Source organism: Salvelinus namaycush, chromosome 12 (genome assembly GCF_016432855.1).
Source record: "Salvelinus namaycush isolate Seneca chromosome 12, SaNama_1.0, whole genome shotgun sequence".
NCBI lineage: Eukaryota > Metazoa > Chordata > Actinopteri > Salmoniformes > Salmonidae > Salvelinus > Salvelinus namaycush.
This window is the reverse complement of record NC_052318.1, coordinates 17,365,519-17,428,712: the sequence shown is the minus strand read 5'-3', so window position 1 is coordinate 17,428,712 and position 63,194 is coordinate 17,365,519. Positions and strand designations below refer to the sequence as shown.

Below are 63,194 nucleotides of genomic sequence, written 5' to 3'. Positions count from 1 at the left end.
AGATCGTACTTTTTGGAGAAATGTCCTCTGGTCTGATGAAACAAAAATAGAACTGTTTGGTCATAATGACCATCGTTATGTTACGAGGAAAAAGGGGGATGCTTGCAAGCCGAAGAATAACATCCCAACCGTGAAGCACGGGGGTGGCAGCATCATATTGTGGGGGTGCTTTGCTGCAGGAGGGACTAGTGCACTTCACAAAATTGATTGCATCATGAGGCAGGAAAATTATGTGGATATATTGAAGCAACATCTCAAGACATCAGTCAGGAAGTTAAAGCTTGGTCGCAAATGGGTGTTCCAAATGGACAATGACCCCAAGCATACTTCCAAAGTTGTGGCAAAATGGCTTAAGGACAACAAAGTCAAGGTATTGGAGTGGCCATTACAAAGCCCTGACCTCAATCCTATAGAAAATGTGTGGGCAGAACTGAAAAAGCGTGTGCGAGCAAGGAGGCCTACAAACCTGACTCAGTTACATCAGCTCTGTCAGGAGGAATGGATCAAAATTCACCCAACTTATTGTGGGAAGCTTGTGGAAGGCTACCCGAAACATTTGACCCAAGTTAAACAATTTAAAGGCAATGCTACAAAATACTAATTCTGACCCACTGGGAATGTGATGAAAGAAATAAAAGCTGAAATAAATAATTCTCTCTACTATTATTCTGACATTTCACATTCTTAAAATAAAGTGGTGATCCTAACTGACCTAAGACAGGGAATTCTTACTAAGATTAAATGTCAGGAATTGTGAAAAACTGGGTTTAAATGTATTTGGCTAAGGTGTATGTAAACTTCTGACTTCAACTGTAGACTTACTAGAGTTCTGATTGGTTATGCTGCACAGGTCTGTGTAGAGTACAGTGTCGTGCATGTCAATGCAATAGAATCCTACTACAATACGTTCTGCCTACAACTATGCCTCTTGCATAATTCATTTTGCATACTTATTCTTGCATAGTTGGTTTTGTTTCAGTATGTTACACTGATGGTTAATATTGTGTTTATTCGATCATAATTCCAACAGTAAAGGGAAACATTGATAGTGTTAACTAAGGGGGAAAACTAGAACATTGAGTGAAGTTCAATCTTGTGCTTCTCTGTGTGGGCTTATATTTCTTCTGCATGGCAGTCCCGCGCACGCACGCAGTTTAGAGGGAACATTGGTGTGGACTACCTGTGCTAATTAGCTATCTGATTCTCTGAACACCTGTGTGTAAACAGAAGACAGACACCACAAACATGTTGTCACTGAAAAATACTGTCAATTGCAACTGTGTTAAAAATGGATTAAAACAGTGTACAGTAAGTGTGTATTTTGCATTTGTGAAATTATTTTGATGTGATATGAAAGTAGAGGCATTTATGTTTCTAGGACTATACCGCAATTGAGAATCGATTCACATTTAGATGGAGTATTTGGCTGTTTTGGCTTCCAGAGCCAATTTGCCCTTTAACCAGAACATGTATGGTCCTAGGACTAAGGAGTAACGTTACGCTCCTATAGTCCAATATTGAGCTAGCTCCAGCCATAGACATTGGCTCCAGCAGATACTTCTGAGACACCTCTCAAATCTTAGACAAAAAGATTATTAAAATATTACAATAAAATATGAGATAGATCAAGCAGAGACTGAGAACTGTGATACATTTTAAATGTAATTGTTACAACTTGAAATAAATTACAATGTCATTTCTTGTGAATGTAAGTTCTTACATTAAAATATACATACATTTAATGACAAAAATCATAAATAAATTGATGATAAGACTACTCATTTTGAGTTGGATGAATTATCTCTGTCACATTGTCACTCTAAATGGCAGATACTCAGTTATTTCTCTATAATTTACAGTATTTAATGTCATAGCAGCTTCTCAGCATTTTTAAACAGCATTGAGCCCATAGTCTTTGGTTGTTGTTGCTATGAAGACTGGGGTGAGCCCAAATGAAAGGGGGTAGATAGGCGCATTATATTAGCATTTCACCTCTTGCCACAAGATGACATAATAGGGAAGAGATACAACTGTTTCCAAGAGAAATGTATAATACAAAAGCTGGGGAAGAGGTTGTTGTGGGTGTCGGAGGCAGCTGTATCCATTGAGCCATACAGGACAAAAAGGGAGAAAGGGAGATGCTTATCTGCCATGTGTAGTTTACATTGTTCTGTTCATCAAGTTTATCTGGATCAGCCACCGTAGTGCCCTCGTTCAACTAACGTAGGTAGGCCATAAGCAGCAAGATGAAGACCTAAACTCAAACCAAGACTCTTATTTGACCTTACAGTCAAATAAGGCATCTTCCCCAGTGGGCAACACTGATTGAAATTATATAATTTCAAACAGTTTTGCACAATGGGTCCACCTAAGTGTTAGCCATTGCATTCCTACCCGGCTCCCACATTAGGGAATTAACATTGGGGTGCTGATACTTTGCCGCCGGCAAGGCATGCAGAACAAGGTGTCCCCTCAGTGTTGTGTCAGCACTACTTGGCCACTAGCTCTGGTCCATCGCGTGATGACAACAACAAGTTGCCTCTGAAAGGGGTAACTCGTTGTTATCGTTGCACGATGGACCAGAGCTACGTGGCCAAATAACTCTGACAAGAGATGGTATTCAGTGACAGATCTTGACCACGTGAGTTGAGAGACTATCAAAGATCATGGCCTGGTCCAAAACTGTAAAACTATACCCAGACCTCAGGAGCTGAGGCCCAGACAGACTCAGACCAGAATCATGTTGATGTGGTCTCCAGTGGTGTCAAGATCCAGACTTCACACTCCATCCTAGTCTTTCCTCTTAACCTGAGCAGCCTATTTTAAAGAGTGTCTTTGCATGGTGTCCCCTCCACTTTCTATACCAGGCATATTAACATCCTGTGATTCTGATCATTACATAGTCCATCACCACCACATTCCTCTACTAATAACCAGCTTTTCCTTCTACATTTTCTTCTACACCCTAAAATTGTGTGTGTGTGTGTGTGTGTGTGTGTGTGTGTGTGTGTGTGTGTGAGAGAGAGTGTCTGACATTCTCTCTGTGAGCAGTGGGCAGTGAGTACAGAAAATAGACATTTGCATCATTACTCCTGGTAGTGGATCTTCTGCTAGATGTCGAAGATGTGTCGTTGCAGTGGCAATGATGATGATGTGTGTGTGTGTGTGTGTGGTTGCAGTGGCAATGATCATGATGTGCGTGTGTGTGTGTGTGTGTGTGTGTGTGTGTGTGTGTGTGTGTGTGTGTGTGTGCGTGTGCGTGTGCGTGTGTGCGTGCCAGCATGTATGCGCATGTGTGTGTGTCTGTGTGCATGTGTGAGTTTCTCAATCTACCCATCTACCTATCTAGCCCTGTGCTCCCTCAGAAGCCCTTTACATGGCAGTAGGCCTCCAGGCTGGAAAAGAGGATGTAGATGAACCAGAGGCCAAAGAAGAATAGGGTGGTGAGCACCTTGGTGACCTTGGGCCCCCCCAGCTCACCCCCTACAGACGGCCGGCGGCGGAGCATCAGCACCCCCATGTTGATGAAGGCGAAGATGGTGAAGAGCGTGACCGAGAAGGCCAGTGAGCCAGGGTCCACGCGGAAAGTTTGACCTTTGGTCTCCCAGTAGATGGCAGCGATGGACCACGCCACCCCGATGCCCAAGAAAACGTTGACCGCATTGCTACCCGTCACGTTACCCACTGACGCGTCGGCATACTGGTCCTGGGTGGCAGCGACTTTACTGGCAAAGGTGTCTATGGAAAGAGGTTGGGGTTAGAGTTTAGAACATGGTTAGAATAAGGTTAGGACTAGTATGCCTAAGGCTGGGAGAGGTTTAAATAGAGGTAGGGAGGTATGGTTTTGGGTTATAGTTGGTTCAAGAGTTAGATTTAGGGTAAATAGCTAGCTTGGATTGAAGATAAAGTAACTTAAAGCAGACACTCAATCACACACACACACACACACACACACACACACACACACACACACACACACACACACACACACACACACACTTGTCCAACACACACACTTGTCCAACACACACTCACCAGGGATGGAGGTGCCCAGAGCCACAAACACCACAGCAGTGACACTGTCTTTGAGGCCCACGGTGCAGCCGAAGTGGGAGGCCAGGTCCCCGATGACGGTGGTTAGTAAGCCAATGACAATGATGGACACCACAAAGCAGGCCCAGCCATTCCAGTACTCGGTAGGTGGCACACAGGCAAACAGAATCTTCCAGAAAACTGTCACAATGTGCATGAAGTAGTCGAAGCAGTTGGGAATTCGCCGCTCCACTCCCTCTTCCTCGTCACCTGGCAAAATGAGGCAGGTAGAGGACATTGACAAACAGTGTTATCGATGAGTATTTATCGATAGCATACATTTGCCGGAGAAAATACCAAACCATGATACAAACCATACAGACAAACGAACATGCATATGTACAGTGCATTCGGAAAGTATTCAGACCCCTTGTTTTTTCCACATTTTGTTGCTTACTGGCTTATTGTATATATTTTTTAAATCCCTCATCAATATACACACAATACCCCAGAATGACAAAGCAAAAACAGGTTTAGACATTTTTGTAAATTTATTACAAATAAAAAAATGAAATATCACATTTACATAAGTATTCAGACCCTTTACCCAGTACTTTGTTGAAGCACCTTTGGAAGCGATTACAGCCTTGAGTCTTCTTGGGTACATGACGCTACAAGCTTGGCACACCTTTATTTGGGGAGTTTTCCCCATTGTTTTCTGCAGATCCTCTCAAGCTTGGTCAGGTTGGATGGGGAGCGTCGCTGCACATGTTCAGGTCTCTCCAGAGATGTTCGATCGGGTTTAAGTCTGGGCTCTGGCTGGGCCACTCAAGAACATTCATAGACCGGTCCCGAAGCCACTCCTGCATTGTAGCAGGTTTTCATCAAGGATCTCTCTGTACGTTGCTCCATTCATATTTCTAGTCTCTAGACTAGTCTCCCAGTCCCTGCCGATGAAAAACATCCCCACAGCATGATGCTGCCACCACCATGCTTCACCGTAGGGATGGTGCCATGTTTTCTCCAGATGTGACGCTTGGCATTCAGGCCCAAGAGTTCAATCTTGTTTTCATCAGACCAGAGAATTTTGTTTCTCATGGTCTGAGAGTCCTTTAGGTGCCTTTTGGCAAACTTCAAGTGGACTGTCATGTTCCTTTACTGAGGAGTCGCTTCTGTCTGGCCACTCTACCATAACGGCCTGGTTGGTGGAGTGCTGCAGAGAAGGTTGTCCTTCTGGAAGGTTCTCCCATCGCCACAGAGGAACTCTGGAGCTCTGTCAGAGTGACCATCAGGTTCTTGGTCATTTCCCTGACCAAGGTCCTTCTCCCCTGATTGCTCAGTTTGGCCGGGCGGCCAGCTCTAGGAAGTTTTGGTGGTTCTACACGTCTTCCATTTAAGAATGATGGAGGCTGGACAATTCCTTCGACCTGATGGCTTGGTTTTTGCTCTGACATGCAATGTCAACTGTGGGACCTTACATAGACAGGTATGTGCTTTTCCAAATCATGTCACGTTGTTATGATCGATCCAAGATGGCGTAGCAGTGTAGGCGTGTTTTTGTTCGTCCTCCCTTGTACTTTTGTATTTTTCGTATTTTTTGTATATATTAAAAAATAAATAAAATAAAAATCTATCTCTTTTCGATTTTTAATTCGATTATACCTTCCGGTAACCTGCCTCACCCAATGTGATACGGAATCGCTATTATTTTTAACTTTGGAACACTTTCAAGAACCTCCAGTAGCTAACCAGCTAATCAGCTACAAGCTATTTAGTCATTTTTAGCCACTGCTAGCGGCTTTTACCTTCTGCACAGACACCAGCCCTGTTCTTAGCCTGGATATTACTCGCCAATCTACCAGCATCGGACTGTCTCTCCACAACAATGCCGGATTCCTGCCGTAATCCCTGAGCCACTACTTCTGATCCTCACAGCTAGCTTGCAGCTAGCTAGCTCACAGCTTGCAGCTAGCTAGCTCACAGCCCTCCGTGGCACCCAGTACCGAAGCTATCCCCTAACGCCACTGCCACGAAGCTAGCACCAGTTAGCAAACAAAATTCTACAATACCTCTTTCGCCATCTGGCTTGGATTCTCTGTCGACACGGCGCCCCGCCGCACCACCACGTCTGGTCTGCCGACGAATACTCCATCCGCTGTGCCCTCAACCGGCCTCTGTCTGAGCAGACCACCCCCGGGCTACTAACTTTAAACGCCGCGTGCTAGCGTGGTGACGGCTTCCCTGTTCCATCCACTGCTCCCCCCTGGACACTATGATCACTTGGCTACATAGCTGATGCCTGCTGGACTGTCCATTAATCACGGTACTCCATTCTGTTTATTTGTGTTTATCTGTCGGCCCCAGCCACGAACTCAGGCTCTGTGTGTAGTTAATCCGACCCTCTCTGCCTAGTCATCGCCATTTTACCTGCTGTTGTTGTGTTAGCTGACTAGCTGCTGTTGTCTCACCTGTTGTTTTAGCTAGCTCTCCCAATCAAGACCTGCGATTACTTTATGCCTTACTATATGTCTCTCTCAAATATCAATATGCCTTGTATACTGTTGTTCGGGTTAGTTATCATTGTTTCAGTTTACAATGGAGCCCGTAGTTCCACTCCTAATACCTCTGATACCTCCTTTGTCCCACCTCCCACACATGCGGTGACCTCACCCATTATAACCAGCATGTCCAGAGATACAACCTCTCTTATCATCACCCAGTGCCTGGGCTTACCTCCGCTGTACCCGCACCCCACCATACCTCTGTCTGCACATTATGCCCTGAATATATTCTACCACGCCCATAAATCTGCTCCTTTTATTCCTTGTCTCATTTGTTGACTTATGTGATCGAAAAAGCCTTGGTTTCATGCATGTCAACATCAGAAGCCTCCTCCCTAAGATTGTTTTACTCACTGCTTTAGCACACTCTGCCAACCCTGATGTCCTTGCCGTGTCTGAATCCCGGTTTAGGAAGGCCACCAAAAATTCTGAGATTTCCATACCCAACTATAACACTTTCCGTCAAGATAGAACTGCCAAAGGGGGAGGAGTTGCAATCTACTGCAGAGATAGCCTGCAAAGTTCTGTCATACTTTCCAGGTCTATGCCCAAACAGTTCGAACTTATAATTTTAAAAATTAATCTCTCCAGAAATAAGTCTCTCACTGTTGCCGCCTGCTACCGACCCCCCTCAGCTCCCAGCTGTGCCCTGGACACCATCTGTGAATTGATCGCCCCCCATCTAGCTTCAGAGTTTGTTCTGTTAGGTGACCTAAACTGGGATATGCTTAACACCCCGGCAGTCCTACAATCTAAGCTAGATGCCCTCAATCTCACACAAATAATCAAGGAACCCACCAGGTACAACCCTAAATCCGTAAACATGGGCACCCTAATAGACATTATCCTGACCAACTTGCCCTCCAAATACACCTCTGCTGTCTTCAATCAGGATCTCAGCGATCACTGCCTCATTGCCTGTATCCGCTACGGGTCCGCGGTCAAACGACCACCCCTCATCACTGTCAAACGCTCCCTAAAACACTTCTGCGAGCAGGCCTTTCTAATCGACCTGGCCCGGGTATCCTGGAAGGATATTGACCTCATCCCGTCAGTTGAGGATGCCTGGTCATTCTTTAAAAGTAACTTCCTCACCATCTTAGACAAGCATGCTCCGTTCAAAAAATGCAGAACTAAGAACAGATATAGCCCTTGGTTCACTCCAGACCTGACTGCCCTCGACCAGCACAAAAACATCCTGTGGCGAACTGCAATAGCATCGAATAGTCCCCGCGATATGCAACTGTTCAGGGAAGTCAGGAACCAATACACGCAGTCAGTCAGGAAAGCAAAGGCCAGCTTTTTCAAGCAGAAATTTGCATCCTGTAGCTCTAACTCCAAAAAGTTCTGGGACACTGTAAAGTCCATTTAGAAAAAGAGCACCTCCTCCCAGCTGCCCACTGCACTGAGGCTAGGTAACACGGTCACCACCGATAAATCCGTGATAATCGAAGACTTCAACAAGCATTTCTCAACGGCTGGCCATGCCTTCCTCCTGGCTACTCCAACCTTGGCCAACAGCTCCGCCCCGCCCGCTGCTACTCGCCCAAGCCTCCCCAGCTTCTCCTTTACCCAAATCCAGATAGCAGATGTTCTGAAAGAGCTGCAAAACCTGGACCCATACAAATCAGCTGGGCTTGACAATCTGGACCCTCTATTTCTGAAACTGTCCGCCGCCATTGTCGCACCCCCTATTACCAGCCTGTTCAACCTCTCCTTCGTATCATCTGAGATCCCCAAGGATTGGAAAGCTGCCGCGGTCATCCCCCTCTTCAAAGGGGGAGACACCCTGGACCCAAACTGTTACAGACCTATATCCATCCTGCCCTGCCTATCTAAAGTCTTCGAAAGCCAAGTCAACAAACAGATCACTGACCATCTCGAATCCCACCGTACCTTCTCCGCTGTGCAATCCGGTTTCCGAGCCGGTCACGGGTGCACCTCAGCCACGCTCAAGGTACTAAACGATATCATAACCGCCATCGATAAAAGACAGTACTGTGCAGCCGTCTTCATCGACCTGGCCAAGGCTTTCGACTCTGTCAATCACCATATTCTTATTGGCAGACTCAGTAGCCTCGGTTTTTCTAATGACTGCCTTGCCTGGTTCACCAACTACTTTGCAGACAGAGTTCAGTGTGTCAAATCGGAGGGCATGTTGTCCGGTCCTCTGGCAGTCTCTATGGGGGTACCACAGGGTTCAATTCTCGGGCCGACTCTTTTCTCTGTATATATCAATGATGTTGCTCTTGCTGCGGGCGATTCCCTGATCCACCTCTACCCAGACGACACCATTCTGTATACTTCTGGCCCTTCCTTGGACACTGTGCTATCTAACCTCCAAACGAGCTTCAATGCCATACAACACTCCTTCCGTGGCCTCCAACTGCTCTTAAACGCTAGTAAAACCAAATGCATGCTTTTCAACCGGTCGCTGCCTGCACCCGCACGCCCGACTAGCATCACCACCCTGGATGGTTCCGACCTAGAATATGTGGACATCTATAAGTACCTAGGTGTCTGGCTATACTGCAAACTCTCCTTCCAGACTCATATCAAACATCTCCAATCCAAAATCAAATCGAGAGTCGGCTTTCTATTTCGCAACAAAGCCTCCTTCACTCACGCCGCCAAACTTACCCTAGTAAAACTGACTATCCTACCGATCCTCGACTTCGGCGATGTCATCTACAAAATAGCTTCCAATACTCTACTCAGCAAACTGGATGCAGTTTATCACAGTGCCATCCGTTTTGTTACTAAAGCACCTTATACCACCCACCACTGCGACCTGTATGCTCTAGTCGGCTGGCCCTCGCTGCATGTTCGTCGTCAGACCCACTGGCTCCAGGTCATCTACAAGGCTATGCTAGGTAAAGCGCCGCCTTATCTCAGTTCACTGGTCACGATGGCAACACCCACCCGTAGCACGCGCTCCAGCAGGTGTATCTCACTGATCATCCCTAAAGCCAAAACCTCATTTGGCCGCCTTTCCTTCCAGTTCTCTGCTGCCTGCGACTGGAACGAATTGCAAAAATCTCTGAAGTTGGAGACTTTTATCTCCCTCAACAACTTTAAACATCTGCTATCTGAGCAGCTAACCGATCGCTGCAGCTGTACATAGTCCATCGGTATATAGCCCACCCAATTTACCTACCTCATCCCCATACTGTTTTTATTTATTTACTTTTCTGCTCTTTTGCACACCAGTATCTCTATTTGCACATGATCATCTGATGATTTATCACCCCAGTGTTAATCTGCTAAATTGTAATTATTCGCTCCTATGGCCTATTTATTGCCTACCTCCTCATGCCTTTTGCACACATTGTATATAGATTCTCTTTTTTTTCTCTTCTTTTTTTTCTACTATGTTATTGACTTGTTTATTGTTTACTCCATGTGTAACTCTGTGTTGTTGTCTGTTCACACTGCTATGCTTTATCTTGGCCAGGTCGCAGTTGCAAATGAGAACTTGTTCTCAACTAGCCTACCTGGTTAAATAAAGGTGAAATAAAAATAAAAATAAATAAAATGTCCAATCAATTTAATTTACCACAGGTGGACTCCAATCAAGTTGTAGAAGCATCTCAAGGATGATCAATGGAAACAAGATGTGCCTGAGCTCAATTTTGAGTCTCATAGCGAAGGGTCTGAATACTTACGTAAATAAGGTATTTGTTTTCTCTTTGTCATTATGGGGTATTGTGTGTAGATTGATAAATAAAAGTTGTTTTTTAATCTATTTTAGAATAAGGCTGTAACGTAACAAAATGTGGAAAAAGTCAAGCGGTCTGAGTATTTTCCGAATGCACTATATGTATCATTACATGTTTGTGAATTATTTACATGACATAACTCAGGTTATGTCTGACCTCCTGAACTGACTGTGACCGCCTCAATGAACTGTTCTCTCCAGGAATGAGTTCCAATCACCACAGCCAGATTGGTGTCCTTCAAGAGTTTGTCCACGGTGCTCTATCAAAACACAAAAAAGATTAGCAATGAGAGTGGGGAAGTATTCAACAACAAAAGCTGACACGGCATGCTCTGAAGCACAAACACATAAAATGTCACACACATTCTGTCTCATGACTTCTGTTCTTATCAAACTGAAGTCAGGATAGACATGAGGGCAGAAGAGAAGTATCATTACTGTTAAAACGGCCAGCTTCAGTCAGCTGATTCTAGCCATCACTTCGGCAGCTTAGTCTCCCATTCAGAGGACCCCCACTTTTGTTAGTGTCTTATTGGTCAAGGTCAGTCCAAATAATTATCACCACATCTCCTTCAGTCTATCACTGGCCTTGATTCCCAGGACTTCAGTTTCAGTTAGTCTATGACCCCAGCACTCTGTGTGGTCAGAAACGTGCTATCCCCATCCTGATGAGCACATCCACAGTTTTACCTCCTGCTGAACTTTTCCTGCTGTGGACTGAATCTCTGTATGTCTGATGTTTAATTGTGCGTGCATCTAAGTTAGTGTCTTGAGATCTGTGTCATATTATGTGGAGCTAAGTTTTGTGGTTTATTGTGTACAATTACTGTGTTTTGAGGTTGTTAGCTAGCTCAAGCTCCCGCTCACGTTAGCACTACCATTAGCATTTTGTATTGGAATGCATGAGCATTTCAGCATAACTGTTAGTGATTAGCATTTATTAGCATTACTCATTTCTTGTGCTAAGCTATTTTCTATTCTATATACAGTACCAGTCAAAAGTTTAGACACACCTACTCATTCAAAGGTTTTTCTTTATTTGTACTATTTTCTACATTGTAGAATAATAGTGAAGACATAAACTATTAAATAACACATATGGAATCATGTAGTAACCAAAAAAGTGTTAAACAAATCAAAATATACAGTGGGGCAAAAAAGTATTTAGTCAGCCACCAATTGTGCAAGTTCTCCCACTTAAAAAGATGAGAGAGGCCTGTAATTTTCATCATAGGTACACTTTAACTATGACAGACAAAATGAGAAAAAAAAATACAGAAAATCACATTGTAGGATTTTTAATGAATTTATTTGCAAAATATGGTGGAAAATAAGTATTTGGTCACCTACAAACAAGCAACATTTCTGGCTCTCACAGACCTGTAACTTCTTCTTTAAGAGGCTCCTCTGTCCTCCACTCGTTACCTGTATTAATGGCACCTGTTTGAACTTGTTATCAGTATAAAAGACACCTGTCCACAACCTCAAACAGTCACACTCCAAACTCCACTATGGCCAAGACCAAAGAGCTGTCAAAGGACACCAGAAACAAAATTGTAGACCTGCACCAGGCTGGGAAGACTGAATCTGCAATAGGTAAGCAGCTTGGTTTGAAGAAATCAACTGTGGGAGCAATTATTAGGAAATGGAAGACATACAAGACCACTGATAATCTCCCTCGATCTGGGGCTCCACGCAAGATCTCACCCCGTGGGGTCAAAATGATCACAAGAACGGTGAGCAAAAATCCCAGAACCACACGGGGGGACCTAGTGAATGACCTGCAGAGAGCTGGGACCAAAGTAACAAAGCCTACCATCAGTAACACACTACGCCGCCAGGGACTCAAATCCTGCAGTGCCAGACGTTGTCCCCCTGCTTAAGCCAGTACATGTCCAGGCCCGTCTGAAGTTTGCTAGAGAGCATTTGGATGATCCAGAAGAAGATTGAGAGAATGTCATATGGTCAGATGAAACCAAAATATAACTTTTTGGTAAAAACTCAACTCGTCGTGTTTGGAGGACAAAGAATGCTGAGTTGCATCCAAAGAACACCATACCTACTGTGAAGCATGGGGGTGGAAACATCATGCTTTGGGGCTGTTTTTCTGCAAAGGGACCAGGACGACTGATCCGTGTAAAGGAAAGAATGAATGGGGCCATGTATCGTGAGATTTTGAGTGAAAACCTCCTTCCATCAGCAAGGGCATTGAAGATGAAACGTGGCTGGGTCTTTCAGCATGACAATGATCCCAAACACACCGCCCGGGCAACGAAGGAGTGGCTTCGTAAGAAGCATTTCAAGGTCCTGGAGTGGCCTAGCCAGTCTCCAGATCTCAACCCCATAGAAAATCTTTGGAGGGAGTTGAAAGTCCGTGTTGCCCAGCAACAGCCCCAAAACATCACTGCTCTAGAGGAGATCTGCATGGAGGAATGGGCCAAAATACCAGCAACAGTGTGTGTGAACCTTGTGAAGACTTACAGAAAACGTTTGACCTCTGTCATTGCCAACAAAGGGTATATAACAAAGTATTGAGATAAACTTTTGTTATTGACCAAATACTTATTTTCCACCATAATTTGCTAATAAATTCATTAAAAATCCTACAATGTGATTTTCTGGATTTTTTTTCTCATTTTGTCTGTCATAGTTGAAGTGTAACTATGATGAAAATTACAGGCCTCTCTCATCTTTTTAAGTGGGAGAACTTGCACAATTGGTGGCTGACTAAATACTTTTTTGCCCCACTGTATTTTATATTTGAGATTCTTCAAAGTAGCCACCATTTGCCTTGATGACAGCTTTGTATACTCTTGGCATTCTCTCAAACAGCTTCATGAGTTAGTCACCTGGAATGCATTTCAATTAACAGGTTTACCTTGTTAAAAGTTCATTTGTGGAATTTATTTCCTTTCATAATGCGTTTGAGCCAATCAGTTTTGTTGTGACAAGGTAGGGGTGGTATACAGAAGATAGCCCTATTTGGTAAAAGACCAAGTTCATGTTATGGCAAGAACAGCTCAAATAAGCAAAGAGAAATGACAGTTCATCATTACTTTAAGACATGAAGGTCAGTCAATGCGGAACATTTCAAAAACTTTGAAAGTTTCTTCAAGTGCACTCACAAAAACCATCAAGCGCTATGATGAAACTGGCTCTCATGACCGCCACAGGAAAGGAAGACCCAGAGTTACCTCTGCAACAGAGGATAAGTTCATTAGAGTTAACTGCACCTCAGATTGTAGCCCAAATAAATGCTTCACAGAGTTCAAGTAACAGACACATCTCAACATCAACTGTTCAGAGGAGACTGTGAATCAGGCCTTCATGGTTGAATTGCTGCAAAGAAACCACTACTAAAGGACAGCAATAAAAATAGACTTGCTTGAGCCAAGAAACACGAGCAATGGACATTAGACCGGTGGGAATTTGTCCTTTGGTCTGATGAGTCCAAATTTGAGATTTTTGGATCCACCCCCTGTGTCTTTGTGAGACACAGAGTAGGTGAACGAATCATCTCTGGATGTGTGGTTCCCACCGTGAAGCATGGAGGAGGAGGTGTGATGGTGTGGGGGTGCTTTTCTGATGACACTGCCAGTAATTTACTGAGAATTCAAAGCACACTTAACCAGCATGGCTACCACAGCATTCTGCAGCGATACGCCATCCCATCTGTTTGGCGCATAGAGGGACTATCATTTGATTTTCAACAGGACAATGACCCAACACACCTCCAGGCTGTGTAAGGGCTATTTGACCAATAAATAGAGTGATGGAGTAATGCATCAGATGATCTGACCTCCACAATCACCCGACGTCAACCCAATTGAGATGGTTTGGGATGAGTTGGACCGCAGAGTGAAGGAAAACAGCCAACAAGTGCTCCGCATATGTGGGAAATCCTTCAAGACTATTGGAAAAGCATTCCAGGTGAAGCTGGTTGAGGGAATGCCAAGAGTGTGCAAAGCTGTCATCGAGGCAAAGGGTGGCTACTTTGAAGAATCTAAAATATATTTTGATTTGTTTAACACTTTTTTTTGTTGCTACATGATGCCATATGTGATATTTTTTCTTTCTCCTCTTTCCTTTCAGGACCACATAGTTATCACTGGACATGATTCTCAGTTATCTGAACCATGAGTGGTCAGATGTGTGATGTGTGTGTGAGTGTGGACATCTTCCATTAAACTCCCTTTAACCTGGACATCCGCCTCATCCTTGTTCTGACCGGACATTCTGTAGTGGTTGCTACCGGGCTCAAGCCAGCACCTAAGGTTTCTTATTATATTCACAATCCTTCGATTCTATACAACCCTACCACTATTTTTCAATTACATTACATACATTTCCTGTCTTGTCACTTACAGGACAGTTTGTGTGAAAAGGTTTCTTGGCTTTGATATACATTCTATCAACATCAGAATATACTGTATCTATTCCAGTGTTTCCCGACCTGGTCCTCGGACATCCCCCCCGAGAGATTACCCCAGCGATTCCACATTAGTTTAAAATACATTTTTAGAACTAGCTCACCTGATTCAATTAGTAATCTAATTACCAAGCCCTTAAGAAGTTGAATCAGGTGTTCTGGTGGTTGAATAGACCAAATGTGTAATGGCTGGGAGGGGGCAAAACTAGGTTGAGCAACAGCTCTGTTCTATTCTGAAAGATGAGAACATGTAGATGGAAGTAGAGATCCTCCAGTTTTAGAGGCTCTCAGTTAAGAGACACCTCAGTCCTGTCTAATAAATCCCAGAGCACACTGCATGCTAGTGGCTACAATACCGGGTCTAGTATCCCATTTGGAGTCATTCCCTGTCGGATCTGTTGGGTGAGAGGGTGCCACAGTGAGAGGGGTTAATCAAACATAACACAACACACATACAGACACGCACGCACACACTGTATATGACACAGACACAGACACGCGCACACACGCACACGCACGCACGCACACACACACACACCTTAAACTCGTAGGACTCCTCTATGATGACCTCTAGCCTGCTGTGCTCCCCTAGAATGGGCTTCCCCATCTCTGAGATACGTCTGGCGTCCTCCTCTTCTGGAGTAGGGTTCCCTAAAGGGGGAGAGGAAAGGGGAACGTTCTCTTACTACAATACATGATGGGACTAATTTAAATGGAGTTAAACAAATACATATTTTGTAGTTATGATGGGGTTAGACAGTTGAACTAAGCTCATGATGCATTTATAAGCGATATTGTAAAATAATCAATGGGTATATATCATTTTAATGTTCAAAAACGTCTGTAAAAATCACAGTGGGTCTTTCAATTGTGTGCAAAACTTATGAGATCTTACCCTGGTTGAGCAGCAGAGCTGCAATAGGAAGAGAAAAAAATAAATGTGTGATTTTGAGATGTGATTACTTATAATGCTATTCAAGCTAAAGTGATTTTTGTATTGAACCTTTATTTATTCATGTTAGTCTCATTGAAATCAAATGTATTTTGCAAGAGAGACCTTGTCAAAATAGCAGCAGTCGACAAAAGACAGAAGTGACACACCTTAATACACAGTACACATGCAAGGAATTGATCAACAGAGAAACATTATACTTGGGACAATGTACAAACAATAAATGAATGACAGATTCATCAGATCACAACGTGCATTCTGAAAGTAACCATGCAGTGAGGAAAGAATCAGTACAAATTAATCGACACCAAATTCAAATATTCCTGCGTCTCCATCCTCTACTAAATGCAATAGTCCAGTGAGCTCATCCAAAGAGGTATAGGCTTGACTTCCATCCATGTGAAAAAAAATGTGGAAGTGCTTTTTTCACTGGGATGCAATGGGAGAGGGTCGATCGAGTTCGATTAACATAAAAAAAAGAAAGCTAATTCACTGTGTGAGGCCTATTTGATCGACTAGGAGGTGCATAATGTTTACGTTGTTACGAAGGTACTGGTATGAGTGGACAAGCTTGACATCACTGTTATGCACTGTACGTCGTACTGTGCGGTTGTTATGGTTTACGACAATGTGCTGCTTTATATATGAATGGATTATCAGAATGAGTGGCACATGTCAAATCAAATCAAATCAAAGTTTATTTGCCACGTGCGCCAAATACAACAGGTGTAGACCTTACAGTGAAATGCTTACTTACAGGCTCTAACCAATAGTGCAAAAAAGGTATTAGGTGAACAATAGGTAAGTAAAGAAATAAATCAAAAGTAAAAAGACAGGCTATATACAGTAGCAAGGCTACATACAGACACCGGTTAGTCAGGCTGTTTGAGGTAGTATGTACATGTAGATATGGTTAAAGTGACTATGCATTTATGATGAACAGAGTAGCAGTAGCGTAAAAGAGGGGTTGGCGGGTGGTGGGTGGTGGGACACAATGCAGATAGCCTGGTTAGCCAATGTGCGGGAGCACTGGTTGTTCGGCCCAATTGAGGTAGTATGTACATTAAACGTCAGAGTGATTTACAATGTGAAACCGTGCAAACGTGCGTTCTACAGCTTAGCTAGATATAACAATCACAATGAATTTGAGGAAAACAACTTTATTTCAGGTCTTGTTCTGCCTAGTGACAAATCTCTCTGGCATCTTATTGGCTAAGAGTTCCAGCCTTTCCTCCGACTTCATGGACAACGATTCCCATGGCAAGTCCATAATCTTGTCAGTATAGTTAAAAATCTTTGGCACATCTCCCAGCCTCACTACATTCTCCCTTCAAAGAGGGGCTGAACTCATTGATTAGGCCTAGTATTTTAGCCTGCTCACAAAAAATGCAAGAAGCCATTCGTTTTGGGGGTGTGGTTTGATGTGGCTGTGATATCCCAAACAGCCACCGTACCAACTGCGTGACGCAGCATGACAACGTGAACGTAATTGGTCAAGAATCCCAAGCTCCGAGTGTTAAAATGTCGTCATCTCTAAAGTAGTATCTTTGAATGTGTTTAAATCTGAAAGTGTGGCAAGTGAAGTGTGTGACATTGGATCGAAAATAGTGAAATCAAAAGAATGGAACAAACCAAGCAAAAGTTGTAGTAGAAGACAAGGACCGGTCCAATAATGCATTTCTTATTGGACTGCGATTTTTGGACAAGGAGATTCATTTGGGAAATCCATTTGTAATATATCGAGGACTGTGAAGAAAGCAGTGGGAAAGGTGCATTCAATCAAGGTGACTCGAAGCGGCCTTGTTTTAGTTTATTGTGTCGATGAAGAACAGAAGAAGCTGCACTGGATCTGGCAAAATTGTCCACGTCAGAAGTAACATCTATTGATCTTCGGAGTAGGGCGCCTGCCAAAGGAGTTATAGCTGGAGTCTCGTTGGATATAGTCAGAAAATCCTAGGAGTCGTCAGTGCATGTTGCCTGACCCGTATAGTAAATGGAAGGAAGGAGAAAAGCCTATCGTTATTATTGTTGTTTGAGGAGACTCTACCTGAATATGTGAAGCTTGGATATGTGAGGTATGCGGTGAGCGCACTTGTGCCCAAACCATTATAGTGTGGGAATTGTAAAAGATAAAATGTGATTTTATATCCATCACATGCGTCGAATACCGTGAAATGCTTACTTACAAGCCCTTAACCAACAATTTTAAAAAGTAACACAATAAAATAACAATAAAACCGAGTCAATGTGTGGGGGTACAGGTTAGTTGAGGTAATTTGTACATGTAGGTAGGGGTAAAGTGACTATGCATAGATAATAAACAGCAAGTTGCAGCAGTGTAAAAACAAAGGGGGTGGGGGAGGCAAATAATTTAGCAAATAATGCAAATGAATTGTTCAGCAGTCTTATGGCTTGGGGGTAGAAGCTGTTAAGGAGCCTTTTGGACCTAGTCTTGGCGCTCCGGTACCGCTTGCCTAGCGGTAGCAGAGAGAACAGTCTATGACTTGGATGACTGGAGTCTTTGACAATTTTTTGGGCCTTCCTCTGACACCGCCTAGTATATAGGTCCTGGCAGGAAGCTTGGCCCCAGTGATGTACACACTACCCTCTGTAGCGTCTTGCGGTCAGATGCCGAGCAGTTGCCATACCAGGCGGTGATGCAACCGGTCAGGATGCTCTTGATGGTGCAGCTGTAGAACTTTTTGAGGATGTGGGGACCCATGCCAAATCTTTTCAGTCTCCTGAGGGGGAAAAGGTATTGTCGCGCCCTCTTCAAAACTTTCTTGGTGTGTTTGGACCATGATAGTTTGTTGGTGATGTGGACACCAAGGGACTTGAAACTCTCGACCCACTCCACTACAGTACCGTCGATGTGAATGGGGGCATGTTCGGCCCTCCTTTTCCCGTAGTCCACGATCATCTCCTTTGTCTTGCTCACGGAAAGGTTGTTGTTCTGGCACCACACTGCCAGGTCTCTGACCTCCCTATAGGGTGTCTCATCGTTATCGGTGATCAGGCCTACCACCGTTGTGTCGTCAGCAAACTTAATGATGGCGTTGGAGTTGTGCTTAGCCACGCAGTTGTGGGTGAACAGGGAGTACAGGAGGGGACTAAGTACGCACACCTGAGGGGCCCACGTGTTGAGGATCAGCGTGGCAGATGTGTTGTTGCCTAGCCTTACCACCTGTGGGCGGCCCGTCAGGAAGTCCACGATCCAGTTTCAGAAAGAGGTGTTTAGTCCCAGGGTCCTTAGCTTAGTGATAATCTTTGTGGGCACTATGGTGTTGAACGCTGAGCTGTAGTCAATGAACAGCATTCTCACATAGGTGTTCATTTTGTCCAGGTGAGAAAGGGCAGTATGGAAGGCGATTGAGATTGCGTCATCTGTGGATCTGTTGGGGCGGTATGCGAATTGAAGTGGGTCTAGCGTTTCCGTGATGATGGTGTTGATGTGAGCCATGACCAGCCTTTCAAAGCTCATCATGGCTACCAACGTGAATGCTATGGGGCGGTAATCATTTAGGCAGGTTACCTTTGCTTTCTGGGGCACAGGGAGGTCTGCTTGAAACATGTAGGTATTATATGGTCACATGTTTGTAGACGGGAGAAGTATGGTATTGAAGAATCTGTGAATGTAAATTGTTGCAACTGTGGTGGGGATCATACTCCAGACTTCCTTAAGTGCCCTGTTAGGGTGAAGGAGGTGTCAAGGATCATGGCTGTGCAGCAGATCTATGTGGAGGTGTTGAAGACAGTCCAAGGGGCAAGAGGCAACAGTGTTGAAGATGCATTACAACCAGTTGCTAGTGTTTTAAGTCAATCGAGTGATCCTGATACATTCATTGTGAAGAAGGTGGATTTTGTGGCATTTATAGCCACAGTGATTAATTGTACAGCATAAGTGTCTAAGAAGTCCAAGAAGCTGGATATCACTACTGGATATCATTATATCTGCAGCCAATAGTTTTTTGGGGCTCAAAGACTGTGTCATGATGTTGCCTGCTTGGGTACTGCAAACCCCATCCCCCTCTCCCTGCCTCTCCCTTTCCACCACAACCCATGCGGTGATCACAGAGAGATGTCGTAAATTCCTGAGAATCCCCCCCACCACAAACAGTATTAAGAGAGAGGGTAAACTTTCAGGACAAAGGAATTCTCTTCCACCTCACAGAACTTGAGGTACGAACATATTTCATGTTCCTGCAAAAGTAGGAAAGCTCGGTGAAGATCCTAGCTATTAACATGTCCATTTGTCCCCATGTGGGAAACTCATGTGAGACTGTGGGACCACATTACCATACCGCTGTTTATATAATAACCTCAGATATGAGGTTTACATCTGTGTGTTGTATAAAATGAATGAGTGAGTATGATACTGTTTGTATAATTGTGTAATATGATTTTGAACTGTTTAACGAAGGAAAATACAACTCCCTGTTGTATTTGAACTAAATCCAAGGACCGCCCCTGAGCCAGTTGGGTCAGAGACCATGGAACCACCCCTCTCTGCTATCTGAATAAAAGCCAACTTTAAGAAATTACCATTTAGACCATGCTTTTCTCCATTAGGAGGAGAATGAAGGTTAAAGTACCATTGGTGCATCTTTAACCATACCACGTGGTTAAACTCTTAAGACGAATGAGAACAAGTCTTTGATATTGACTACTAGTCTGCAGCTAGGAATTCGGTATCATTGAACGCGAAGAAAGACAACCGCTGAAACATCCATCCTATAACGAATGTCACTCTGAACTATCCACAATAGCCAAGACAGAGACCGACGAATCTCCAACAGAAACTAACTTCACTCCAACAGAAACTAACTTCTCTCCAACGATCAAGACGACACACAATGAGCGTAACTATATATATATTGATTGCAATTGTTCCCGAATGAGTGAGCGTTCATGTGTAAGGATTAGCATGTCAATTGTTATAATTATGGACTCTGTAGTGGATTCTTAGTCGAACGCCATCCATCCCTTTTGTCTAACAAGCCGCCATGCCGGTTCAGCCCACTAGGGCATATTTTCTCCTATCATTTCATGTAACTATTTTAAGTTTGTTTGTTTGTTTATGCATTTCTGTGAATTAATTAGTTAGTAATAAATAAATGATTTAAGACAATTGATGTATGGATGACTCATAGTGAAGACTGGGTTCGTGCAGATAATCAACGATTTACGACGTTTGGAATGAGATTGACGAGGTAGAGTAAATAAATCATTAATTAGAAGACTATTGATCAGATATGAAAATATCTGAAAGGTTATATTGGGAAATTATAACTTTGTAATCTAATAACTTTCCCTGGTGCCCTCGAATTCATAGTTAATTAGTTACGTTATTACTCAAGTGATAGCGTAATCCCTAATTACAGGAATCTTTTATAAAAACTATAAGTCTTCAATTTAACGATAGCAAAGACACGACAACTGCAAGGACTATTGTCACTGGGAAATGTTCCCACCCTGACAGGAGTCTTCTGAGCTTGTGTACCTGATTAGAATGGGGGGGGGTTTACAGAAAAGCGGGTTGATTTGGTTTAGTAATTATTTTGTTGTTAGTTTTGTGTATTATTTTTTCCTTTTAGGGATCCTTAATATTTACCCGCACAGTAGGTGGCGGAATGCACATCCAATTATTGCGAACGCCATTATAGCCAAGTTAACAAACAGCCAAGTTAACAAACAGATCACTGACCATTTCGAATTCCACCGTACCTTCTCCGCTGTGCAATCCGGTTTCCGAGCTAGTCACGTGTGCACCTCAGCCACGCTCAAGGTACTAAACGATATAACCGCCATCGATAAAAGACAGTACTGTGCAGCCGTCTTCATCGACCTGGCCAAGGCTTTTGAATCTGTCAATCACCACATTCTTATCGGCAGACTCAACAGCCTTGGTTTCTCAAATGACTGCCTCGCCTGGTTCACCAACTACTTCTCAGATAGAGTTCAGTGTGTCAAATCGAAGGGCCTGTTGTCCAGACCTCTGGCAGTCTCTATGGGGGTATGACAGGGTACAATTCTCGGGCATACTCTTTTCTCTGTATATATCAACGATGTCGCTCTTGCTGCGGGGGATTCCTTGATCCACCTCTACGCGGACGGCACAATTCTGTATACATCTGGCCCTTCTTTGGACACTGTGTTAACACACCTCCAAACGAGCTTCAATGCCATACAACACTCCTTCCGTGGCCTCCAACTGCTCTTAAACTCTAGTCAAACTAAATGCATGCTTTTCAACCGATCGCTGCCCGCACACACCCGCCCGACTAGCATCACTACTCTGGACGGTTCTGACTTAGAATATGTGGACAACTACCTAGGTGTCTGGCTAGACTGTAAACTTTCCTTCCAGACTCATATTAAGCATCTCCAATCCAAAATTAAATCTAGAATCGGCTTCCTATTTCGCCTCCTTCACTCACGCTGCCAAACATAGCCTCCTTCACTCACGCTGCCAAACATACCCTCGTAAAACTGACTATCCTACCGATCCTCGACTACGGCAATGTCATCTACAAAATAGCCTCCAATACTCTACTCAGCAAATTGGATGCAGTCTTTCACAGTGCCATCCGTTTTGTCACCAAAGCCCCATATACCATGCTCTCGTCGGCTGGCCCTCGCTACATATTCGTCGCCAGACCCACTGGCTCCAGGTCATCTATAAGTCTTTGCTAGGTAAAGCTCCGCCTTATCTCAGCTCACTGGTCACCATAACAACACCCACCCGTAGCACGCGCTCCAGCAGGTATATCTCACTGGTCATCCCCAAAGCCAACACCTCCTTTGGCCGCCTTTCCTTCCAGTTCTCTGCTGCCAATGACTGGAACAAATTGCAAAAATCGCTGAAGTTGGAGACTTATATCTCCCTCACTAACTTTAAGCATCAGCTATTTGAGCAGCTAACCGATCGCTGCAGCTGTACACAGCCCATCTGTAAATAGTCCATCCAACTACCTACCTCATCCCCATGTTGTTTTTATTTACTTTTTTTTGCTCTTTTGCACACCAGGATTTCTACTTGCACATCATCATCTGCACATCTATCACTCCAGTCTTCATTTTCTAAATTGTAATTACTTCGCTACTATGGCCTATTTATTGCCTTACCTCCTTACGCCATTTGCACACACTGTGTATACACGTTTCTATTGTGTTATTGACTGTACTTTTGTTTATCCCACGTGTAACTCTGTGTTGTTGCACTGCTTTGCTTTATCTTGGCCAGGTCGCAGTTGTAAATGAGAACTTGTTCTCAACTGGCCTACCTGGTTAAATAAAAAAAGTTAAATAAAAATAATAATAAAATAAAAATTATACAATAGAAGAAGAGTAGTATCTTTGATGACAGTTGTGTTTGTGATGCTAACATTAACTCAAAAATGTGAAGATGTTCGAGTTGGAAAAACCCAAGCTGTTTATGACGAACAAGTCTCGTTCTGTCAACATAACATTGGCGATGATGTATGTCTCGTTCTTAGTCCAGAGACGCTGTGCGCTAATGCCTCAATAAAGAAAAGGGCGGGCTATGTTTGTTTCTACTGCTACGATTGGATAGCATGCAGCTGTACTTTAGGTTGAGTCTGCAGTGAGATCGGGTCTCTTGCTGCTGAGCTCCGAATCACTCATTATTTTGACACTGCCAACCATGAGCATGTGGGCAGGATTGAAATCTAAACCAAACCTGTAAATCCCGAAGTATCCCTTTAATCTTATCTTATAAAACTATTCTAGAGAGACTGCAAGTGTAGTGGGAAAAGGTTTCTCACAATATGTGTCAAATGGCAATTTTCACTGAGTGTAACAGTGGATAGTAGGTTGAACAAACCTTTTGAGATGGCCATTTTATTCACTAACACTAACCCTCGCACACAACACACCCCACTGACCTGAGATTCCTCGCTTTAGCCATTTGGGCTCATCCAGCACAATGAAGAAGTTTTCCTGCTTCTCATATTCCTCCACATTTACAATGCGTACCTGTAGAGTCTGACTGTGGAGAGACATGCAAGCATGCACCCACACACACGTACATACATATACACACCCACACTCACACAGGGAGAGAGAGAAGAGGGTTGTCATCAATAGACATTGTTATATTTGTAGACGTTTTAAACACATTTGATGAGGATAAAAGGAAAACATGTTATGATTACAATCACAGGACACCAAATATAAATATTTTGTTGAATAATACAACCACACACACACACACACACAGACAGAGCGACTTACAGTTAGTGCATTCATCTTTTAAGATAGCTAGGTGAGACAACCACATCTCAGTAATAGCAAGTACAACTGAAGAGTATTTATAAAACACTGTATCCACACATTTTTCAATTGTTTTTTCATCAGAAATGATTGCTTATGGGTACCTTCATGTTTTTATACATAAGAGTTTAGATGTGTTATTTTGCAAAACACTAGACAGTATATCCATTGTTTAGCTGGAATGGTTCGTATCCTGTATATTTGACTGTGATTTGTGGTTGTCTCACCTAGCTACCTTAAGATGAATGCACTAACTGTAAGTCCCTCTGGATAAGAGCATCTGACAAAAATGTAAAATGTAAATGTTTTACATACAGATCTCATAATTGTATTGAATTATTTATTTTTGTCACAAATGTGTAACTTGTACAGTTCTTTATTAAAAATGTAGTTATTTGTTACAGTTAACTGTGTAAAACCCAGCAGTACTACTTATTTCTCAGAGTGACGTGGATATATAGCATTAAAAAAACATGATTATTTGTCTCTTAAATGAAACCATCAAGTAACAGATTTTAAACAAATACATGTCTTGTCATTGAACAACCCTATGCCATGATTAGACAGTAAAAAAACACCAATCTCTTTCATAATTTCTTTAAAAAATAAAAGCTAATTTTCAAACATTTCTGAAAATGGATATATAGCGTTTTGGAATGAAACTCTTCAATTGTTCCTCAATAAGTGCGACTGTTAGTTCACGAAATGCAAGGGTTTAATTTCTGCTGCTCCATAGGAAAGCACCATGTAGTGGACGCGGGCTTCGACTGGAACCAGTGGAATGTGCAAAGGAGTGGGTTGACATGGGAGAGCATGGGAATGTTGAGCACCAGGCGGGTTGCAGCGTTCTGGACAAGTTGCAGGGGTTTGATTGCTCAAGCGGGGAACCCAGCCAACAGAGAGTTGCAGTAGTCCAGACGGGAGATGACCTGAATTAGAACCTGCGCCACTGCCTGTGTGAGGTAGGGTCGTACTCTATGGATGTTGTAGAGCATGAACCTGCAGGAGCGAGTCACTGCTTTGATGTTTGCAGAGAGTGACAGGGTGTTGTCCAGGATCACGCCAAGGTTCTTTGAACTCTGGAAGGTGAACTCCTGGAGTTGTCAACTGTGATGGAACGGTCTCGCAACAGTCCCGTGAAGCAAGCAAACAATCATTTCCTACCCTCTGAAACATTAACAAACACCCTGTCATTTAAATCACATCAGTAGCTGAGGTGCAATAAAGAATTTAACACATAGTGGAGGCTAAATAATTCACAGTGCATCACATACACAACACTCATACACACACGGTACTGTACACACACAGAAATACAAACATGAACTAAACAACAGATAAACAGAACCTTAAACCACTTACCACTTACGCCTCGATCACACCGATCAATATACTTTTGGTACACCAGAAGTATATTCATTTGGATTTATCGAACGTATGCATCAAAATGTATGCATAGACGGCTTGACAGAAATGGTAGCAAAAGGTGAATGTTGAACTTTTGTTGCACACATATCCAGATGATGCTGCGTACCATTTTGCGCATTGACACTGTAGGTGTGATCGAGGTGTTAGTGCACCATTACAGTAATACCTACAATATATGACCTGAAATTACATCACTTTACAGTATGAGTACTACCTGTAAGTGCACAATTAGTCCAACGTGCAAACACAGCTTATATCGTCTGAAAGTTTAATAGGGAAAGGATCTGTCCGCTAACATTAGCAAGAGGCTGCCAATCATCAACTAATGGACGCTGCTCCACATGGGAGTCACTGACTGACACAGTGACAACCCATAATAATCCCCATTACCCCAGTTACTGTAGCCTTAGGATACATTTCCATCAATATAACATAGTACATGTGGACACCTACACAGACACACACACATACTGTACATCAATATAATTTTGATCCCATTTGCTTAATGGGAGGGATACGTATAACATTCAGTATATGTGGACACATACTGTACATAGACAAATGTGGACACAAACTGATGGAAAAACACATTTACCAACATACAACGATGCATTTACATGGAACTGTATGACAGTTCCCTCTAGACCTTAACCCTCATCTGTACTCTGGCCAATTACAGCACTGCTGCTAACAAACCTTCCATCTGATGCTTTAGCAGAGAGAGTAGGCATTAGGCAATCTTGTTTTGGAGCCACAGTGTCTACTGGGTTTCTCAGCTTCCTGTATGCACTTCATTGATTTGTTTGTGTAACTAAGTGCATACAGCTGGTTTTCCAAGTGTAATCAGACACCAGTTAAAAGGAAAGAGCAGCAATCAGTATACTGTGGCTAGCAAAATCCAGAGTAACCCTTCCCTGGTCTAACCTCATGTACCAGGCTATAGGCTCTTGATTACCTAGCATTGACATCTGGTTGAAATTATGTATTTACAACCAGATTACAACTAGTTTACAACCAAATGAAATTATATCATTACAACCGGTTTACAACCAACAGGTTGTAATTTGGTTGTAATGACTCCATTTCAAACAGTTTTTCCGGCTGGGTACCATCCCCCTACTTTAGGGTTGGCATAGAGCAGGCTTCACCTGGTCTGTTCATTGGAGAACTCAAGCTCGCCCTTGGTCTCCTCGTAGTCCACGCCGGCACGGGCGCTGCCGTCCTCAGTGCGGTAGGGCAACATCACGGTGCCCCGCGAGCCAGAGTTCCGCACCACCGTCACCACCATCGTACCCGAACTCTCGCTCACTCGCAGCACGCGCTCGCCGAACGTGAAGATGCCGGCGTGGTCGTCGTCCAGGATGGTAACCATGGCAACTAACGGCTCCACCAGCCGGCCCTTGGGCGGCGTTCCCAGTGAAACCTTGTTGCCGCCCTCATCCAGACGGAGATTCTGCAGCCGCACAAAAAAGTGCTCGTCTTCCTCGAAGACGTCGTCGTCCAAGATGCCCACCTGAAAAGGACAGGGGACACACAAAAAGTTGTGATAGGAATTACTGTATGCATTGAGACAATCTTATTTAAATGCCCAGTGCAGTTAAAAATATGACTTTCCTGGGTTTTATATATATTTCCATGTAGGAATAATACTGTGAAATTGTGAACATGATGATAATGCACTTTTAGTGTAAGAGCTGTTGGAAATTTCATGCTGTTTTGGTGGGATGGAGTTTTAGCCTGCCTGTTGACATCACTCCAATAAGAAAGAGAGTTCCAGACATTTCTGCCAATAACAGCTAGTTTTCCCCTCCCCACTCAGACCACTCCCAGACAGTCAGGTACTTAATTGTTACCCAGAAATTATTTGATATTGAAGTAACAACAGCTGCATTGTGCCTTTAATCTAATCTCATCTGAAATTATTTAAACTAATCTCTAATCCATCCAAGAGCAAGTTTTCCCTTGCCACTGTCGCCTCTTTTCACTCTTTGGAGGTGCAGGCCATGACAAGTTGCTGACAAGTATTATACTAGTAAACGAGCAAATTGACTAGTAAACAAATACTAGTCTATGAGTTAATTGATTGATTGTTTGGTTGATTGAAGTATTACTCAAAACTACAGTAAACAGCGACTATTCACCTCCCTCCTCTCATAATTTCCCACCCTCTTTTCCCCTCTCCTTCCTTCTCTCTCCTCTCCATCTAACCTTAATCTCCTTCCGACTCTCCCCTGGTTTGAACACCAGCGTCCCCTCGCTAAACTCATAGTCCGCCCCGGCATTTGCCGAGCCATTCTCCGTGTGGTAGTCCACATAGAAGGTGTGCTGCCCCATGCCACCCTCACAGATCACTGCTAGGCTCAGGGTACCACAGTTCTCCGTGCACTGGTATTGGGCACGCTCAAAGGACAGGTGGGTGCACGTGGCCCTGTCGTCTTTCTCCAGGGCTCCGCCCTCCGTAGCGGCGGCTTTGCGTCGTGTGTGCTCGGCGGCATGCTTCTTGAGCACGTTGCCGGCACCGATCATCATGCGTGTGGCTTGGATGCGGTAAAAGGCGCGGCTCTTCCTCTGCTGCACCAGAGCTGAGTAGTTGGCCATCTCGATAAGCTGCTCCAGGTCTTTGTCCGGGTGCTTCTGCTTCAGGTCCTTCAGGATGCGTACCACCTAGGTTAGGTCACAACGTAAACACAATATTAACTAAATGTTAATACCAGGCTTAAACAAGGCTAACAAAATGATACCGCAATGTAAACACAATGTTAACACAATGTTTGAAATACAACGTTGACACAATGTTTGAAAAAACATAGCTGCTGGAAGAACAAAAATGTTAAAGACACGTAAAGGACCAATACCATCTCCCTGCCCACTCCACTCTCCTATATTGCTAAACTCTTCTGACTCGTCCTGACTATTCTCTTTCCTGATCTCCTGGCTCAGCCTACCTCATCTCTGTTCTGGTCCAGCTCCTTGCCTGTCTGAACAGAGACTGTGCAGACACTGGAGGAGTTTCCAGCCGTGGAATTGCTATCTGAGAACTTAGCGTCCATGATTACATCGATCCCCTTGGGCGCCAGGTCACCTTCCGTTTCCACAACGATGCCATGCCGCTTGTCGGCACGGTAACGCTTGTGCATGTACTTGTAGAAGAGCAGGCGGCGGTCGGCGATCCAAGCCAAGATCACACACACTGGGAAGTAGAGCAGAGTGACCAGAGCCTCCCACACCTGCAGAATCAACACACAACGTTTCTATATAATAATAAAAAACACACAAATGCATACAAAATCTGTCTATAAACCCCTGCTGACACACAAAAACACACAGACACACACACACGCAAATAATACAGACCTCCACTACTCCCGGGGAGATAACAGCCAGGATGAGGTAGAGCCAGATGTAAGCGAAGATGCTCCAGAAGGCTGTGATGAAGAACACTCGCAGATGTTTGATCTTTCGCGACTCCCCGTCGGGGATGACCCACACACACACTCCGATGATCACAAACATGTTGAAGGCAGCGCTGCCCACTATGGTGCCCGGTCCAAGCTCACCCGCGTCAAAGTTGTGACCACACACCTGCCAACAAGACAGCAAAGAAATCAAGTTGAATAACAAAATAAGCTAGGGTTACGCTACCTCCATTACGGTATCTGTCAATGGGGAACCCAGTCTAATTCAAGCAAATCAAGGGTCCGTCAGGTGTAGCATGTAGTACAAAGGGATTGTGGGGACACTCAGGGGTAGTGTGTAGAGCCCTGCACTGGCATGAATTTTAAGCCCGAGCCCTACCCATACTCGCAACGTTCAGGCCCTACCCTACCCAGGCCGATTGCTTCTGCCAAATTGAAGGCCCTGCCCGAAACCCAAGATCAGAAATAACTTCCTCCATTAGTAAATGCATTAGCCGCTCCTCTCTGTCTGTCACTTGCTCCCTGCGTACAGGTTGAAGCACTTCTGACATCATGTTATGATCTTACTCAGATATGACTGTACCGCGCAGGGGAGCACTCGCAAATGGCTCAGCTTCAAAATGTTAGTGATCAATTTGTGATACCTGAGCCCTGCCCGTACCCTAGTTATTGATGAAAAATACGACCTACCCAGCTCTAACCTGATGGGTTTGGGGTTTGTGGGGACACTGGGGTAGTGTGTTGTGTATATACTCTTGGGTGGTGTATAGTGATGAAGGTTTTGTGGTGTCACCAGCATACCTCGATGACAGAGAGAAGGATCTCTGGTGCAGAGGAGCCCAGGGCCATGAGCGTGAGGTTAGACACAGTCTCGTTCCAGATCCGCACAGTGGTCACTGACGTCTCCCCGTTGGGTTTGGTGATAGTCACCTCTTTCTCCTACAAAGACAAGGACACACATCACAGTTAGGGGAACATGCAGCTAGTGTTTTACCAATACAACAATTCAGTGATATTGCCTATGAGCTGATGCTAGAGGACAGTATTTCAAAAGTTCCAGAACTTTCACCAAAGTTCCCAGGTTTTTCAGAAATCCTGGTCTGAGAATTCCCAGAATCATTTCAGCTAAATTTCTGAAAAACCTGGGAACTTTGGGGAACGTTTTCAGAATCGCCACAGCATGAGAATGACTGAAGGACAAAACAAAGAGAGAAGTGGTCACTGGTCACCTGGGAGGTGATGACCTCAATGGAGGCCATGAAGCGGTCGGCGATGATGGACACACCCAGGAACATGTACATGAGGCAGGCAAAGTAGACTATCGCCCTCCCCGTCTGCTCCGCCAGTGGAGGGCTGAGTGGTAGCCACACAGGCAGCACAATGCCAGGTCTACACATCACCTTGTCCGTGCACGTCCGCTTGCCCCCTGTGGTGTTACCAGATGGGGAAGATGGGGTGCCTGATAAAGATGCCCGCTCCACCACCTGAGGCTTGGAGTGGAAGGAAGAGGTGGCCGGGTGGAGCAGGAGGAGGAGGATGGAGAGGAGGAGTAGGAAGGATGGGAGTGGGGGATACACAGGGTGGGGTCCCATGCTATCCCTGAGTTAGGTGGTGCCTGGGGTCACCGGAAGAGCAGGTAGGAACACTCTCCTGAGAGAGAGAGAGAGAGAGAGAGAGAGAGAGAGAGAGAGAGAGAGAGAGAGAGAGAGAGAGAGAGAGAGAGAGAGAGAGAGAGAGAGAGAGAGAGAGAGAGAGAGAGAGAGAGAGAGAGAGAGAGAGAGAGAGAGAGAGAGAGAGAGAGAGAGAGAGAGAGAGTCCAAAAGAACAACAGGGGTTGAGGATGTGGCTCTCTAAAATGTTCACTAGGGTATATTAATAAGGTCTACAATACATTCAACTGTGCCCCTCCCCACATACATGAATGCCATAGGGGTACTTCTGAGATGAATTAAAGGGATAGTTCACCCAAAAATAAAAAATAAATAAATGGTTCCTAACCTACCTACTTTAAAGTAGTTTATTTTAACATTCTGAATGTCAGCAATGCTGCTATAATAACCATTTTATAAGTATTAGTATAATATTTATTGCTATTGTTTGTTTGTTTTGAACTGTTTATCTGTTTCTTGTGCTGTTTTTTGTATGTGCCTTGGTGGGGGGGGGGGATTAAGACTGGGGATGTTTCATATTTGTTTACTTAGCTACAGTCACCAACGGTTAATATTAGCAGCTAGGACTAATACACAATGGAAGTTAAGGGACCCGAGTTAGCAGGCTCTACATTGTCCAACATTACCTTAGTTACTTCAAACCCGAGTTCTCTAGAAACGTACCATTGTTTTACAGTCATCGATGCCAATGCTAGTGGTTGGGCACTGGAGCTTAGTAAACAAAACCCAAAGCGTGGATTGCAGTCTCTTCTGACACACAGACCATTCTCAAGGTAAGGAAATATAGACGTCAAAATGAAAAGAACAAGGACTAATGAGTGTGTGAGTGAATATGCATGTTACCTCACTCTGGCTGTATCAAATGCCAGTCTAGACAAATGCAGAGTGCTATCAGTCAGCAGCGATCTAATAGAGAGGAGAGGAGACAGAAACAAGAGAGAGGGGGAGAGAGAGTGAGGAGGGGGAGAGAGAGTAGAGGTGCAAACAAACACAAACTGAGAGAGAAGGTATAAAGACACTGATATAAGACCACTGCAGGAGGCAAAGAGTTACAATGACATAAACAGAAACATGAAAGAACATTCAAACACAGAAAGATGTGAGGCCTGTATAGTACTAAAGGTGGTGCAGCGGTAACACTACATGTAGGTACCATTTAATGGAAGGTTTTGCATGTAGGTTATAGACAGTTAATTATAGCTTTAATATGTTAATAAATCATGAACTAATAACTAAATATCTAAACTTCTTTTAAAAGGGAAAACCCTTTACCACCCCCCTCAAACAGAACCTTAATGTAAAGTCCTACCAGAGCACCTTTGAAGGTGGAGATCAGATGCAGGTGGGGTAACACTAAACACCCTATCTGACTTAAACCCATCCTTACCCTGGAGTGGAGCTACCCACTGGCCATGGGGGTTTATGTCACAGCGTGAGGCCACCTATAGGGTCACCTGTCACCAACCCCCCCCCCCCCCTCTCTCTCTGCACAGGTAACCCTAGGTTGGTGTGTGTGGCACCATGTCTTATTCATTGAGAACTTAAGGTCATTACTTGTTCAATTAGTTATGACGGGCCCAAGCCTGGCTGTGACTGGTCCCCAATAAACATGCATTATGAAAAAAGGGTCCTTACAATGGAAATAATCTGTCTATTAGCAGGTCAAGCATGCTGACATGATAACTTTGAAAAACAGAATGCAGGCAGACATCTTAATGGTTCTTGGTGATACTTTTCTGTAACTAGCTACAAATACATTTATATTTATCTACACGACTAAATACGGGGTATATTTTCAGTGCTAGCACAAACAAGACCTATGCTTTAGGCTAATGCTAATTTGAACTGTTAATAGGTAAGAACTTTAAAACCCCATGTATGTCATCTAGGGCAGTGGTTCCCAAACTGTGGGTCAGGACCCACTTGTGGGCCATGGCAGGAGTCCAGGTGAGAGTTTTTTTGTGCATTGTTACAATTCAGTTCATTAGAATTGGTCACAAGAGCTCATAGTCAAATCTACATAGAGTTCAATATTTTAAAGAGGATGATTTTATAATTATTTTTTACTTTTGTCTGGTCTGGGTATATTTTTTCACCACTCAACCCTTTTGCAACTGAAGAGACACCTAAATTGGTGGGTCAGGAAGCAGAACGTTTGTGAACACCGGATCTAGGGAACACACACACTTACTGCATAAAAAATGTGCATGCATGCTTGAGTGTATGTTTGAGTAAGTCAGTGCATGCGAGGTTGCGCGTGCATGCATGCATGTAACATGGATCATATATGCATGTGTGGGTGAAAAAAATGGGGATGGGTCATCTATGGACTTGAAAGAATGTGTAAATGTGTAGAGCATGAGCTTGTGTGTGTGTATCTGTGGGGGGGGGGTGTAAGTGAGTGAGTGAGAGTGAGTGATGGAAATGGAAGCGTGCTGGCAGGTGTGCGTTGCCCACGGTAACAGACACCGCAGTGCTGCATCATTGATGCCGCCTGTGCCTTGGCAAGCTCATTATTAGGTTGTGATTGAGAAATGTGGCCCCGAGCACCATGCACCGCATCACATTTCACTTTCCAAGGCCTGCTATGGTTACCATGGCCTCAGACTGAGGGCCACCTTACACCGGGCAGTGAGGACAAGGGGCCCGAACCAAAAATAACCCACCGACTGTTCACACCTGGACAGGAATACTGAACAAGTGACAGAGCACAGCAAAGACAGATGCTGTTGTAATACTAATCAACAGACTTACAAAATACATAAACACTCCTTGTGACCCTTAGGCTGTCCTAATATGGACACCATACACACAAATAGAGGAGGGAGCCACACAAACACATACATATTTTCGTACAGGCACTCATAGGATACCGCTAACACACCATACCAGAAAATAAACCTTATCGACAGACAGCTAGCTGCCTGTAAACTCACACTCTGAGGCCTGGTCCAGAAACAACTCCACACCGGTAAACCTTTTTTATTTATCGTTTATTTAACTAGGCAAGTCAGTTAAGATCAAATTATTATTTACAATGACGGCCTACCCTGGCCAAAATCTAACCGGGACGACGCTCGGACAATTGTGCGCCGCCCTGTGGGACTCCCAATCACGGACGGTTGAGATACAGACTGGAATCAAACCAGGGTCTGTGACGCCTCTAGCACTGAGATGCAGTGCCTTAAACCGCTGTGCCACTACACTTCATGTAGATCTGAGAGGACTGAATAGATATGAGCAATATACACTGAGTATTCCAAACATTTGGTACACTGTCCTAATACTGAGTTGCGCACCCAGCAACATTTCAGTTCTTGACACAAACCGGTGTGCCTGGCACCTACTACAATACCCTGTTCAAAGGCACTTAAATCTTTTGTCTTGCCCATTCACCCTCTGAATGGCACACATACACAATCCATGTCTCAATTGTCTCAAGCCTTAAAAAGTATTCTTTAACCTGTCTCCTCCACTTCATCTACACTGATTGCAGTGGATTCAACAAATTACATCAATAATGGATCATAGCTTTCACCTGGATTCACCTAGTCAGTCTGTCATGGATAGAGCAGGTGTTCTTAAAGTTTTGTACACTCAGTGTATTAATAACTTCATCTGATAGGCTTGGTAGGACTTTCACCATATTGCTTCTATCTGTCAAATTATTTCAAATCTCCACAAGTGCTTACGGGTGCTGCATTGTTCGTTATTGAGGCCTTTTCTGGTCGGGACCCAGACCCATCTGTGGCAGTTCAAATGTGTTTGCATTGTGATTCTGATTGGGTTAAGGCACTACTAAGTGCTGCACTCACTCTGGGTTTACAATCCATATTGAGATCAATGGCCTTTAGGTTCTCCCTCTGGACCACCATCAGGCAACACTGCAGATGAAACCCGTTTATAAGAACAGTCAATCGATAGACTCATTAGGGTAACAGAGGTGTAGAGATTATTTATCACTCCCATAAGCCCCATAATAGACTTACAATGCATTCTGAAAGTATTCAGATCCCTTGACTTTTTGACTTTTTGACAAATTTAGTTTTGAATACTTGTATAAATAAGGTATTTCTAAAATTGATTAAAAAAATAAATAATCCTCATCAATCAAAACACAATATTCCATAATGACAAAGGGAAAACAGTTTTTTTTTTTTTGCAAATGTATTAAAAATAAAAAACAGAAATACCTTATTTATACAAGTATTCAGACCCTTTGCTATGAGACTAGAAATTGAGCTCAAGTCCATCCTGTTTCCATTGCTCATCCTTGAGATGTTTCTACAACTTGATTGGTGTCCACCTTTGGTAAATTCAATTGACTGGACATGATTTGGAAAGACACACACGTCTATATAAGGTCCCACAGTTGACAGTGCATGTCAGAGAAAAAACCAAGCCATGAGGTTGAAGGAATTGTCCGTAGAGCTCTGAGACAGGATTGTGTTGAGGCACAGATCTGGGGAATGGTACCAAAACATTCCTACAGCATTGAAGGTTCCCAAGAACACAGTGGCCTCCATTATTCTTAAATTGAAGAAGTTTGGAACGACCAAGACTCTTCCTAGAGCTGGCCGCCCGGTCAGGGGATGACCAAGAACCCGATGGTCACTCTGACAGAGCTCCAGAGATCCTCTGTGGAGATGGGAGAACCTTCCAGAAGGACAACCATCTCTGCAGCACTCCACCAATCAGGCCCAGACGGAAGCCACTCCTCAGTAAAAGGCACATGACAGCCCGCTTGGAGTTTGCCAAAAGGCACAAAAAGGACTCTCAGACCATGAAAAATAAGATTCTCTGGTCTGATGAAACCAAGATTGAACTCTTTGGCCTGAATGCCAGTCTGGAGGAAACCTGGCACCATCCCTATGGTGATGCATGGTGGTGGCAGCATCATGCTGTGGTGATGTTTTTCAGCGGCAGGGACTGGGAGACTAGTCAGGGTCGAGGGAAAGATGAACGGAGCAAAGTACAGAGAGATCCTTGATGAAAACCCGCTCCAGAGCGCTCAGTAACTCAGACTGGGGTGAAGGTTCACCTTCCAACAAGACAACGACCCTAAACACACAGCCAAGACAACGCAGGAGTGGCTTCGGGACAAGTCTCTGAATGTACTTGAGTTGCCCAGCCAGAGCCCGGACTTGAACCCGACCGAACATCACCGGAGGGACCTGAAAATAGCTGTGCAGCAATGCTTCCCATCCAACCTGACAGAGCTTGAGGGATCTGCAGAGAAGAATGGGAGAAACTCCCCAAATATAGTTGTGCCAAGTTTGTAGTGTCATGTACCCAAAAACACCTGAGGCTGTAATCGCTTCCAAAGGTGCTTCAACAAAGTACTGAGTAAAGGGTCTGAATACTTATGTAAATGTGATATCCGTTTTTATTTTGAATACATTTGCAAAAAAAATAAAACCTGTTTTTGCTTTGTCATTATGGGATATTGTGTGTAGATTGATGAGGGGGAAAAAACAATTTCATCAATTTTAGAATAAGGCTGTAATGTAACAAAATGTGGAAAAAGTCAAGGGGTCTGAATACTTTCCAAATGCACTGTAGTTCCCGGGCTAGAGTGTATTTTAATTCAGTTCACAATGGGTGAGAGCTTAGATGGGTTTATGAATTCCGTTGTGTTTCAGTCTCTCTGCTTAGCAGATGTGGCCTCCGATCTGCAGAGGGCAAACTGTTGGGATTGTGGCTGCTGCTCAGCTGTTTGCGCCTCCTTGTTTAGATCTGTGAGACCCTGACTGTGTTTTAATAGTCTTATGTGGCCAAATGCGGCCCACTTATGGAGCAAATTTTGAATTTGTATTAGGATATTGAATTTGAATTTAATATTATTGCATTTGTAATGCACAAATTGAATCATTGAATTCATAAATTGACCTTGATTTGATTCCATCTGTTCTCCTTTACCTTTCCTGACTGAAATTATGGTTTATAAACTTGATACACAAACAATGAATGCAGTATCTACAATATTGAAACTGAATATATAAATATTGAATATAAAATGTCATTTAAATAACATTTAAAAACTGAATGCAATGTTCATTAAATTCAGTTTAAAATCATGAAATACAAGTTATACAATTTACACAGAAAGATGTGAGGCCTGTATAGTACTAAAGGTGGTGCAGCGGTAACACTACATGTAGGTACCATTTAATGGAAGGTTTTGCATGTAGGTTTTGCATGTACAATTTATTATTTGAATGATTCAATTTGTGCATCAAACATTAAAAAAATGACATTCAAATTCAACAGCTTAATACAAATGAAACATTATTCAATTCAAATTCTGTTTACACTGAAATCACTCGCTGGTCAATTCTTGCATTTGTCACAGTTTTTTTGTGTGCTTGTTGACTAAAACCAGAAAGTATGTAGAAATTATAATGGATGTAAATATTTTTATAATTTAATATTTGAAAGTATTTAACTACTTTCTAACTCTCTAACAATGACCAACAATGAGATTTAAGCATTCCACGCGCCTTCCAAGCAAGCTGTTCTTTGATGGAGAAGCTCGTTTCCCCTGTCCTCTCTGGTACCGTAAACCGTCTCGTCCGTCGCCTGTTCTGTTCCTGTACAGGACACTGAGCTGTGTGACAGCTCTTCTCCCGTTAACCCCAGCGACACGGCTGCTGTCTGTCAGCGACGCCGATAAGTGATTGCCTGGGATTAATTTACACAGATAGCAGCGTCAACAAAATGGGAGTTAGCACCTTTTACCGTTTCATATTTTCTCTCCCCACATGGTGACGGAGGGGAAGCGTCAGGTAAGGTAAGGGATACTGTCTCTCTAGGTTCAGGTGAGGGAGAGAGTGAAAGAGAAAGAGCGAGAAAGTGAGAGAGGAAGAGACAGAGATGAGTGTTTTACACTTAAGCAAAGTGAGGTCTTTCTATGTAAATGGTTCCCACTGCTGAAGGAATAATATAAGAGAATACACTCAAATGGGCCAAGAATGGATTTTAAAATTATATGGAGAAAAAAAGTCACTATCAAAATGTTTTTGTTGTTGTTTTATTTCATAATCAAACAATATACAGTATATAACAGTACAGTATTAGCCTAAACATGCTACATTGTTATTAGGTCCAAAAATGCTTATATTACCAATCCGTATGTTGGCAATGGCTAGTTTAAAAATACCAAAGTGTGGATTGCAGTCACTTTTTGTACATAAAGCTCTTTCAAGGTAAGGAAACAAATGTCTAAATATGCCATTTATCTGAACTGTTCCTTTAATAGAATGCCTGTGTTGACATTTTATGGCACTTAACAGGAGTAAAGAAGACCATAAACCTTCACTCAAGTGAACTGTAACCATCATGGTGCAGGTGGCAGTATACTCCATGTGCATTCATTTTGTCAATGAGAGCATGCTGGCTCCATTCTGGCTCAAACACAAAACACTGGACTCTCTACAGTGACTCTGTTTTGGCTCAAAGACAACCCAGTTTCAAGTCTTTCACTGTGTTTTTGTTCCTAAAGTGAATGTGTTTCAGGAGGGTTAGCATGCCAAAGTCTGCCTCGGTTCTGTGAGCACTCAGAGGCCTGTATACAGCATTACTTCTAACAAGGACAGCTTAGAAATAACCCTTTTGGTCTTTTCACGGAACACACTTTATTATTCAATGCCCTTGAAAATATGCCAAAGCAAAACCACAAATGTGATAGCAAAATGTAGCTACTCGCAATAAAGCAACCGATCCATTATGCCTTAATGGTAATGCTAGTTTGAGTTACCCACAAATCATGGCAGTTAGACAGTCACCCTGTTTGCCGTTAAACGAAAGAAAGGAAAGTGATCCATCGCTTTAATAAGTAAAGCGAGGGCTGTCCATGGAACCTGTAAGAACCAGATGAGTCAGAGTGTAAACAAATCTCCCTCTGGCCCCGGGCCACACAGACAGACAGACAGACTATCATAGCACTGTTACAATTAGACCTACTATCATAAAACTGTTACAATTCTGATATAAGTGAGGGATATGTACATGCAGATGTTCAAGATTATTAAGAATAGGATTGCCGGACACACAGTCATTTATGGTTACCAGTATTTAGCAGACGCTTTATCCAAAGCAACTTCCATAATGTTACAATTGTGACTTCACTGGAAAACGCCTTTTCGAAGAGCAATTTACGGCCAACACATTGCATCTGTTAAGACAGAGGTAATAATTACCACTTGAAAATAAATTGGATCCTGGACCTCTGGTTCAAAGTTAGGCCTAACCTAGGATTTGTTAAACAATCACCCGGTTAGGTTGTTTTCCATATACATTTTTTCCACACATAATGAATGTCCAGATATATGTGAACCTTTTCAGTTTTGAAACTTTCCATTAACAAAGGGATGATAATAGGGATGCAAATGTCTGATTTAAAGGGAAGATCAGTATTTCACAACTTAATGTTAGATGGTTACTCAGCCTGAAAGTAATCTATGGGCCAGGATAAACTGTAATCCATGGTTCAGATTTCTTCAAACAGTCATTACAAACTTCAGTGAACTTTCGCCACTGCTAGCTAAAAGTCAATGGGAGTAATAGGGGCAACTTCAACCGTGCAATTTACAAAATGTCATGGCCAAATCAACTGAAATTAACTTCATTATTTTGTTTGACATGACGCACTTTTGTATACCTTAGGTAGTATTTCTGAAAGTAGAGCTCACGAACCAAAAGTGGTCCCCGTAACATGCATACAACGTCACATATGTGCAGATATGTGCACCATACATTGCTCTCTCGCTCTGCTGTGTGTGCATGATGTGCCTCTTGCTAGCTGTCACTCATATGGCGAGGGGCTGAAGCTCATTGGTTGAACTCAAATTGCTAGGGGGCTGGCCCATGTGGTAGAAAATGTAAGGAAAAGGTCTCAGCACAGCTTCCAGAAAAACAGTTGCTTTCAAACTAAGGAGTTTGTGGCTAATTGAGGTAAAACAATTCTGCTCATAGATTATGGATGTATGAACTACACATTGACACATCCAGACCAAAGTGGGAGGGTTAAATCATACTTACTAGTCGCCAAAGTTCTGGAGCATGTCTTTAAAAGGTGATTTGCCAATATTTATATATTTTTTCAAATCAAAATAGTTTATCTATCCAACAAGGTAGGAGTGCAGATACATAAAAACAACATACAAGAAAATATGACAATCACAACTACACAAATTAATCCAAAACAAATGGAAAAAAGAAGCACCATGTAATTTCCATATTTGCAGCGCTTATCTTTTCCATTTATTTGGGGTTGAGGCATGTAGATGGATCTACACAACCGATGATATAAAATGTGTACTTGTATTGACATTAGACTACTTTGGAGGTCTGAACATCTGACCATTTTTTTGGGGGGGGGGTGTAATGTCCCTTTAACAACAATTTAATTCCTGTTCAACTTTATCCTACACGATTAAAGGTAAAATGGTAATAGCATGTTACTGTTATTACATGAAAAATACATATGGGTCTCTGTGCGAGTGAGATTCATTAAAACAAGTATTTCTATGTTGTGACTATGTACGATTTGGAACCAGGTAGTTACTGTGTTGAAATGTAAATATGTTGACCTATATAACTAGGTATGTAACTATGAAACGAGTTAAAACGTATCTCTGTGGAAATGTTAATGCGAACTACAGGATGTTAAAATGTTGAAGTACTAGAATTGAGCCAAATGTTTCTTACTACACTCTTAGGGGGAAAAAGGGTTCCAAAGGGGTTTTTCGGCTGTCCCCATATGATAACCCTTTTTGGTTCCATGTACTGTAGAACCCTTTTTGGTTCCTGGTAGAACTCTTTTGGGTATACATGTAGAACCCTCTGTGTAAAGGGTTCTACATGGGACTCAAAAAGGTTCTACCTGGAACCAAAAAGGGTTCTTCAAAGGGTTCTCCTATGAGCACAGTCGAAGAACCCTTTTCTAGATAACACCTTTTCTTCTAAGAGTGTACATAGTAGATACAGGGCATTCGGAAAGTATTCAGACCCCTTCCCTTTTTCCACATTTTGTTATGTTACAGCCTTACTCTAAAATGTATTAACTTATTTTTTTCCACTCATCAATCTACACACAATACCCCATTACATGATACTTATGTAAATGTGATATTTCTAAAAACCTGTTTTTGCTTTGTCATCATAGGGTATTGTGTGTAGATTGATGAGGGGAAAAAACTATACATTTTAGAATAAGACTGTAACGTAACAAAATATGGAAAAAAGTCAAGGGGTCTTAATCATTTCCGAAAGCACTTTATACAGGTAAGTGCCAAAATAAAGGAAACAGCAACATAGTGTCTTAATAGTGTGTTGGGCCACCAAGAGCCATCAGAACACCTTCAATGCGCCTTGGCATAGATTCTACAAGTGTCTGGAACTCTACCAGAGGGATGAAACACAATTCTTCAACGCAAAATTTGATAATTTGGTGTTTTGTTGATGGTGTTGGAAAACGCTGTCTCAGGTGCTGCTACAGAATCTCCCATAAGTGTTCAATTGGGTTGAGATCTGGTGACTGAGACAAACACACAAACACACTCTTTAAACCCCATGTGCTCCTTTGAGACCCATCTTTCAAAGTCACTGACATCTCTTCTTCTAACCATGATAGCCAATATAATGGTCAACTGAGCATTTTTATACATAATCCTAAGCATGATGGGATTGCTTAATTAACTCAGGAACCACACCTGTGTGGAAGCACTTGCTTTCAATATACTTTGTATCCCTTGTTTACTCAAGCGTTTCCTTTATTTGGGCAGTTACCTGTATGTCATATGAAAGATAATTTTAAAATAAAATGTTACAATTTTCAAAGTGAAAATATTTACTGTGAAACTTTAATCTGTGGCACAAATCTATTCATGTATGGTACTACACAACAGACATGTTAATTAAATAAAAAAGCTTCCCAAGAACCATTGCAGTGGGGGGGGGGGGGGGGGGGGACATAATTTGAAACCTTCAGATGGTAGTGCATGTCTAGTATGTAATGGTGGCTACCGGAATTTGTAGTGAGCTTTTGAGTAGCCTAAGCTTTTACACAGTATCAGATTTGACCCATCCAATATGGCAGCCTAAATGTTGTTTCATGCCATGGGGTGACTCAGTGCATTATAGTAAAAAATAATTATGACTCAGCACTTCGTCATATTGGTCATTCGTCATATTGGTACAACTCTGCAACACCATCTACAACAACAACACTCTAAGATTTTTTTTTACCGAAATGTACTTAAAGGGGTACAAACGCTTGTCACTGTAGTGGTACCCTGTAAGATACGTCCATTGTACCATTAGTTGTAGGTACATAGTTGTACCCTTGAAGTTTATACCTTAAAAGTGCCAATAGTGTACCATATTGTCGACACAGATACAAAAGTGTGCCTTTACAAAAAGGTAAAATTGTGCCTTTTTAGGGTACCACCAAATTGACAAAGTATTTGTTCCTTGTAAGTGGCAAAAATGTACCTCCTCTCTAGATCAAGTAACTCACATGTAAACGCCTCTCTGCCATCCCACTTCTTTTTTTTACCCGCTTTTTCTCACCAATTTCGTGACTACGATCTTGTCTCATCGCTGCAACTCCGCAATGGGCACGGGAGAGGCGAAGGTCAAGTCATGCATCCTCCGAAACATGACCTGCCAAGCCGTGCTTCTTAACACCCACTTGCTTAACCCAGAAGCCAGCTATACCATTCAATTGACGATCAAAGTCAGCCTGCAGGCGCCTAGCCCACCACAATGAGTCGCTAGAGCGCGATGAGCCAAGTAAAGCCCCCCCGGCCAAACCCTCCCCTAACCAGGCCGATGCTGGGCCAATTGTGCGCAGTCATATGGGACTCCCGGTCACGGCCGGTTGTGACACAGCCTGGGATCGAACTCCAGGTTGTAGTGACACCGCAACCCCGCTGCGCCACTCGGGAGGCCCTGCCATCCCACTTTGGGGAGTAGGCCCAACTGGGTCTCACGACTGTCAACGCCAACACCTTAACCAAAACGCCAAGAGGTCCGTACCGCTTAACTTCTTTGGGGTAGGGGGCAGTATTTTCACGTCCGGATGAAAAGCGTGCCCAGAGTAAACTGCCTGCTACTCAGGCCCAGATGCTAGGATATGCATATCATTAGTATATTTTGATAGAAAACACTCTGCAGTTTCTGAAACTGTTTGAATGATGTCTGTGAGCATAACATAACTCATATGGCAGGCAAAAACCTGAGAAAAAATCCAACCAAGAAGTGGGAAATCTGAGGTTTTTAGTTTTTCAACTCTTTGCTTATCCAAGATACAGTGGAAATGGGGTCATGTTGCACTTCCTACGGCTTCCACTAGATGTCAACAGTCTTTAGAACCTTGTATGATGCTTCTACTGTGAAGTGGGAGCGAAGGAGAGGGGATTGAGTAAGGTCTGCCATGAGCTGACCATGCGCTGACCATGCGCGTTTATGTGAGAGTTAGCTTGAGTTCCATCACATTTCTGAAGACAAAGGAATTCTCCGGTTGGAACATTATTGAAGATTTATGTTAAAAACATCCTAAAGATTGATTCTATACTTCGTTTGACATGTTTCTACGGACTGTAATATGACTTTTCGTCTAAACCTTTGCCTGGACCTGCCCGCGCGTCGTGAGTTTAGATTGTGTCCTGAACACGCGAACAACAGGGAGGAATTTGGACATAAATGATGGACATTATCGAACAAAACAAACATTTATTGTGGAACTGGGATTCCTGGGAGTGCATTCTGATGAAGATCATCAAAGGTAAGTGAATATTTATAATGCTATTTCTGACTTATGTTGACTCCAACATGGCGGATATCTCTTTGGGTTGATTTGTCGTCTGAGCGCCGTACTCAGATTATTGCATGGTTTGCTTTTTCCGTAAAGTGTTTTTGAAATCTGACACAGCGGTTGCATTAAGGAGAAGTGGATCTAAAATTCCATGTATAACACTTGTATTTATCAACATTTATGATGACTATTTCTGTAAATGGCTCTCTGCAAAATCATCGGATGTTTTGGAACTACTGAACATAACGCGCCAATGTAAACTCAGATTTTTGGATATAAATATGAACTATACCGAACAAAACATACATGGATTGTCCTATGAGTGTCATCTGATGAAGATCATCAAAGGTTAGTGATTAATTGTATCTATATTTCTGCTTTTTGTGACTCCTCTCTTTGGCTGGAAAAATGGCTGTGTTTTTCTGTGACTTGGCTCTGACCTAACATAATCGTTTGGTTTGCTATCGTCATCAAGTCTTTTTGAAATCGGACACGGTGGCTGGATTTACAACAAGTGTATCTTTAAAATGGTGTAAAATACATGTATGTTTGAAGAATTTTAATTATGGGATTTCTGTTGTTTTGAATTTGGCGCCCTGCAGTTTCACTGGCTGTTGACGAGGTGAGACACTACCATCCCACATACCCTAGAGAGGTTAACAAGGTAGATAAAGGTCTCTACAATATTAATTACAGCTCTTTATTGTCACATGCTCTTATGTAAGCCTTTATAAAGACTTCAGAACATGTTCAAACTTTAATTAACATAACCATAGACCACTTCAACTGGTACAACGCTTCCACTCACGGGTGGCCAAAAATTCAAACTGAAATCCATGTCCCCCCCTTGGAAACAGAGATGTATCTTCACTGTACCCCTTTTTTGGAGAGTGTGTGATGATTTACCTTTACATACAAAAGGGTACTGAAGAGTACCATGTTAAAGCATATGTGTACCTCTGAAAGTACATTGTGTATTTTGACATTTTTGTACCCCAGGGAACAATACTGTAACCTAACTGTACCCTTTTTCTGAGAGTGTAGTGTGAACCTGTGAACTGGGTTAGTCAGTGCTGTAAATGTATCACCACTACCAAATCAGTATCGGACAGACATATGGCACCTTCAGAAAGTATACACACTCCTTGACATTTCTTTGTGTTACAACCTGAATTTAAAATGTATTCAATTTAGATTTTTGTCACTGGCCTACACACAATACCCCATCATGTCAAACTGGAATTATGTTTTTAGAATTTTTTACAAATTAATAAAAAATGAAAAGCTGAAATGTCTTGAGTCAATAAGTGTCACCTAGTCAGTTGTACAACTGAAAACATTCAACTGAAATGTGAATCAGAGAGGTGTGCGGGGTTGCCTTACTTGACATCCACGTCATCGGCGCCCGGGGAACAGTGGGTTAACTGCCTTGTTCAGGGGCAGAACGACAGATGTTTACCTTGTCAGCTCAGGGATTCTCGATACAGCAACCTTTCGGTTACTGGTCCAACACTCCTACCCGCCAGGTTACCTGCCGCCCCGTATTCAACCCCTTTATTATGGCAAACCTAAATAAGTTCAGGAGTAAAAATGTGCTTAACCAGTCACATAATAAGTTGCATGGACTCACTCACACTGCAATAAATGTTTAACATGTATCCCACACACAATTATCTGTAAGGTCCCTCAGTCAAGCAGTGAATTTCAAAGACAGATTTAACCACAAAGACCAGGGAGGTTTTCCAATGCCTCGCGAAAAATGGCAGCTATTGGTAGATGTGTTAAAGAAAAAGCAGACATTGACTATCCCTTTGAGCATGGTGAAGTTATTAATTACACTTTGGATGGTGTATCAATTCACCCAGTCACTACAAAGACACAAACGTTCTTCCTAACTCAGTTGCCTGGAGAGGAAGGAAACCGCTCTGGGTTTGTGATAGGAGAAAATTGAGGATGGATCAACAACAGGGAAAAGAAGGAAGCTTTGTAAAGAATACAAATATTCCAAAGAATGCATCATGTTTGCAACAAGGTACTAAAGTAATACTGAAAAAGAATGTGGCAAAGCAATTCACTTTTTGTCCTGAATACAAAGTGTTATGTTTGGGGAAAATCCAATACAACACATTACTGAGTACACCTCTCCTTATTTCAAGCATAGTGGTGGCTGCATCATGTTATGGGTACTGTATGCTTGTAATCTGGGGAGTGGGGAGTTTTTCAGGATGAAAAAGAAACGGAATGGCGCAAAGCACAGGCAAAATCCTAGAGGAAAACCTGGTTCAGTCTGCTTTCCACCAGACACTGGGAGATTAATTCACCTTTCAGCAGGACAATAACCTAAAATACAAGGCCAAATCTATACTGTAATTGCTTACCAAGTAGATAGTGAATGTTCCTGAGTGGCCGACTTACAGTTTTACCTTAAATCTACTTGAAAATCTATGGCAAGAACTGAAAATGGTTGTTTAGCAATGATCAACAACCAATGTGACAGAGCTTGAAGAATTTTTAAAAGAATAATGGCCAAATGTTGCACAATCTAGGTGTGGAAAGCTCTTAGAGACTTGAAAGAGTCACAGCTGTAATCGCTGCCAAAAGGGCTTCTACAATGTATTGACTCAGGGGTGTGAATACTTATGTTATTAGATATTTCTGTATTTCTGGGGCGGCAGGTAGCCTAGTGGTTAGAGCATTGGGCCAGTAACCGAAAGGTTGGTGGATTGAATCCCCGAGCTGGCAAGGCCAAAATCTGTCATTCTACCCCTGAACAAGGCCCCACTGTTCCTAGGCCATCAGTGTAAATAAGAATTTGTTCTTAATTCACTTGCCTAGTTAAATAAAGGTTACATTTAAATTTAATCTTCAATAAATTTGCACAAAAAAAAAAAAAAACATGTTTTCACTTGTCTTTGTGGGGTATTATGTGTAGATGGTTGAAAAAAACAAATATATTTTGAATTCCGTCTGTAACACAACAAAATGTGGAATAAGTCAAGGGGTATGAATACTTTCCGAAGGCACTGTAGAGTTAAGTGGATTGAAAAGACAACTCAAGCTGTGAACAGTCTGTTTTCCTCATCTGTCTCTGGTGGTTCAGGATAAAATTTTGTCGTCGCTCCAAAATCTCCCTTACTCAGTCAGACCAAGTCAGACTCCTTTTCTACTGTCTGACTAAATAATATTACCCCATTGGTCAACATTCCCACCTTTCAAAGGGCCCAATGTTAGATCGAAGTGCTGAAGAGGGCTGAAGAGGGGGGTCAATTTGGAATTGAGCATATCGCCCTCTTCTGTCCTCATCTCTCTGGTTTCTCTTTGGTACCCGTTTCATCGCTCTTTAGAAATTCTCACACACACTCTCTGGATATCTCCTCTTTGTATCAAAATGTTGCCCTCTACCCACTAAAGTTTCCCCTGCATGTGCCTTGGGAATACGTAACAGGAGAGAGAGACACAGAGACAGACACAGAAAGAAAGAAAGAAAGTCACTTTATTTGAAAGATAAGAAAGAAAGTCACCCTATAGACGATCTACAGATGGTCAAAAAATCAGTTAATATACAACTCCTTGCCAAGGTTACGGTAAGGGTTAGGTTTAGGTTTAGAATAAGGGTTAGGTTAAGGGTTAGGGTTAGGGTTAGGATTAGGGTACGGGTTGAGTTTAGGATTAGGATAAGGGTTAAGGTTAGGGTTAGTGGATAGTTATTTGAAATGTTATTGACAGTTATTTAACATTTGCTGAACATCTACAAACCATCTACTTGGAACTATCCATATAAGTAATACCAAAGAAAGAGAGAAAGACAAAAAGAAAGAAAGACAGAAAAAATTATGAGAGAGAAAAGAAATCATGAAAAAGAGAGAGTCTCCATGGGTACACGCCAAAAGAGGAGAGGTGGACAGAAAGAGGACGCTAGACGAACCAGTGACAGCCAGCAGACAGCGACTCCGCTCCTGAGGTTTTTATTACTGCCATGACACCCCGCCCAGCCCAGCAATCGTCCTGCGGTCCTGTCACCTTAGAAGGAGCAGCACGGACCCAGAGAGAAACACTGGTTGTGCAATATTCAAGGCTGAGCAAGAAACAATGAGGCAGCGAAAAACAAACACATACAGCATGAAAGCCAGGGCTTGTGCCTCCCTTACTATACGTACGTACACACACTGGCCGGGACTGGGAGAGTGACATTGTAGCCTGCTAGTGCCAAAAACAGGACTTTAGTGTTTTCACTCCATACTTCGTAGAAATCCCACAGAAACATCTTCTTCAGATCACTGAGTATAAAAGCCTAAAACTATTTTTTGAAATTTGACGGAACATGACATAACCATTTGTTATATATTAAAGTTAAATAAAGCCTTCGACACGGTAGAAGAGACCGTTATGACGCAAAACTCGTTTAAGCACAAAGTGATGTCATTACACTGTAAAAACAATTCATCCGGATGGCCAGTGTTAATTAATACGGATTCAAGCCATAATCATGTTGTGTGTGGAAAATAGGTAACAGTTTACAATTTAATTTATGAGTTACTAGTTACAAATGAGGGAATTAAATATTTTAAACAAAACAGATTAAAAAGTCAGATTATATCAGAGATGAATACATAGCAGTGCCTTTTGAAGCCATTCCAAGCTGCTCTTTGAATTCAGGGCAACAATTTAGTCAGAACAACAAAGTGTTAAACAAAAGCACAGAGGCAGCCAGTAGGCCCTCACAGACAAAGCTATAGACACTGAATGAAAACAAAACAGGCACCCTAACACACACACACAGTTGCTGTTTCGGACCAGGCTAATAATACCCAACAATAAGCACTTCATTCCCAGTACCAGAGAGAGTACTCCCCATGACCGCGCTACTCTGTGCCACTACCGCTGCTAACTTCCCAATAGGAAACACACCACTTTGTCCTGCTACATAGGACAGCCTTGAAGCATGCCCAATTCACATTTGTAGCCAGTAAAGCCAACCTTCAATACTTTTCCATCATAATAAATATTCTAAACCATGGTATTACTAACTGTTCATAGAAACAATGCTATGAATGCCTTTTTTGTTATTGGATATGCTGCGTTTTCTCCACCCTCATTATAAGCGAACATAGTGAAAGTGGAAGAAGATCTCATAGTTAGGAGATAGATAGGGAGTACATCAATCATCAAGGGAATCCATCAATCATCCATCAGTCATCAATCCACCTGTGCCTGTTTGAATGGTCGGGATGAAACAGTCTATTAGACAGTGTGTCCGATGGCCTATATGGCTCATCTAATGATTGATCCGGTATGTGTGTTAGAGAACCGTATGGCCCCTTCTTCATCTTCCTCCACTTTACCCAAGTGGGATGTGCTACAATACTGAAGCATTGGTTTACTTCTGATGACACATGCGAAGGGGCAGGGACGTGCACAGACCTTTCAGTGGGCAGGTGCTCAAAATCAGGGGGCAGGTGCTCAAAATTAATATCTCGTAATTAATATCTCAAAATGTATAACTGCCTCTGTAGCGAAAATTCTAAGTAAGCTAGTTACAGTGCCTCGTAAATACATGGTTGACAATGGGAAAAGAGGGTAGCCTATCAGCTGATAATTGATGTTGATGACTGATGTAAAGCCAGCTCGATAATTTATTTATCTTCAATGCTCTTTAATAATAACTTCATAATATAGCCTAATATTCATAATCTTCCAACTCTTTATATATGGCTGGCTAGTCACATGTGTAGATATTTTAGCACTGTACATGGTGGTTAACTACAGAGGGATAAAAAAAAAAAAAAAAGTGATATTAATTTTGCCTGACTATTAAAATTATGTATTGGAGAAAAATCCACCGTTTTTTTGTTGTTGAAATTTCTATATACACAACCATTCAAAAGTTTGGGGTCACTTAGAAATGTCCTTGTTTTTGAAAGAAAAGCAAATTTCTTGTCCATTAAAATTACATCAAATTGATCAGAAATACAGTGTAGACATTGTTAATGTTGTAAATGACTACTGTAGTTGTAAACGGCAGACTTTTAATGGAATATCTCCATAGGAGTACCAGTCAAAAGTTTGGACACACCTACTCATTCAAGGGTTTTTCTTTATTTTCACTATTTTCTACATTGTAGAATAATAGTGAAGACATTAAAACTATGAAATAACACATTTGGAATCATGTAGTAACCAAAAAAATGTTAAATATTTGAGATTCTTCAAAGTAGCCACCCTTTGCCTGATGACAGCTTTGCACACTCTTGGCATTCTCTCAACCAGCTTCATGACGTAGTCACCTGGAATGCATTTCAAATAACCGGTGTGCCTTGTTAAAAGTTAATTTGTGGAATTTATTTCCTTCGAAATGTGTTTGAGCCAATCAGTTGTGTTGTGACAAGTTAGGGGTGGTATACAGAAGATAGCCCTATTTGGTAAAAGCCCAATCCATATTTACGCAAGAACAGCGCAAATAAGCAAAGAGATACGACAGTCCATCATTACTTCAAGACATGAAGGTCAGTCAATGCAGAAAATTTCAAGAACTTTGAACGTTTCTTCAAGTGCAGTCGCAAAACCTTCAAGTGCTATGATGAAACTGGCTCTCATGAGGACTGCTACAGGAAAGGAAGACCCAAAGTTACCTCTGCTGCAGAGGATAAGAACATTAGAGTTACCAGCCTCAGATTTCAGCCCAAATAAATGCTTCACAGAGTTCAAGTAACAGACACATCTCAACACCAACTGTTCAGAGGAGACTGCGTGAATCAGGCCTTCATGGTCAAATTGCTGCAAAGAAACCACTACTAAAGGACACCATAAGAAGAAGAGACTTGCTTGGGCCGAGAACACAAGCAATGGACATTAGACCGGTGGAAATCTGTCCTTTGGTCTGATGAGTCCAAATTTTAGATTTTTGGTTTCAACTGCTGTGTCTTTGTGACACGCAGAGTAGGTGAACGGATGATCTCTACATGTGTAGTTCCCACCGTGAAGCATGGAGGAGGTGTGATGGTGTGGGGTTGCTTTGCTAGTGACACTGTAAGTGATTGTTAGGAATTTTATGAATAATAACTAAACAATTTCTAGATTTAGATAAAACTATAACTAATTTAAACTTTGCCTGTATTATTAGTATTATTATATCAGATTAATAATACTAATTCATAAGGAAGGGTTATAAAGTAAGCAAAAAGGTTCGTTGAACTATGGTTGAACTGACCCAACTTAGCCCTGAGATGTTTAGATAAGGCAGTGAGTTACTTCTTAGGTCTTCCATTATCTTGAGTTGTCTGCTAAAGTGGTAATAAATTATAGTGAGCCTTCAGGAGAATAAATGATACTGTGTGTCATGTGTGTGCGCTGGAGATTTGGAATGAACTTTTAACCCTGTTTTATCTTGGTCAAGAGGAGGAGATTTATTCTGTAACCAATGACGTCATATCTTGTATATAAACCGTTGTTTATGGTTAAATGGGAGCGTGCTCCGAGAATAAATAGTATTATCTAATTTTAATAAGACTGTATCCTGTCTATTTTATGTTAATAAGTATCTTACAAATTCTTACAAATAGACAGATTGATTTTAATTAATGAGTACATAGAGGAATAATTAAATTCCCTTGACAGTGATCTATTTAGAATTCAACGCACACTTAACCAGCATGACTACCACAGCATTCTGCAGCGATACGCCATCCCATCTGGTTTGTGCTAGTGGGACTATCATTTGTTTTTCAACAGGACAATGACCCAACACACCTCCAGGCTGTGTAAGGGCTATTTGACCAAGAAGGAGAGTGATGGAGTGCTGTATCAGATGACCTGGCCTCCACAATCACCCAACCTCAATCGAATTGAGATGGTTTGTGATGAGTTGGACCGCAGAGTGAAGGAAAAGCAGCCAACAAGTGCTCAGCATATGTGGGAACTCCTTCAAGACTGCTGGAAAAGCCTTCCTCATGAAGCTGGTTGAGAGAATGCCAAGCGTGTGCAAAGCTGTCATCAAGGCAAAGGGTGGCTACTTTGAATATTCTAAAATATTAAATATCTTTTGATTTGTTAAAAAAAAAACGGGTTACTAGATGATTCCATATGTGTTATTTCATAGTTTGATGTCTTCACTATTATTCTACAATGTAGAAAATAGTAAAAATAAAGAAAAACCCTTGAATGAGTAGGTGTGTCCAACTTTTAACTGTTACTGTAGGTCTCTCTCATTAGAATCTTATACATCATTTTAGGAAATGTTAGAATGATGCATGTCATTGTTTTGCTTACTTTGTGTATTATAATTATCTCATGTGCTTTTCTCCACAAGGAGGGCATACTATATAATGTTGTTGGGTCTATAACCCTGTTTACCAGTGACAATCTCTTCCCATTCAAATATTTTTGTTCAACAAAAACTTCAGTAATAGTAATAATGTAATACCAGTTCATATAGCGAGGGTCGCTTTGTTTGCGCAATGCACTGTCTGTGTGTTGATATATTGTCTATAAAAGTGGATCCTTGTGATTGTATTTTCCTTCCTTTTTAGACCACAAAATAAAATACTTCAAATGGTAGTCTAACCACCCTGTCTGTGAATCTAATCACCCTGTCTGTGACTTAAAGAAGACTAAAATGAAAGAACTCAACATGTTGCTTGAATTTATCTGAACTAACATCTATCTGAATTTCTGTTACTGTCCATTTCGAAAGTGCTGAACGAATAGGCCGAGTCAATGTGCGGGGCTACAGGTTAGTCGAGGTAATTTGTACATTTAGGTAGGGGTAAAGTGACTATGCATACATGTTCATGACATGCAGGTTAAAATACTAAAACCAACTGTGAACCAACTATATTAATTTGGGGATAGGTTGAAACACACAAACTTCAGGATGTCACAGTGAGTTGGGGGCAGTGGCTTCAGAACAATAACGACAAAAACTGTATACAAAAAAATAACAATTATACCACCACCCAAAAGGGCACTTGGCGAGTGGGAGGGCAAAGGGGCAGGTGCTCGGGCACAGGTAGACTCCAATCTGTGCTCATGCCTGCGAAGAGGGAAGGTCGCGTTTCAGTGAGCTTTAGTGGTATATTGCATGGGGTTTAGCTGAGGATATTGTTTTCAACCGCCAAGTATTATAATTAGCTCATGTGCTTTTCTCCTCAAGCAGGGGATGCTATATAATGTTGTTGGGTCTGTAACCCTGTTTGCCAGTGACAGTCTCTTCCCATTCAAAATATATGAAAAAACTGAATGATGATTACAAAAAACATAGAATGACAAAGGAGTAAAACGTCATCCTAAATATATACCATCAACTTAGTGAATACCATTTGTGTTTAATATGTGGGTTTCAGCATGAAATATTATTTTTACAAACTTTTATTTATTTTAACTATGTGAATATGCATTTGCTGTCAATGTTTTTGCGTCAAACTGGTGGCAGTCCTAAAAAATGTTCAGAGTGAAAATAATGCCATTGTTGATTAGATGCTTTTTAAAAATTAATTAGGCCATTTTCTCTTGAACCATATAGTCTATCTACTAGAAACTCATTGAAGATATGGACACAGATATAGTGCCAGACGTGTCCCCCTGCTTAAGCCAGTACATGTCCAGGCCCGTCTGAAGTTTGCTAGAGAGCATTTGGATGATCCAGAAGAAGATTGAGAGAATGTCATATGGTCAGATGAAACCAAAATAGAACTTTTTGGTAAAAACTCAACTCGTCGTGTTTGGAGGACAAAGAATGCTGAGTTGCATCCAAAGAACACCATACCTACTGTGAAGCATGGGGGTGGAAACATCATGCTTTGGGGCTGTTTTTCTGCAAAGGGACCAGGATGACTGATCCGTGTAAAGGAAAGAATGAATGGGGCCATGTATCGTGAGATTTTGAGTGAAAACCTCCTTCCATCAGCAAAGGCATTGAAGATGAAACGTGGCTGGGTCTTTCAGCATGACAATGATCCCAAACACACCGCCCGGGCAACGAAGGAGTGGCTTCATAAGAAGCATTTCAAGGTCCTGGAGTGGCCTAGCCAGTCTCCAGATCTCAACCCCATAGAAAATCTTTGGAGGGAGTTGAAAGTCCGTGTTGCCCAGCAACAGCCCCAAAACATCACTGCTCTAGAGGAGATCTGCATGGAGGAATGGGCCAAAATACCAGCAACAGTGTGTGAAAACCTTGTGAAGACTTACAGAAAACGTTTGACCTCTGTCATTGCCAACAAAGGGTATACAGTATAACAAAGTATTGAGATAAACTTTTGTTATTGACCAAATACTTATTTTCCACCATAATTTGCAAATAAATTCATAAAAAATCCTACAATGTGATTTTCTGGATTTTTTTTTCTAATTTTGTATGTCATAGTTGAAGTGTACCTATGATGAAAATTACAGGCCTCTCTCATCTTTTTAAGTGGGAGAACTTGCACAATTGGTGGCTGACTAAATACTTTTTTGCCCCACTGTATATAGGAATACATTAAATTATAAATTACCAAACTTAGGATAGATTGCCATAGATTTTCTGTTAATTACAAAAAATTACTGAAGATTCCAGTAACTTTGGTAAATTACCAGTAGCTTTGCAACCCTAACCTAGACCCATACATGCAACAGTATCTTTTGTGCTTTTGACAATGATTTTACATGAGGCCTAATTCACATGATATGCCTAAATACTTATAACCACTAGCCTAATAAATAATCACATCATTTTCTTTTGATTATTTAATTAACCTACATCATGTTATTTCAAGTTATCCCTTTGGAGTGCAATATCACATTGTTAAAAAATATCCCTAAATTGGGCATGCAATTGACAGCATCTAAGACCTAGGGGACTGTTCCCAAACTTTTTTGCCCACGACCACAACCATGTGAAAAAAAAAAGCGTAATTAACAGGAAATTTTAACTTTTTTATTTGGAGCTATGGCAGTCAAATGAAAAACATTCTAACAGTACTGATGCGAGTTACAAAGTAATGATGCGAGTTACAAATATATATTATATTACATTTTTTTCTTCAGAAATGTGGAAATTCCTCCTGCGACCTCACATGGGGTCGTGAACTCTAGCTTGGGAACTGCTGGCCTTGGGTGTCTTGGGGTAAAACGCCCCCTGCCTGTAATTCTCACAGAAACCACATTCTGTCACACTTTACCTGGCTGCCACTACTCTTTCTCAACTAAAAATGTAATCTGTCTCATCTCAACATTTTTAAGTCAACAAAACAATTTTGAGTTAAATTTATCTAATATTTTGTCATTTAGAAAAAGTTATATATAAAATCTAATGAAGTTAGATCTATAAGCTTTTTTTATTTGTAACCCCCTGTAAAGACTGGATTTAATTTATTATGTGTGGCAATACTCATGTCCGCGTTCTGGAATTGACCGCGTCCACGTACGGTGTGGCACCAAGTATATTGGCCGGGTACGCGCAGATTGGACTGAGGTGATCTTGAGGAACAACGACAGCGATCGCTATTGAGAGTGAGACACCAAAGTGTATTGTTCGATTAGCTTTTCGTTGAATAGTCAGGGACAGTATGAGTTTAGCCAGGTCCTTTTCACTCGCTATTCTCTTTTAATTTTGTGGTTCACCGAGTCGTCATCATCCTCGAGGGACAGACAAACAAACTGCTGGCTAGCCAAGCTAGTCGGTACAGCTAGATAAGCTACCTAGCCTACCAGGAGCATCCTACCACTACATCATCACCGGCTGCCTGCAGTTCTTCAAGTTACCTCTTGGCACCGATGGAGTTCTCCAGTTGTTTCTTCCACCTGTTAAATTCCATGGAATCCTTGGCCCTCTCGTAGACGGATGCTGGCTACCTACGCTCCCTCTGTGGCCAAGAAGCCGCACATAAGCCTAAGATCACCATAAGCAATGCCAAGCGTCGGCTGGAGTAGTGTAAAGCTCTCTACCATTGGACTCAGGAACAGTGGAAACGCATTCTCTGGAGTGATTAATCACGCTTCACCATCTGGCAGTCTGACGGACAAATCTGGGTTTGGCGGATACCAGGAGAATGCTACGTGCCACAATGCATAGTGCCAAAGTTTGGTAAAGTGGTAAAGTTTGGTGGAGGAGGAATAATGGTCTGAGGCTGTTTTTCATAGTTCGGGATAGGCCCCTTACTTCAAGTGAAGGGAAATCATAATCCTACTGCATACAATTACATTCTAGACGATTCTGTTCTTCCAACTTTGTGGCAACTGCCCTTTCCTGTTTCTGCATGACAATGTACCCGTGCACAAAGCAATTCTATACAGCAATGATTTGTCGAGATCGGTATGGTAGAACTTGACTGGCCTGCACAGAGCCCTGACCTCAACCCCATCAAAAACCTTTGAGATGAACTGGAACGCAGACTGCGAGCCAGGCCTAATCGCCCAATATTAGTGCCCGATCTCACTAATGCTCTTCTGGCTGAATGGACACAAGTCCCCGCAGCAATGTTCCATCATCTATTGGAAAGCCTTCCCAGATGAGTGAAGGCTGTTTTAGCAGCAAAGGGGGAACCAACTCCATATTATTGCCCCTGATTTTGGAATGAGATGTTCGACAAGCAGGTGCCCACATAATTTTGGTCATGTAGTGTATAACGTTATTGTACCAGTTTCAAACTAGCTTCAGCTTTCCAGGGTTCTAGGTTGGGAAAGCACTCCCTGAAAGATCGGAATATTTAAAAAATGTATATAACAAAAAAATGGAAATGTTCACAAAATGTTCACACTGGGCCTTTAATAGTCCTGTATTAGTGGACAGACTGCAGCACTGGCACACAAAAAAATCCTGTGGACAAAACATTACCCCCCCCCTCGCCCCAGGCGACAAAGAAAGTTGCAGCACACCAACCCCCAAACTACTTCCCGTAGTTATGCACCTGTCTACAAGGTTTGATCCATATTTTATATATGGTTGTACAGTCGTGGCCAAAAGTTTTGAGAATGACACAAATATTAATTTTCACAAAGTGCTGCCTCAGTTTGTATGATGGCAATTTGCATATACTCCAGAATGTTATGAAGAGTGATCAGATGAATTGCAATTAATTGCAAAGTGCAATTAAAAATGCAAATGAACTGAATCCCCAAAAAACATTTCCACTGCATTTAAGCCCTGCCACAAAAGGACATTGTGTCAGTGAATCTGACGTCTCCTAAAGTTGATTCAGCTGCGGGATCGGGGCACCACCAGTACAGAGCTTGCTCATGAATGGCAGCAGGCAGGTGTGAATGCATCTGCACGCAGAGTGAGGCGAAGACTTTTGGAGGATGGCCTGGTGTCAAGAAGGGCAGCGAAGAAGCCACTTCTCTCCAGGAAAAACATCAGGGACAGACTGATATTCTGCAAAAGGTACAGGGATTGGACTGCTGAGGACTGGGGTAAAGTCATTTTCTCTGATGAATCCCCTTTCCGATTGTTTGGGGCATCCGGAAAAAAGATTGCCCGGAGAAGACAAGGTGAGCGCTACCATCAGTCCTGTGTCATGCCAACAGTAAAGCATCCTGAGACCATTCATGTGTGGGGTTACTTCTCAGAAAAGGGAGTGGGCTCACTCACAATTTTGCCTAAGAACACAGCCATGAAAAAAGAATGGTACCAACACATCCTCCGAGAGCAACTTCTCCCAACCACCCAGGAACAGTTTGGTGACGAACAATGCCTTTTCCAGCATGATGGAGCACCTTGCCATAAGGCAAAAGTGATAACTAAGTGGCTCGGGGAACAAAACATCAATATTTTGGGTCCATGGCCAGGAAACTCCCCAGACCTTAACCCCATTGAGAACTTGTGGTCAATCCTCAAGTGGCGGGTGGACAAACAAAAACCCACAAATTCTGACAAACTCCAAGCATTGATTATGCAAGAATGGGCTGCCATCAGTCAGGATGTGGCCCAGAAGTGAATTGACAGCATGCCAGGGCGGATTGCAGAGGTCTTGAAAAAGAAGGGTCAACACTGCAAATATTGACTCTTTGCATCAACTTCATGTAATTGTCAATACAAGCCTTTGACACTTATGAAATTCTTGTAATTATACTTCAGTATTCCATAGTAACATCTGACAAAAATATCTAAAGACACTGAAGCAGCAAACTTTGTGGAAATTAATATTTGTGTCATTCTCAAAACCTTTAGCCACGACTGAACAATTGCAATACCGGTGATTATTTATTTGTCTTATTCAAATAATTTGCACATTTTTAAGTTGTAATATTTTTCCTGTTAACAATTCATCTCAGGGTTTAATTAGGTCCAGGATTATTATGTTGTCCTCTTGTGTGTCCTTTGTGATAATTGCTATGTCCTTAAATTTTTTACCTTTACATTTTTATCTATTTTTGACCATTATCTTTTGTTTTATTGAATTCCACTAACGTGGAGGAAAAAGGTAATTGTATTCCATTGTGTGGGTGTATCATAGTTTCTGTGGGTGTTTCATAGTATTATAACGATCCTGGGAGGTCATTACAGTATGTATTATAGTTTCTTAATAAGCTAGTAATAATCTATGAAGTGTTTATGGTTATTAGGTGGAGTCACCGCATTATTCTATACACGGTACACATACATTCTTATGGTATATTTTACCCTGTATCATCCATGGGCATACTGACTCATGGTAATACACATACAGTGTCCTGTAGGCCTACATGCTACCATATACACCCCCTTTGTCGACTATTGCCTCACCTATATACAGTATAGGCCCCACCTGATAGAACCCAGGTCTTATCTCTCTATCAGTACTAGCCTAGTTAGTCATAAAAAAGCTGCCTGAAGAAAGAGGGTCACATATACAAAACATTAAGAACACCTGCACTTTCCATGACAGACTGACCAGGGGAATCAAGTTGGAAGCTGGCCAGATTGGGAATTTAGCCAGGACACTGGGTTTAACACCCCAACTCTTACGATAAGTGCCATGGGATCTTTAGTGACCACAGAGAGTCATGACACCCATTTAGCGTCCCAATCAAAAGACGGCACCCTGCACAGGGCAATGTCCCCAATCACTGCCCTGGGGTATTGGGATGTTTTTTGGGGGACCAGAGGAAAGAGTGTCTCATACTGGCCCTCCAACACTATTTCCAGCATCAGGTCTCCCAACCAGGGACCGACCAGGACCAACCCTGCTTAGCTTCAGTGACATTTAAGTAACATTAGTAATCTATCAAAATTACACTTCAAGGAAAATGTTTTTTATATATACTGAACAAAGATATAAATGCAAAAATGTCTAAGATTTTGCTGAATTACAGTTCATAAGGAAATCAGTCAATTTAAATAAATCAATTAGGCCCTAATCTAGGGATTTCTGGGAGGGAATGGGCCCACCCACTTGGGAGTCAGGTCCACCCACTGTAGAGCCAGGCCCAGCCAATCAGAATATTTTTTTCCCCACAAAATGATTTTATTACAGACAGAAATACTCCTCTTGACAAAGGATAAAATCCTCACTAACAGGGATGTAAACAAATTTGTGCACAAAATTTGAGAGAAATACGTTTTTTGTGTGTATGGAAAATTTTTGGGATATTTTATTTCAGCTCATGAAACATGGGACCAACACTTATATTTTTGTTCAGTGTATATACAGTACCAGTCAAAAGTTTGGACACACCTACTCATTCAAGGGTTTTTCTTTATTTTCACTATTTTCTACATTGTAGAATAATAGTGAAGACATTAAAACTATGAAATAACACATTTGGAATCATGTAGTAACCAACAAAGTGTTAAATATTTGAGATTCTTCAAAGTAGCCACCCTTTGCCTTGATGACAGCTTTGCACACTCTTAGCATTCTCTCAACCAGCTTCATGAGGTAGTCACCTGGAATGCATTTCAATTAACCGGTATGCCTTGTTAAAAGTTAATTTGTGGAATTTATTTCCTTCGAAATGTGTTTGAGCCAATCAGTTGTGTTGTGACAAGTTAGAGGTGGTATACAGAAGATAGCCCTATTTGGTAAAAGACCAAGTCCATATTATGGTAAGAACAGCTCAAATAAGCAAAGAGAAACGACAGTCCATCATTACTTTAACACATGAAGGTCAGTCAATTCGGAAAATTTCTAGAACTTTGACAGTTTCTTCAAGTGCAGTCGCAAAAACCATCAAGCGCTATGATGAAACTGGCTCTCATGAGGACCGCCTTAGGAAAAGAAGACGCAGTTACCTCTGCTGCAGAGGATAAGTTAATTAGAGTTAACTGCACCTCAGATTGCAGCCAAAATAAATCCTTCACAGAGTTCAAGTAACAGACACATCTCAACATCAACTGTTCAGAGGAGACTGCGTGAATCAGGCCTTCATGGTTGAATTGCTGAAAAAAAACGACTGCTAAAGGAAACCAATAATAAGAAGAGATTTACTTGGGCCAAGAAACACGAGCAATGGACATTTGACCGGTCTGATGAGTCCAAATTTGAGATTTTTGGATCCATCTGCTGTGTATTTGTGAGACGCAGAGTAGGTGAATGGATGATCTCTGCATGTGTGGTTCCCACCGTGAAGCATGGAGGAGGAGGTGTGATGGTGCTTTGCTGGTGACACTGTTAGTGATTTATTTGGAATTCAAGGGACACTTAACCAGTATGGTTACCACAGCATTCTGCAGCGATATGCCATCCCATCTGGTGGGACTATCATTTGTTTTTCAACAGGACAATGAGCCAAAACACACCTCCAGGCTGTGTAAGGGCTATTTGACCAAGAAGGAGAGTGATGGAGTGCTGCAACAGATGACCTCGCCTCCACAATCACGTTTTCACTTTTTTTTGGTGCGCCTGGACCATTCACAGTTGAGCTTGCTCAGTTTCGCTCAACGCTGATTGACACATTTTGTATACTTTTTGTTGTCAAGAGAGGCCAGATGCTCGCTGGCTTCCCTTGCCTTCAATGCTATGGGCGGCAACAATGTCATAGTGGTTTGGTCCAGACAGCATCAGATAGATGGCCTACACGTAGAGAGACAGAGGGGTGCTGTTTCACTCGCTCAGATGCTTTCTCCTGTGAGATACATTCAGCCTCTTGTGACATGAAGGGAAATTATGAAACACAGAAACAAATATGTGTTATTATTATTATTGCATTTTTTCTTGGTCAATTTTTGGGGGAAGCCTTGGCATTCATGAATACACACCACTGATAAATGCATTTCAATAGCATTCAAAATATTTTTTACAATGGTGGGAAAGTGCCAAGATGGCGACATGGTGGCTTCTACACAGCGCCTCCTATATGTAATCTAGTGTATATATAAATCATTGAACATACCCATAAATGGTCGTGACTAATGTTTTCAAACGTTTTATGTAACATTATCACAAGTGACTTGATGCCTACTGTGACAAAAGTGATTTAGAGTTGCTGAACGGGTTGGTTGATATAACGGTAATATTAACAAAATTCCACTTTTAACAAGCTTTGTATGATTCAGTGCAATATCACATTATTCAAAACATCAGAATTTGTAAATATATATATATAGATATATATATATAAGAAAAGGGGGTTATGCATACCAACATACAGTATATGTCAGCCGGAAATTATATCAGACGCTTTACCATTACAACATTTGATGTACAGTCACATTCACTGTGGTTGTTTGAAGCGCGCTATTAGTTCACAGCTGGCGATGCCTCATCGTGATTGGTTATTCCCCACAATTTGCAAAAACGTCAATAAGCGTCATCACTATCTTTCCTTTGCGGTACATCAAACTGTCGTGATTACCAGCTGAGAAACTTTTATGAGTCGATTTTACTCCTAGCGAGGCTGTGTCTTACAGTTTTAATCAAACGTGTACAAACATTTTTCGGAACAATGTCGAGCCCAAACAACTACCTCTTCCCCTACTGTATTTATTTATGTATTTTGTTCCTTTGCACCCCATTATTTCTATTTTTACTTTGCACATTCTTCCACTGCAAATCTACCATTCCAGTGTTTTACTTGCTATATTGTATTTACCTCGCCACCATGGCCTTTTTTTTTGCCTTTTTACCTCCCTTATCTCACCTCATTTGCTCACATTGTATATAGACTTATTTTTCTACTGTATTATTGACTGTATGTTTTGTTTATTCCATGTGTAACTCTGTGTTGTTGTATGTGTCGAATTGCTATGCTTTATCTTGGCCAGGTCGCAGTTGCAAATGAGAACTTGTTCTCAACTAGCCTACCTGGTTAAATAAAGGTGAAATAAAAAAATTAAAATGACAAAACAGAGTCCACAAGCCACAGAACTCCGTGGCCTTTCGCAAAACAGTAAATGCTTTAAAAAAAAAATGTAGTTGGCTTCTCACAACAAATTCATTAATCAAAACTATATTATACACTCAGAATTGCAAATACATTCATCAAAAGAACATGACTGCCTGCAAAAAGAGCAATGCAACCATACTTATCTCTCGGGTCCAAGCAAACAAAACAGAAAATATCCAAGTAGATCAATGCATATTCTTTGCTGTCACAAAATCATGATGATCAAAATTGAAAGTGCAACTATCCAAAGGTTCAGAATTATGGGCAAAAGCACATTGTGTGCAAGATTCATTCACTGGTATAATCCAAATCCATGTAATCAATACATAGGGTTTTTTCTCATAGTTTTGTAGACTTTACATTGGCGTACAGAAACACAATCCACTGTAGAAATAAGGAAAGGTGAAAAAAATGAAGGAACACAATTGATATGATTGTATAGGCCACAACCCACACTAATGCAAAGCTCTAAAATGAAAGGTCACAATGTTGGAGATTACTTATAAGTAACCCAGAGTTACTTGAAAGTAACCCAACTACATTTTCTACCTCTCTGCAATATATATATATTTTTAAAGCAAACACATTAAATTAGAGTCGCCATTGCCTAGATATTTCCCTATATTGTACATGGTATGACACTGATGGGGTGATTTAGAATTTTGTGCAGTAGTATTTACTGTTTGCCGAAAAAAGTGAACACAATTGCACACATTTATCTTCTGATGAAAACAATGTGATAATATTCGGTGAACAAAACCCTTAACAGTGAATTTTGTATTCACTGATACACATTTGTATCAGTTTATCATTTAGCAAAGAGTGGTCTAAGATATGCAAGTCAGGTACAAAGCGAAGAAAATGATTATTAGTATTTTACATTATTAATACATTATTAATGTATTTAAACATTTGATCATTTCTGTTCTGCTATACGCGATTGTACGCGATTGTGAAAAACTAACACCATCCTAAAACTTTTTTGTTGTTGTCTTACAACAGATTTTAACGACTGACTGTCTATAAATAGGACGCAACAGAATACAATTTAGGCGATAAAGTTGGAAATTAGGTTCAAATCACGGACATTACTCACTTATAATAGGCTAATAAACATGGCCTATGCGAATAAGATACTTTGTATTCCATTGAATAAAACTGAAAGTGTAAGATGTAAATGGGAAATGTAGCCAACAATTTAGTAAGCTACTATGTTCTGTGGGTTGACATGATGTCTGATATTGAAACGTTATATTCTATATAAATTCAAACAGCATGGATAACATGAACACCTGCATTACATTAAACATGCTCAAGCATTGTACATTTCCAGTCATGACAATTACAATTGCCTAGAATGAACGTAGGCTGCGCAGCGACGAGAATCAACAGAGAGATGCGCACTAGTTGATCTGCTGAACAGTTTATCAAAAATAATAGCTGATTTACATTAAATTATTTACATGAAACAATCTGTACACACGCACAATGTTAAAACAAATATACTGTGAATAAGCGAGAAAAGTAGAACGATCAACTATGATCAAGTATTTGCGTCCACCTGTCATTTATTCTAACCATTAATTCTTACCTCGTCACCTAT

General features: G+C 41.9%; 1 protein-coding gene and 1 long non-coding RNA gene across 9 annotated transcripts; one reads left to right on the top strand and one right to left on the bottom strand.

Moving 5' to 3' along the window:
* Positions 1 to 3,244: 3,244 nt before the first annotated feature.
* slc8a2a (solute carrier family 8 member 2a) lies at positions 3,245 to 30,240 on the bottom strand. Of its 8 annotated transcripts, none has more exons than XM_039005282.1 (13): positions 30,058 to 30,225; positions 29,630 to 29,767; positions 28,767 to 28,994; positions 28,358 to 28,639; positions 27,621 to 28,076; positions 26,561 to 26,925; positions 23,581 to 23,700; positions 21,735 to 21,763; positions 15,279 to 15,391; positions 10,469 to 10,571; positions 5,319 to 5,327; positions 4,036 to 4,302; positions 3,245 to 3,738 (listed from the first exon to the last, which is right to left on the bottom strand). In XM_039005282.1, the coding sequence occupies exons 1-13, from the start codon at positions 30,223 to 30,225 to the stop codon at positions 3,362 to 3,364; spliced, it is 2,655 nt and encodes an 884-aa protein (XP_038861210.1). In that variant the 3' UTR covers positions 3,245 to 3,361. The 8 variants fall into 8 exon arrangements, with proteins under 8 accessions (XP_038861210.1, XP_038861211.1, XP_038861209.1 ...); XM_039005283.1 differs by having other exon boundaries at positions 23,584 to 23,700; XM_039005281.1 differs by lacking the exon at positions 21,735 to 21,763 and adding an exon at positions 20,882 to 20,931 and having other exon boundaries at positions 23,593 to 23,700.
* Positions 10,219 to 14,515, top strand: LOC120056967. The gene is made up of 2 exons (XR_005477861.1): positions 10,219 to 10,267; positions 14,404 to 14,515. It is a non-coding gene; the product is annotated as an uncharacterized LOC120056967 (long non-coding RNA).
* Positions 30,241 to 63,194: the final 32,954 nt, after the last annotated feature.

Coding starts and splice junctions, on each gene's coding strand:
- slc8a2a (XM_039005281.1), bottom strand. CDS start 30,225: ATGTGTAGACCTGGCATTGTGCTGCCTGTGTGGCTACCACTCAGCCCT. Junction 28,640..28,766: donor TCTCCCCGGGAGTAGTGGAG/GTCTGTATTATT, acceptor TTGATTCTGCAG/GTGTGGGAGGCTCTGGTCAC. Junction 3,739..4,035: donor TCTGGGCACCTCCATCCCTG/GTGAGTGTGTGT, acceptor CTCTTTCCATAG/ACACCTTTGCCAGTAAAGTC.